This window comes from Lissotriton helveticus, chromosome 12 (assembly GCF_964261635.1).
Source record: "Lissotriton helveticus chromosome 12, aLisHel1.1, whole genome shotgun sequence".
NCBI lineage: Eukaryota > Metazoa > Chordata > Amphibia > Caudata > Salamandridae > Lissotriton > Lissotriton helveticus.
This window is the reverse complement of record NC_136073.1, coordinates 60,563,604-60,635,692: the sequence shown is the minus strand read 5'-3', so window position 1 is coordinate 60,635,692 and position 72,089 is coordinate 60,563,604. Positions and strand designations below refer to the sequence as shown.

Here is a 72,089-nt window from a genome sequence, read left to right as displayed (position 1 = left end):
ATCTCGAATTGAGCTGAAGAACATTATTAAAGATTCCAATCTAATAGATATATGGAGAGCAAAAAACGGTAGTAGAAGAGACTTCTCCTTCTACAGCCGAAGGTACAGGCATTATTCCAGGATCGATTTCTTTCTAATAGACCAGTCTCTCTTTTCAGCAGTAGAATCCATTATATATATTCCAGCTCTATTGTCTGACCACTCTGTCGTGGAGTTGGTTGTCCACTTAAAGCTGAAGGAGCGTCATAGAAGGTGGACCTTGGATAGATCTTTACTATCTGGGGAAGAAGTTAAGTTGGAAATAGTAAAACAGGCTGAGGAGTACTTTAGGTATAATTACGGTTCCACAAGTGATCAGGTGGTATGGGAGGCTTTTAAAGCCTCTCTCAGAGGTCTATTAAGTACCCTGATGATCAGTAGGATTAAACTCTGGGGGAAGAACATCTCTCAAAGCTTAAGTTAAAAGAGCAGGAGCTCCAGAGGGCATCGGCGGATCAGCCGAATATTGTACCACGCCTACAAACTGAGTTAGACGGTTTACGGGCAGAGTATCAAGCAAGTCTTGATAAGATCTTAAAAGACAGGTGGGACGCTAGTAAGCTTCAAAACTTTTCCTACGGGTAAAAATGTGGTCGCCTTCTAGCCTGGAAAACCAGAGTAGATAGGATCAGAAATCAGATCAACAGTTTACTTCTCTGCAGCACAGGAATAGTTACTCATGATGAGGATCTAATCAGGGAGGAGGCGAGACTATTTATGCAAGGCTTATATACAGAAGATACCCACTCTACTCCACAGAGAGCTGAAGACTGGCTGAACCAGTTAGAGCTCCCTCGTATATCTGAAGTAGATAGAGCCCTCCTTAGTTCTAGCATAAGTGAGAGCGAAGTTAGAATTCAGATTAAGTGAATGAACAGGGGAAAAGCAGCCGGTCCGGATGGACTTCCAGTAGAGTTATATCTGATATCTCTCGATAAAATTGTGTCTGTTTTAAAGATTCTGTTTAATAAGATCCTCTTAGTAGGTGAGACTGCTCCAAAATCCTGGTCTGAAGCTACGGTTACTCTAATATTGATGCCCAATAAAGACCCATTAAAAATTCGAGTCCTATAGCCGATTTCATTATTGAACTCGGACTACAAGATCTTTGCAGGGGTCTTGGCAGCTAGAATGTCAAGAGTTACCAAAACAATTGTACTTCAAGATCAGAGGGGATTTATTCCTGACAGGCAACTAAATGAATTAACGTTTCAAGCTATTGCTGCAATTGATGTCGCAATGGATAAGAAGCTTCCGCTGACCCTTGTAGCCATAGATGCCGCTAAGGCTTTTGATCAAGGTAACTGGGCATATTTATGGAAGGCCTTATTGGGGTTTGGATTCCCAATTAATTTTGTGACAGCAGTTATGTCCCTTTATTCCACCCCGCGAGCAAAAACTTTAGTTAATGGATTTCTTACTGACTGGGTAACAATTTCACGCGGTACCAGGCAAGGGTGCCCTCTGTCACCTTTGTTTAATTTATACATTGAACCTTTTGTTGGTCAGCTTAGGTCTGACCCTGTAATTAAGCTTTTTAAAATTACTAATTTGGAATTAAAAATTTCCTTATATGCTGATGACTTACTTATGTTTACTTCTAATCCAGCTGAAGCCGTTCCAAGATTAATAGATCAGGCTGAATCATTTGGTGAAATCTCAGGATACAGTATAAACAAAGACAAAACTGAGATTATGGAGTGGAAACAAGACACAGGGACACCGAGAGCTAAACCGCTAATGAGGTATTTGGGGATGCATCTAGCCCAAAAAAATTGATGATATACCAAAAATAAATTTAGCCAGAGTTTCTAAGGAAGTCTGTGGCCTGCTCCAACGGTGGTCAAGCCTCCCTTTGAACATCTTTGGGAGGGTGAACTTGATTAAGATGATCATTTTACCAAAAATGTTTTATTTAATTCTATTCCTTTATCCTTTACCACGCCGGATATCGCTAAATTACAGGGGAAAATCGGTTCCTTTATTTGGAACACTAAATCCCCAAGAATCTCCTGGAAAAAAACTAAGGAAAGGTTTAAATACAGGAGGGCTGGCTCTGCCAGATATACTTATCTACTGTCATTCATTCCATTTTAAAAACTGCAGAATTCTGGCTAATAGAATAGATGCATCTTCATTAGGGGTACTCTTTAAGGCCTTATTGCAAGATATAACAGGGGCAAGAATTCTCTCTTTTAAAATTCACGACCCGAAGTTTTTCAAAAAAGTTAGACTTAAGATTTTGGGTGCAGCCTTGAAAAATTGGCTATACATTAGGAAAAGTCTAAACATTCCTTATTACGCATTTCAGGCCCCGATTTGGGATTCTCCTGACAAGCCAGCTTGTCTTAATGATCAACTGTCTCGGCCCCTGAGAATGGCAGGTTTAAACTGTTGGGGGGGGGGATCTTCAAAAAGATTCGCAGCTTCTAAGTTGGGAGTCCCTTTCTAGTATGACTGGAGGGACACTCACCAGATTTAAATATTACCAGCTTTCAGGATGGTGGGCAACCCTATCTTGGGACTTTGAAGAAACGAACTCAAAGTTTGACTCAGTAACAAGGAGGGTCAGATGGAAGCATGAGATCTCTTTTTGGTATTGGGCTATGTTAGAGGCTGAGGGTATTACAGATTTTGAGTTACATAAACTTTGGGGTAACGACGCTAGTTTAAACACTGACAACATCAAGGCCCTATGGAGCGATTCCTTTTCCATCTTACAGGTAGTCGTCAAGCCTGCTGCTCTAAAAAGAAACCATCTATACACCATGCATAGGGTATATAGAACTCCTAAAAAACTAGTTAAGATTAGTAGCCTTGAATACTATTGCCCAAGGTGTAGGCACCCGTCAGCTGATGATCTCCATATGTTTGCCAACTGTCCTGAAATTAGAAAGTATTGGATTAAAATAAAGGAATTTCTTGAAGATGTCCAACAACAACTGGAAGTTTCCTCGAGGACTATTTTTACTGGACTAAGGACTGATTACCATCTTAATGAACTTTCTACAAAATTTATTTTTTATGTTATCATTCTGGCAAGGCGCAAAATATGTAGAGCCTGGAAAGATACAAACCCGCCAACTTTTTCTTAATGCCTAAAATTTATAATTTCTACAAGCGAATCCGATATGGCATGTGACAGTACAAGTTATCATAAGATCTACGCGGCCCTCATGGCGTGGCGTAACAGGTAAATGGTCTTCCAATGATTCACCCGGGCACTGTTGGTTCTTTTTCTCCAAAGTAACACAGGGCCCTCGATGTGGTGTGAAATGGAGTGGACTAAGAAAACCGTACCGACTTGAGGGATTTAAGCCCTTTTTATATATTGATCTATAACACCAGGGTCGGAATAGGATGACCAATTGTGAAAGGATGTCTTTTCCCGTCAAGACTGCCCATCATAGTATATGAGGAACCCCCCCCCCCAACAAAAAAGAAGTTACACAGAAAGAACACTGAACTATAGCCCTGATGTCTTACATTGGACGAAACGCGTTGGCTGAATTTATTAGGAACTTCTGTTGATGAACTGCTACAAGCTTATCAATTAATATTGATGAACTGTCAATCGTTGTAGAAACACTATCCTAAAGTGACGTGCAATAAATTGTAGATCTGTGGATTCAAGGAAATCTCTCTTTTTGATTGAATCAGTTGGGAACAAATTTGCATTTGCAAATACGGATTACAGCGCTCCCTTCTTTGTAGTATTTTGCATTGGAGGTTGTCCTGCAGCGGTGCAGCAGAAGGTTGATCATGTTTGATTGGATTAATAACATTGAATTGATATAGCAATAATTCTGTCCTGTGCACACCAGTTGGAAGCCCTCACCGCTCTCAATCATAAACAAGGAGTACCTTACAGCGGTATCTCAATCACTTGCAGTGGGTTGGAACCAATCCAAAAATATGAGAGCCTTTCTTCAACACCAACATGTGTAATAGAATGAAAAGTGGTCTTCTGTGGCAGTCCCTTGGACGGAGTCTTCCTGGCCAACAACCTCCCTCGGAGAGAAGAAAGGATCAGGGTCTTTTGTGTCAGTCCCTTAGGTGGAGTCTCCTGGCCAACGACCTCCCTTGGAGAGAAGAAAGGCTCAGGGTCTTCTATGTTAGTCGCTTGGGCGGAGTCTTCCTGCCCAACGACCTCCCTCGGAGAGGAGAAAGGATCAGATATTTTTGGATTGGTTCCAACCTACTGCAAGTGATTGAGACACCGCTGTAGGGTACTCCTCATTCATGACTGAGAGCCATTTCAAGCCCACACCTTTTAAACACACGGTGCAGAAGACCAGTCGCTTTATCTAAGTGCTCTTCTTAGTTCAGTCCTGATGAAGACTCCACTGTGAGGATACTATTTAAATCTGCACCTTAGGTGTCGAAACGTTGACAATACACAGGCAACATACAACACAAACTCTGGCGACAATCTTTTAAAAAAGTGGATGTCCATTAGAGCTATGTGTAATTCCAGGAACATTTGACCTGTCGCAGGACGGAAAGGTCTATACCAAGTATAACTGATATATATGTCACAAACACCTTTTCCCTGTCCTTCAACGACACGTTACCACTTGATTCCCATACCTAGCTCCCTTTTTTCTATCCACACAAGAGCACTGTAATATATATTGCACTGTGATGCAACTGAGCAACTGCGTTGCCATCATCCACTAATGCTTTGAATTTAATTGCATTAGATGCTTCTGTTTAAAGTAAATAAATGGGACTCGTGCCATAACGCAAAAACTGGTGAATGCTACCATTTACTGTCCAACAAAAGTGTTGCTACCGAAACCACTTATCTATTTGTACAGTATTACTTACCCAGGTGTGGCACTTTATGTGGGTTAACCCCTTAATACTCAATACTATTCTCTTTTTGCAGCACACTGAAATCCTGTTGGACATGATTGGCTTCTGTCTAGAAAATAATTTAATTTCCAATTACATCTTTTTTTAGACCGAAGCAAGGGACTGCTATGGGCACCGGCTCTGCTACTAGTTATGCCAACCTTTTTATGGGGTGGTGGGAGCAGCAGGTGCCCAAGGCCTTCAAACAATATAATGATCATATAAAAATTTGGTTGCGTTAGATTAATGATCCTTTCATTGTATGGGAGGGCAGCCAAGTTCAAGCAGTTCATTTCATCTCCTTCCTCAACATGAATGATTTCAATTTCAGATTTGAAGGCAATATTAGTGAGACTTTTATAGAGTTTTTGGACACACAAATTTCAGTGCTTAATAATGAAATCACATCTAGATTATTACGCTAAAAAACTGCAGGAAATACAATACTTCATGTGAACAGTGGCCACCCTAAGACGTTGATTCCGAGCATCCCATACAGTGAGTTCCTTTGGACTCGAAGGAACTGCAGCTCTGAAATTGATTATGACAAAGAATGTGACTGTATGGTGACCAGGTTTAGAGATCGTGGTTATACAGTCAAGACCATTCAAGAAGCACAAGATAAAGCAGCTACTTTGAGGCGTGAAGAGATGTTAACTCCCAAAGTGTAGGTTGCTAATGATATCATTAGGTATGTTACTACCTATAGCACGACCTCGCAAGACCTGAGAAAGTGTCTAGGTAGACATTGGAAGACCTTAAAAGAAGAGCCCAGTTTGAATGAAGTGTTAGCTGAATACCCTAATATTTCATACAGGAAAGGTAATTTCACTACGGAATAGACTGTGTGGCAACGAGATCTCACTAACCAGACAAACAGGTTTTAGCAGACAAACAAGTTTATCTACACTTGCATGTCGTGCAAGGCATGCAAGTTTAGTTATGTTAGGTTATAAAATGACTTGTAGACCGCACAGCTACTCTGCAGAGTATCCCGGCGCTTAGAACAAATGTTAACACCTTGGCTGCTAAGGCTTTTCCCGTCCTGTGCTGATTTATGATATTCCCATTGTTCATGACAAGGTCAGCTCGTCATTAGCACAGCTCCAGTGTGCCTCATGACGAGCTGACCTGGTCATGAGCATGGAAGAGGTTAAGAAGGTCTACTATCCAGTAACTAACACTAAGATTGATAGAGAAACATTTAATTTGTTTCTCTAATTTTTGTGTTTATGTGCAGATATGTCAGTGCTCAAAACATTATGTGGGTAGCACTACGTTTCCCGCAAAAAAACAGATTCTGGAGCATATGCGTGCCTTCCAGAATAAAGATAAAGTATCCACACCTTTGAGGAGGAGCATCAGAGTAACCGTAACCTTCTTTGTTTCTTTGTTATTGAGTGCGTCCCTCAGACCATCAGGGGGGCGATAGCATATGCAGATTAAGACAACTGGAATACAAATACATATTGGAATTAAAAACCAGAGCTCCTCGGGGTCTGAATTCCGAAGAGGAATTGTCATGCTTTTTGTGTGACTAATTCTGATCATTGTACGTAATGTCTTAATCATCTTTTCTTTTCCAGCTGACAACTTGTACCTTGTACCTTGTAAATTTGGGCATGTTTTAAATTCAATACAGAAATTTCAAACATGAGTGAGATGCTAGCGCAGGCCTCTGATGTCACATGGATTTAACTGTATTTTTAAAAAGTTATCTTTCACTCTGTGGGTTTACACAATTTTCACCTTTATGAATAGTTTTTTGTATGTGATAGAGCATTGGTCATAAGGGTCTAATTGTGATTGTTTTATGCCTTTCTTTACAAGTTGAGAAGCGGTACATGCCTTAAACTCAACAATGGTATCCCTATGAACTTATGAATTGGTATGAATATTGTGAATCAAGGAGCCAGGTATGTAGGCCCGAATAACTGGGTATAGCACTATACCATAGCCATTAGATTATTGGTTAAACAAAATGATAAGTTCTTTGGCACACTGAGGCGTGATTGTTAGGGGTTATTTAAGGCCACAGAATATCCACTGTACTCACCCACTTGGGCATTATTGTTTGTGTGTGCATATTTGTTCATGTCCTCCTTATTTGCGTATCCCTTCTTTTATCTGTGATTGACATTTAGTTATTTTATTGTATTTAATATCTATGCATACATAGGATACGAGTAGATATAGGTATATAACCGTATAATATACGTGTGGCTATATCAGTTTATGATGTTTATAAAATGCGGGCATGTACTATCCAATGTGATACAATTGGTAGTGGCACGTGATGTTTGTAATTAGACATTTTGATCATGGCGATGACAGCTTATTTATTATGAATCATTGTGATTATGAGTGCCAAGTGGGTACTACTATCGTGGTTCTTTCTACATGTATATGCATATTTGAATGTTGACTGTCCAATGCATTACTTTACAAGATCATTACAAAAGGGGTGATTTTTTACAACAAGAGCGTTGCTCTTTTGTAAGTCCATTATCTGTTTTGTTGTACTTACGTTTTCACGTTGCATGTAATAATGTAATGAAAACTGATTTCCAAACTCTAATTTCACCCGTGATCAAGGCTTTTTTATGCCAATACGCGTTGGGTTATTCGGCTTGGTACCACAAAAAGGTTTACCCCAACCACTATTGGACTGTGCCTTTATTTAATGGCAAGGCGTGTGCGCCTGCAACTTAGCTGTGCAGTGAACTGGAATATATCCATATAGTGTGTACATATCCTAAGAAGCAATAGATATAGATATCCTTTAACAACTCTGCTCACTTTTCGCTGGGTTTCTTGCCGCATCTTGGCGGTGCAAACTCCACGGCAGAGCAATGCCATATTATATTCCGATAAGGCTTTCTAGGAGGGAAAATTGGAGCAGCAAAGTTGATCATCTTTTAATCTAACTTCCCTGACATCAACGGATGTAAGTGAAGGATGCCTGCAATCTGTACGGGGGGCCAGAGGGAGCTAAGAAACTCAATTTCCCAGCAGCCCCATCAACAGGAGGGCCGCCACCACGCAGGCGACATGCATGGGGGTGCCGAAATGTACCAGTAGACTCCTGCAGTACGGGGCATCTGCAATCTGTACAGGGGGCCAGACGGAGCAGAGAAACTCCATTTCCCAGCAGCTCCAGCAATAGGAGGGCCAATCACTGAAGTGGACCTAAAGGAAAAATATTTTAAGTAGTTTCTTTTTCTACTTTTGACTGTGGGGATTTCTACACAACATTATCGGGCTTCCCCTCTCAAGTCCACTACTTTTGTTTGATTACCAAAACGGGCAAAAGAAAAGCAACTGATAAATCCTGAAGTTCAGGGAGTGTAAGAAAAATCCCTAGACATTCTGCTCAGACCTGCACCTTGTCTGAGATAGATGAATTAACAGAGGAAGTAGAAGTCCTCCTGGCTCCCCATTCAATATCTTCTGGTTCAAAGAGCAAAAGTAAAAATGAGGGAACAATCTCAACTGTGAAATGTCTACCAAATTCTAAAACTATAGCTTCTTTTATTGGGCCTATTTCACCTTTAAATCCAGCAATTGCCGTCCCTCCTCAAAGCCCACCCACTGACCAATAGCAGCAATTATCACATAGCTTGACAGATCCTGTTAATAATGGTACTGATCGATATGTTATTAAAGTTTACTGCAGATAAATACCTGCCTCTGGATAATCAGGTGAATGGATTTATGGACTCCCGCCATTCATTGACTCTTGAACCGGTACTGGAAGCAGCTACACCCCTGTCGAATCGGGAACTGGACGAACAATTGAATGTCCTCAAGCAGGAAGTTCTTTTGTTAAAAACCGCACTGGACAGGATGGTTAAGAGATTTTCTGAAAAACTTGTAACATTGAATGAATCGGTTTCAGAAGTACGGGTGTGTTGAGGCCTCAAGGGTTAGAGACACACAGAATATTGTATAGAATGAGCCCCCTAATAGGCTCAGCAATGTGTGACCAAAACCTTCTGCTGGCCATTTTCCCAACCCGCTTATTTGTACTCGTAGTCATACTAGGAGCAACACTATGAACGTGCCCAATGTACACAAAGGGAGAACATCAAACTAATAGATTGGACACACACTAACACTACAACAGCACCGAAAGTACCTGCGGTCTCCGAGACTAACAACACGCAAAGAACCTCCCCATAGGTGAAATTAACATCAGACCCCCTAATACACCCAGTGCTGACCTCTTTTTGACCAATGTCCCTAAATTCCAGAGTTTGACTATAGAAACTTATGAGGGTTTAGTAAACAAAGTCACCCACTGGATTCACTTTAAAAGGGGCTGTCCTTCAATTATAAGGGAGGATGTAATTAGAGTAAAGAGGTTCCCAGTAGGCCCAACTGAAAAGGATTACATAGAGGTTTCCTTTAGGGCTCAGCAAAATACTTAATTGAGCTAGAACTTTGCTTTAGACCAGACTCAGACTTGCAAATATCAGTAAGGAAAAATCAATTGGTTCTACTCTCGTCTATTCACCAAAATCAATCGCCTAGTGCCTTGAAGTCTATCGCTAGGGAAACCGCTGCTGCCAGCATCTCCAACACATCAGATATTGATTGACTGACCACCCAACATCCTGCATTGTGTTCTTCATCTCAATCCCCCCCTGCCTGTTACTGACCAGAAAACCTTTATCTTGTTCCAAGAAGAGCAGAATTGGGTTGTCGAGTCCCAGGGCCATAGATAAGGACAATGTTATAGAGGGGCATTTGGCTTTGCATGAAGATCCCAGCAAGATATTTAGAAGGTCTTCAGGGATGACTGTCATTGAGCACCTGAAACTTTTATCGTGGAATGTAGCAGGAGTTAGGTCCAAAGTCTCTGACCCAGAGTGGGGTGCATTTATCGATTTTCATGATATCAACTTGCTACAAGAAACCTGGGCCATTAAACATATTTGTCGCTCAGGTTTTGTTATATTTAGTGAAATGGTAGTCCCATCTCAAGCAGGGTGTCAATCAGGAGGACTTTTAATATGAACAAAGAAATCTATTCTTAGAGGTAAAAAGTTTACCATCCATATCAAAAGATCTTCTTGCACTCAAAATCAATATAAACTCCCGGCTTGCTCCCACAAACATTTCTAGTAAACGTATATATCAGATCGCTAACTCTAAACGTACACTCTCCAATCTTATCCAAGCTTGACCAACTACTAGTCCAGTGTGCTTATAAATCCAGAAAAAATTAGCAGGACTTAAATGAACAGGAAAGAGAAGCATTAACAGATTTAACCCAGGATAACCAAATTGTAATAAAAATTGAAGATAAAGAAGGAAACATCATTTGGGATAAGAAAGAATACACAAAAAAAGCCAACCACCAACTTGGCAACCCAAGGTACTATGTGAAACTAAAGAGGAACCCTACATTAAACTTTAAGAGTTGGATACTAAATGAAGAGAATGGTCAAATATGAATCTTTTGGATGATGAGGAGGTAAAATATTTAACAACTGAATATCCAATAATGGCAACCATCTATTTCTTGCAGAAAACCCACAAGCATCCAACTAAACCACCTGGTCGACCAATTATTGCTGCCAAATGATCACGATTTGAACCAGTGGAAAATTATGTGGAGTTTTTTTCTCATGCAGTTTGTCCAAAACGTAACCTCATATCAAAGAGATGAGTGACCTACTCAAACATTTGCAAGGAACACCTTGACAGGAATCATACAAACTAATTACAATGGACGTAATTTCTCTTTATACCAATATAGAGTACATAATTGGTATAACAGCATGTGAATACTTTCTGAAAAAGCGACATACACTAGGATCAACATAATGGAATGCTACTAAAGATGATAGAACTCATTTTGGAGGGGAAATCTATACACAAAGTAACGGCACAGCCATGGGTTTTTCATTTAGTCCCAGCTATGCTTGCCTGAAAATGGGCTGGTGGGAGCAGCACCTTTCCTGGCATCCAGTTAACGATGAATATGTGAATAATATAATCATTTGGCTAAGGTTTATTGACGACCTTCTTATAATTTGGGACAAATCTGAGGAGGATTTCAAGGAATAATTAAAAATTCTAAACTCTACGGAAGCAAATCTGAAGTTCACATACAATTTCAGCAATGAAAGAGTGAAATATCTGGACACAGAAATATACATAAATGACAAGAAAATCCAGAAGACTTTACATCGTAAACAAATGGCAACAAATGCTGTTCTCTATGTGAACAGCTTTCATCAAAACATCCTGTACAGTGAATTTCTAAGAATCAGAAGAATCTGCTACGAGGATGATGAGTGGACTAAACACAGTAAGTGGACATCTCAGAGATTCAATTGTAGGGCATACTCAGTTGGAATGATAAAAAGAGATTGTGAAAGAACTGAACAACAAGAAAGGGTGGAGATAACGTTAAGACACCAACAGATAAGCCGGAAACTATCAGTTTGATAACGACTTACTTAAAGGATTCCAAAAAAGGGTATTTTGAAACCGAGCTAAAAAAATATTACAACTTGATCCTACTGTAGCAACAATCATGGGAAAGGACCCAAATGTAACATTCAGGAGAGCCAATAATCTGAAGGACACATTATTTCCAAGCCATTTTGGAAAGGAAGCAACAAACCAACACAATAGCTCCAAACAACAGGATTTGTAAAGTGCTACAAATGTAAAGTGGGCCAAATAGCAAAAAACAGTAATGAAGTAATATTGGCAAATAAAGTTTGGAAAATTCAAAAATTGATTACATGCAAAACCCAATATGTGGTGAATGTCATTGAGTGTCTGTGCACCAGTGGTGGCTGGTGACATTTGAAAGTGGTGAGGCGTACAGCGGTGAGCAAGCTTGATCGGCATAAGGAGGGTCTCCCCGAGAAATTTTGGGAAAAGTGTGGGCAAATGGTGTATTTTCAAACAGATTTGAGAAAGCAAGAAGGTTAAAAAAGCATCAGCCACTTACGGTACAGGTATCTAGTTTTAATACCACATTATAATAAATGAAACAAATTTTCACACACCTCGAGGCTCTAAGCCACAAACACAAAAACCTTTAAAGCTGCTACCGAGAAGGTGCAAGTAGCTTTGCCGCAGCTCTGCTACTTTCCTTTCATTCTGGTGCTTTTAGTATTCCCGACCCGTTATAACTGTAAGACAAGTCATAGAACTTTTTTTTTAAACATAACAGGATGCGCTGCTTTAGCAGGGTTGAGGACACTTAAAAAAGCTATATTTTACTGCGGGTCCTTTATTTAGTTTCAGATTAAGAACATCAACCTATTATTATTTTTTTATCACACACCGCTTTTATACTTTCCCAATCATAACATTCCTTTACAGTTCACGTTAATCCGACCTTTACCCCATAATCCATACTTACACATTCCCACACACACCAAACTGCCTTATCTATTTAAGCAGCGATGAGTGGGGTTAGCAAGATCCAAACTCCAAGATTTTTGCCGGCCCCCGTAACTCAACAATAGAGTTGTGTGTGACCTTGCTCATTAACAGCTCCCACCCAGAGAATGTCTAACTGCTCGAAGCCAGCTGGCTCTGTCGTGGAGCACCGAGAGCAGAGCTCACCTTGAAACAGAAGCCACAATATAATTGGACGATCGAAGGTCATTGTCGCTTCTGTGAGAAAAAACATTCACCTCATGCACAATTTGAAAGGTATATTTAATATACCTTCTTAGATACATAATGGCACCGTCACCGCCCTTGCATTTTAAATCACTTAGAGGGTAAAATGAAAATATATGCGCGCCGCACGGATATTAAAAAAAGTACTGCTGATTCACGAGGCATTTCGCAGTTACAGTGCCATTTCTGTCAGACTGCTTTTCCGGTCTTGAAGTCATTCTTTGTAACAAATCCTTCCCTGCTTTAAGAAATGTGCCCAGAAATTACCGCACATATTATTTTTACTGTAATTAGTTCGAAAAGTAAATTTGCATAGCAGCACCATCTGAACCGAAGCTGCCGTGGTACACGAACCCGCGCGCTTTCCTCACATAAGTTTTAAAATAAAGGCGAGGGCAGAAAGCCTGAGAGGCTGCAGCGAGGCTGGGACTTAACATGTCACTGCTACTGGCCGCCGACGGCCAGTCTGGGCGTCGCCTCGTTGTCAAAGCCATTGATTACACATTACAGCTCTTCGATAACCACACATGGCTTCTACTGGCACATTAGCATATATATAGCGCGTCCTGCTTTCCATACATTTAACGTGCCTGTGTCCTGAACACCGATTAGAAAACAAAGACACCATGAAATGCATTTATCGAAAACAGCAGAAGCACTTGCCACATAGTATGCAGAAAGATAACGCGCTTCTACCTGAATGTGCATTTTCTGTCTGCAGTACCTTCCTTCAAGTTCCCGCCTTCAAGTTCAACTGCCGACTCCCCGACTCCCGCCGTCCTATTCTGAATTGGATTCCCATGGTGCTCGTGACGTCGTCGTCAAGCTCAGGCAGGAAGGCGCAGGCAGCCTCCCTCCCCTCCACCACAGCGCAGCGCTGTGATTGGTGCGGCCGGCTGCCCCAACACCACGTGATTTCTCTGTATGCTGCAGCATACAGAGAACAGGGAGAGTGGGAGGGGTTACTCGAGGGCAGGGGGGAGCGGCTTACCTGCTGGTATTAATACAATTAATACAGTCTGTTTGGACAGCCTGTCAGGCTGCCCAAACAGACAGTATTAACAACAGTGGGAAAGCCACTCCCCCCTGCCCTCGAGTAACGCCCACTCTCTCAACCAGGAACTTAATCTGTTTTCTCGCCGAGCGAGAAGGCAGAAACAAATGGTAGTATTCTACTATTTTCTTCTGCTTTCTCGCACGGCGAGAAAGCAGTGGGGGCGGCGCCCAAACGCCCCTATGGAGGATCCGCCACTGCTGTGCACCCTAAAATATATTGGAAGTACAATCTGTGAACTAATAAACGGATCTTAGAGCATGTACGGGCTACCATCAATAAAGACCTTAGCAATGAAGTAGCGAAACAATAACAAGGAAACAACTGGAAATTATTTACATTTTATGGAATTGAAACCGTTGCTCAACATACGAGGTGGAAATAGAGAAAAGAAAGCTTCGACAGAGTTATTCACGCCAAATACTTGCCCTGCATACATATACACCGTACGGTTTGAATCAAGTTGAAGAACTATATGTACATTTAGAGTGAACAGTTTATATAAGGACGCTTCCAATATAAAATTATTTTTATATCACAACAAATATTTCACTTTTCATTTGTGTTTTCAGTTGCTTATGATTATTCATTAGGAAATGATATCCCTTCGTTTCCAGTATTTTATACTGGAAACGATACATAGACAACATCTTAATGATCTGGCACATTGGAAAAAACCTCAATTTATTTATGGATTGGCTCAATGGCAGAGACCAATGGCTAAAGTTCACATTCACATCAAACAACAGACAGTTGGACTTCCTTGACCTAACAATCTTCATAGAAGCAGGCAAAATGGAAACAAAAACATATACCAAACCAACGGCGAAGAATAGCCTTTTGTCCTATAAAAGCTATCATCCAAAACCCCTACGGGACAACTTGCCATACAGCCAATTTTTGAGGCTTAAGAGAAATTGTAGTAAAGAAAGTGACTACAAGGTACAAGCACAAGAATTGAGTCGCAAACTGAAAGAAAGACTATACACCAACCACAATATCCAAATGTCACAAAAGAGCAAAAAACCAGCCGAGAGAGTGTCTCCTACAATCAAATATAAAAGAGCCTATCCCTGATCTAGTGACATGTGTCACTACGTTCTGTCCAGCCACATGACATACAGAAACTAGTCAATAAGAACGGGCGAATTCACGCTACAGTCAAACACAACTGGCCCAAACCCAGATTTGCGAACAAACGGACAAAAAACCTCAAGGACTTACTGGTCCATACAGGACCACTCAAGACAAAGAAACCAATACAGACAAGGAATGCAAACATTATTCCGGTCACCGGCCACTATCCGTGTGGTACCGGTCTAGTTTGTAAACTTACGAAAAAGTCAAAATCATTACAACTAACTGAGTCCCTAAACTGGACACAACGGCAACATACAAATTGTAATTCTACTCATGTAGTTTATATGATATGTTGCCCATGTGACAAAAAATACATAGGTATGACCTGCAGGAAAATAAAAACGAGGATCGGAGAACATAAGAGCAATATCAAGCTAAAGAAAAACACCACAAAATTATGTTCACATTTCATTGCAGCAGGCCATAATGCTGAAGAATTGAGGTGGACTGTATTAGAAATGCTTACGGACAAGACCATGAATGCAGAGAAGCTACTGTTTGAGAAAGAGCAGAGATGAGTGAACCGCCTACAGACACATGTGACAGGACTAAATGATAATATACCGTGGCATCAATTTGCGAACATCTGGAATATAGAACCAACACCGTTAAGAGACGCTTTACCTATTTAGATCTAAGCGAGTATTAACATCGATACCGCAGCTAAACAAACTCTAGTTTACCATCCAGGAAATTATTCTCTCCCTTTATATACTGATTCTCAATGCGTAACATTGCAACTCTAATTCCGTACATGACTCTCCTAACAAAGCGGCATTAATATTAATATCGCCGCAACAGAATTATAATCTAATGAGCATTAAATGAGGTTTCCCCTCTCTTCCTTTACTGTTATACATCATTAGAAAAGGTATCCCAGTCATAAATATGTGGTTTAAATGCTTCACACTGTGTAACACACAGCCGCTTCGAATTAAATAAAGTTTTCGATTTCCAAATAAGAAGTAAGTAACATAGTCTCCTTTCTATGAAGACGCTTCAAATAGGAAGAAGAAACTGGTCTCTTCTGACCAGGGGCAGAGCCAGCACAAGACGGAAAACTGTTCTCCATGCGGGTGAGAATGGCGCAGACGGCGTCTACAATTTACTGAAGGGTAAGATTTATGCCTCTTACAACTGCGGTTCTCTCCCCAGCTCTGGACCAGAGAATCCCACGCTCCCTGCTGAAGCGAGAGGTTTCCAACAATAAGGTAATACAATATGCTTCTCACAATGAACGTTCCACCATCTAAACAGGGATTGATGCATTACGCACCAGATAACGTAACCAATACCGCGTTTCTCTGAACGCTTGACACACTGTTTAAAATACACCTTTACAGTGAGCGCTCCATAACGCACTATAACTGTGAGCTAAAAGTAATACATGAAGAGGCTAAGATACCTCTATATGAGACTACATAATTACTTACTCTGTATGAGTGGGTGTAAACAATATACTTTCTACAACCACAGTACTAGCGCGATATAACCATCACGCACATGGTCGCAAAATATACAGCCCGTGGCCATTTATCTGAATACATTCGAGGCCAAAATCATACACCTTCTGTAATTTCAGAACCAGTGCGACATAACCTCTGGGCACCTGGTCACACTATATAGAGCCCGTGGCCATTAATTTAAATATAATTGTGAAATTCTTTACCCCAGTTTGCTATACCAACTTGACGAAAGCATATATTTTAACAGAGGGGTAATTTCCATACAGATTAAAACCTCATAACACAGTCAAACCCTGAGATCCGTGTGTATACTTGCATTGAAAAGATTTCGCCTTTGTGTGGCACAGACGTTAGCGGTCCTTAGTGGAACTATCCTTCTGAATATAGTGTTTCATATTAGCACGTTTTTTCTAAAAATCTCAAATTTAATTTTTTGTGTGCTGAACCTGCACCCCCTTATTTGTATGTCATGTTTCTTTTGTTTTTATTGTAGGAAATTTAAACAAGTTAGAAACTAAGTGTTGAGTCCAACACTATTGAAATATTTCACAAGTTGTGTAAGTAACACATTTGTTGTCTGTTGTGTCTGTCCTGACGAATGCTCCGTAGACCCGGCTGGGCGGAATGGAGCAGAAACATGTTGACCTTGTGAACCACTTGTTCTAATGACATTCAGTAACACGATCTCAAATTATACCCACCTTTTTTAATAACAAAACTCTACCCTTTTACATTAAAATTTACTGATGGTGGAGCTTTGCTTTATAAACACTACCTCCCAATTCTTTTATACTCTTTTTGGGGTCTCCCACTATCTCTGGACACTACTACTTAAGCCAGAGGTTGCCTCAGGTTGAGGCTGGCATACAGCACGTTTTTGGACACCCAATGACAATGCCGTAACGCGTTTGTGGGGCGGAGAAACGATATACACCGCACAATTAACATAGCGTTTATGAGGGTGATTCAATTTAACCTACGGTCACGTAGTTACAAGTGTCCATTCTCTCTTTTGATAACTTTGCTTAAGGATTTCACTGCAAGGAAAACCAAAAATGGTAATACCCCACTGGAGGGGGGAATGAAAAACAATAGGAGAATAGTAGTCTACGTATTATTGTTAGAAAGAAGAAACATACCGGGTTGGAGATTGGAATTACCTGAATACTGAGAACTGTAACGAATACAGAAGTAAAAAAAATGTAGGCTACAATAAAAGCCCAATGGAGGGCGAAATAATACTACTATCCAGGGTTTCAAACACATATAGAATGAAATTGTTATGAAATGTTCATGGACACAGTCATAAAAATTGGAATATGAATATAACCATCTCACAATATTGAACCTGAGAATTTATGTAATTGTAAATAATGCATGCAGATATTATATTGTGCAAGATTACTTATTTGCAGTTTTTGAAAACCTACACCTTCCACAATGCTTAGCGGCAGAGGAACAGGAAGTCACATGATATACATTTGTAATTAATTGACCTCAGTGACCCACTAAACTGAACCGTGAACAAGGTCTCAGGGAGACAAACGCTTTGGTGGTTTGTGGCATTTGCTCGTATAAAATTGCAAGCTGGATTAAAATCTGTTCAGCTTCTCCGGGAGTGCACTCCAATTTTTCCTTATGGACAGCCGTTGAGAATGTATATATACACAGCCCTGTGGTTTCCTTTGGAGGGCCTGATTCAATTGCCTTGTTCTTTTCTCATGAAGTTTACTATTAAAAGTTTGAGAACAACACAGAGGTAGGTTCTGGTTTCCAACGGGCAGGCGAAGATAGCTGAATAGAATATTCAGGGTGGCAGCACCAAGCTTCCCAGGATCTTGAATAGAGATCAACAAATTAAATCAAATCAAATACTTTGATGCAATCAGAATTGAATAATCAGTATTTGAAATGGTCAAAGAACACACTGCGTATGCTGCGAGATAGTAGTATACAAATTAAGCCTGCAGCCTATTTGACATCTCCCTCCAAAACATTGTGGCCAGAAATTATTTTCCAGGCATAAAACTAATAGGAGCGGGGGGGATGGGGTTCACATTTTGACAATTAAGTCACAAGAATCAATGCTATTTTATAAAGTAGGGAGACACAAGCTGAGCATCTTTGCTACCCTTTTAGAGCAATTCATTAACACCGTCTGGTAGTAGATGAATAGCTACTCAAAAATCAAAAGGTGGCCAAGGCAATTTGTTTAGAGAGACGTCATAATTACAAGCTATGGTGGTTTAAACTTGGAGTTCCAGGGAGAGGCTACCCTCATCAGATGTACAATGGTGTGTATGTTTTTTAAGTGGGCAAAGCAACTGAAAGGACTTAAGTGTATGCCCAAAGTGTTTTTTTGTTTAATACATGTAGATAAACTCTAGATTTAGTAGGAAGGCGACAACAAGCTTGGGGCATTTAAACGAAGGCCCCAGAGGAGCTTTACAATGGAGTGCTGTTGGGAATGAGGTGTCAAACATGGATGAGGCACACATTGCCCAAGATACAGTATTCCCTGAATGATTGATACACTTGCTCATGGTATGCTGGAGAAGGACAACCTCCTGGGAAACAAGTCATACAACAGGAGAGAGGCCTTACACTGAACACAGGGGAAGAGGATGACATTATAGTAAGTAACTTTTGTTGCAAAATGCAAATCTTCACCAATACCCTATCTGTTTCCTCAATGAGTCAGTGCACTACTCAATTGTACCTTTCACTGACAAATTGTAATTCTTTAGCAGGAGAGTGGGTTATATTCACTAACATGTGTGATAAAGTAAATATCAGAAAAAAACAAAACTTCAGAGATCAGTGCAATGACCGCAAGCTTCACTCACGCATATACAGTATTGGTAGCTGTAATAGTATAAAATAAGCGGACATAGTTCAAGATTTCCTCTCATACAGGACTAGTCCTGATAGCTTCTTTCAGAAAGAGGTGCAGCTGAGGCAGTAGCAGTGCAAGCCTCTCCTTTACAAGGACAGCACTGCAAATAACAAAAACCTCACACAGCTAGATCTGTTTCCCTGAAATGGGCCTAGAGGGTCAATAGGAGTAGTGAAAGAACTAACCCGCAAATGATTGATGTGACTGGAATCACAAGAAATGTTGATGGACCCAAAACCAGATTAACTCTGATGAAAAGGATGGGGAAATTACAAAAGGAGTAGAACAACGTTCAGGTCTCATGTGTCATCCCTAACCTCTTAAGTGTTCGAATCAGTAATTAAGCGTGACGTGCTCTATCAAATCTTAACAAACCAAGACCCATAACAAAGCAACAAGCTGGAGTCTAATCATACACCTATACAGAAAAAAGAAAATATGAAAACTAGGTGCAAACTTGCCATGCCTTGCCCAAAACAACAGGGAAATATGGATTCCTATGTGTAGAATACCATCAGATTCAGAAACAATATAAGAAAGCACACACATATGCAGGTGGATTTACACTACAGATGAATCTATCAAAGGCTGCCACTGTATTGAATATAGTTGGGTTAAATGTGATGTTGTTAGGGCTGAGGAACAATTAGAGATACTATAAAATAACTTGAGGGAGGCAGGAATCCCCTGAAGCAAAAGTGAACTTGTGTGAAATCTTACCTTGTAGGTGCCCTTACCTCAGGGACCTTTCCCTACAGCACTAGGATTTGAGATGAGGTTGACGTGATGGGGGAGCCTGGGCATATGGTGCTTGGTTTTCAATGCCCCAATGCTTCAGGACCGACTGTAGAGGCAAGAATCCAATTGCTCAAGCTCCCTTCAGAAGATAGGAGCACCTCTGCACGATTGGCATATGTCTTGGTGCACTACTGAAAAATGGGTGACAAAGACTCAAAGCTTCCATGGACCAGAGATGTTGCTGGTTGGCAAAATTCCGATCATCTTCTCTGGGTTGCTGTGGAGGCCCCATGTTTAGGTGGTACTGCTGCTGTCCTGATAAGATGTACAAAATGTTGACGCAGCATTGGCTGTGATAGGACCTAAGAGCATCTGGAATTAGATCATCTCCATCCACAGCTGACAGGCCCTGCTGGAAAATATGTACAATAAATTGAAAACTAGATCAACAAAGTCACTATCTTCACTGTCACAGCTTTTTACAGCAACCCCATTTCCCCTCCTACCTCAGAAAGGTCTTTGCATCATCCTCACTTAGATGTAATCCGACATTTGAACTATTAGTATAACACTATCCTTAACCAAATGCTCTTAGACCACTTTCACCAACGGAAATCTTTTGGAATTAACCTTTAACAGAAACACTCCATGCAGCCTTTGACTTCTCGCCATGATGTGCACAATTCTGAGCATCCCTGTAATCTAAATGCAACGACCACATGCAGACACGCATCAGGTCAGTTTCTACATACATGTCCTAAATTCATAGGAAAATTAAGCAACACTGCTTGTTTGTAGCAAATTCAAATGTGTGCAATAATGGTAGATTTAAGCCATACCACACAATGCCAACTATTTAGGGAAGGCAACTTAAGCTGAAAAGGAACCGATTAAGGAGTTGTTCAGTGCAGGGACAATGACATCCTGGTTGAATGTGTACTGGCTCCAGAGCCCCATTGCTAATAGAGAAGTAACCAGTCTTCAATGAACCTGCCAAGAAATCCTTGTATATCGGAGCATTCCCCACAGCATGGTTAATCCGGGGAATAGCACACCCTTCGATATTGTTCATGCCTACTGCTGGCCCAAACATATTCTTGGGCATATGAGCTACCAATCAGTGATGAAAATATCTCGCTCAATATTTTCACTTTTAAAAAGAAATGTCACAGGGATGCTATAGTTCAGAAACAGAACTTTAAAAAAAAATCTGAAAATTAAAAAAAGATAAAATCAAAGGTTACAGGAATGTTCTAGTTCGGTTCACAGTTTACTCACACAAAACCAAAGAAATTCAGCAGTGTTTTACAACTTAAAAAATGGGCAGTTCAGATATGTCAGAAATGCTAACACTCGTAGTACAGAAGAACAATTGTTACTTACCTGTAAACAGGTGGTTCTCCAGTTTTGGTGTCTTTCATAGATTCACATGCTTGAATATTCCCCGTCGTCGAAGTGGGAGTCCCACGGTAAATAAAATAGCAATAATGCTAAATATATATATATATATATATATATATATATATATATATATATATATATATATATATATATATATATATATATATATATATATATATATATATATCAAAACACAAAGAACTGCCCATTTGAGGAGCCTCGGAAGAAAGTTGAATGTCTTTTAATGCAGGGTGTAACAGCGCAGTGCAACAAACAGAGTCTCTCTTCAAATAACACCCAACGCGTTTCGAACTGGAAAGTTCTTGCTCACGGGCTCAGGCAGTGAAAATGGCAAAGTTTAAGTAGGAACGCCCTGATAAGTTCACTAGGCTCCGCCTCCTTGGTGAGTTGCATACTGGGGCCAGTAGTTCCGCTTCGTCAAACCCCAGTGGGTATTGCCATAGACACTGTAATAATCCAATAAAACCTTCGTAGGTAGAGATGATTTCGCATGTTACTGTGCTGTAAATAATTCAGACTGCAACGCATTCTGCCTTCCCACAGCGCTCGGAACTTCAAAGCGCTGAATCTGCTCTAGGTTAGCAGCGGGCTCCTCGCGACCGGACGCGGCCGCCTTTACATCAAAACACAAAGAACTGCCCATTTGAGGAGCCTCGGAAGAAGGTTGAATGTCTTTTAATGCAGGGTGTAACAGCGCAGTGCAACAAACAGAGTCTCTCTTCAAATAACACCCAACGCGTTTCGAACTGGAAAGTTCTTGCTCACGGGCTCAGGCAGTGAAAATGGCAAAGTTTGAGTAGGAACGCCCAGATAAGTTAACTAGGCTCCGCCTCCTTGGTGAGTTGCATACTGGGGCCAGTAGTTCCGCTTCGTCAAACCCCAGTGGGTATTGCCATAGACACTGTAATAATCCAATAAAACCTTCGTAGGTAGAGATGATTTCGCATGTTACTGTGCTGTAAATAATTCAGACTGCAACGCATTCTGCCTTCCCACAGCGCTCGGAACTTCAAAGCGCTGAATCTGCTCTAGGTTAGCAGCGGGCTCCTCGCGACCGGACGCAGCCGCCTTTACATCAAAACACAAAGAACTGCCCATTTGAGGAGCCTCGGAAGAAGGTTGAATGTCTTTTAATGCAGGGTGTACGGCGCATATTAACCCCCCTCAATGGTTCGTGGTTCATGTTTCCCTTGCAGTGAAATGTTAAGGACTTCAACTTCCATTATACGGGACTTCAATTCCCAGAATGCTTTTATGCTGCCCTTTCAATTTCTTACTGGATTCCCCATGTCGATCTTGGCAAGATCGACATGGGGAATCCAGTAAGAAATTGAAAGGGCAGCATAAAAGCATTCTGGGAATTGAAGTCCCGTATAATGGACCACGATCCATTGAGGGGGGTTAATATGAACCTAATTGAAAAGCTGGTACTCAACCCTGCAGTTTGGAGGAGAAAACGGTGATGAAGATTTAAAAAAAACATAAAGACTGAACTGTCCCTATAATATTGGAATAAATTGGACTTGGTCCCTTCTCCATGTCTTTAAAGTTACGTTTTTTAAAATGCCAAACGAACCCTTTGATGCAGCTGATGGCATTTGAGGAAGAGTCATCAGACTCGAAACACGTTATGCCTATAATCTTTTAATAAAACATTTTCAAGTACTGCTGGTGTGGTCTGGGTTACGCTGCGGAGCTGCGCGTGATTTTCTGAGTATAGAGATTATATATATATATATATATATATATATATATATATATATATATATATATGCAGCAAAATCCTCAGACCTCCACACCGACAATGTGGCGAAAGAAGGAAACGGACCCAACGACTTCAGGCAAGATGTTAGATTTCATTACACACCTTTCAAATGACGCGTTTCGAGTACCGTCTACTCTTGTTCACACACCGGTTGATCAGTCAGCCTGTTACTTTTAAATGTTCAATTTCCCTGACCCATCCTACGGGCCACACCTCCTGACGTGTGTCACATGACAGTAAACATAGACATAGAAAAGGTGCAAATTTTGTAAAAGGGAAAGGCAAACGACTTTTCATGTCATAAAAACTGGTTAAAAAACTCAGCCTGAAAAGAAAAATATAACATATGAAACAAATTTCGTTTTCATAATTAATACTTTGTCTAGACAATTAATGATATGTAGATTTCCCAAAATACATTGCACAATTCTCATAAAGAAATTCTCCGCACATATTCTAACTGCTTCAATGCAAAAAACCAACAACGGCTAAACACAGTGCCTAGTGCTGTATCTTTACTGCATAAATGCATTTACCATACGGTATATAAAGTGACTGGTGCTAGTTGGTGTGGAATACCCATCAGATATAAAAAAAATTATAATTCTTGCCCAATCCACTGAATTGTGTGACTTTGAAATAAGTGTGTCATAACACTCCACCAAAATTACCCATGAGCTAATGTCTGAAATATTTATTTAAAATTCAAATTTCATGAATTATATACATCATAAATAGTGAGACCTATTTACAATTTATTTTACAGAAAAACAAAAATATAAGTGCCCTTCAGTATATGTGCATACTGGTGAAAGTATATATATATATATATATATTCACTGAAAAAACCATAGGTTATAGACCATATATAGTTAGGAATTAGCATTTACAAAACCTTGAAAATTCACTGAAAAAACCATAGGTTATAGACCATATATAGTTAGGAATTAGCATTTAAAAAACCTTATTTTACTCACACAAAACCATTGAAATTCCATATATAGTTAGTTGCACTAACTATATATCGCGCACCCGCAATCCACTGCTGATCATGTCACATATTACATCATTCATGACATGGTCAGTGACATCACTGATGACATCACTGATGACATCTCAAATGACATCACTGATGACATCACTGATGACAACATCCAGTGACTGTATTTTTCTGTAAAGTTAAAATATGTCTTGAGTGGATGTATAAGTGTCTGGATGAAGGATTTAGTAGGTGCATGACTGACTGTATGAGTGAGTGATTAAATGTGTCTCACTGAATGCATGGGTTAGTGACTAAACTGTCTTAATTTGTGCATCATTATGTCTGTTGTTCTGTAAACTGCTGCATGTGTTGATCATTAGCTATACGAGAGGCTATATGTGTTATTAATTGGTTGCCCAAGTATTTCTATGGGAGATTGAGTTTGTGTGGGGGTGGCTGGAAGGTGTGTGACTCTATGCATAGATGTGTGAGCAGTTTATTCACTAGGTGTATGAGTTCAAGAGTGCATGTGGAAACAGCTACATGGGCAGTTGACTGTGTGCATGAGTGTATTGATGAGTGAATGGATATCTCAATGCTACATGTCATAGTAAGTACATATGTAAAACACAGTACATGTGAAAGTTGGCATATATAAATAACTGTGCATGAGAGCCACTGAATGAGTGAGTGGTTGTATCGATCATTGTGAACTTGTATCAGGGATTGTATAAGAGAGTAAATATGTGTTAGTATATGTTTCAATAAGTAAGGTGTGTTTAACTGTATAGTTGAAGAAATGGAGGTGAGATTGTTTCTTTGCATGACTGACTGGGTGTGTGAGTAACTCCATGGATGAGTGGCAGTGTGTGAGTGTCTGTTTACACTGAGTGTATCTAAGGTTATATTAGAGTCTGAAGAGGTTTATCGTATTAGCACAAGAATGATGTCAAATGAGATGTCATCAGTGATGTCATCAGTGATGTCATTTGAGATGTCATCAGTGATGTCATCAGTGATGTCACTGACCATGTCATGAATGATGTAATATGTGACATGATCAGCAGTGGATTGCGGGTGCGCGATATATAGTTAGTGCAACTAACTATATATGGAATTTCAATGGTTTTGTGTGAGTAAAATAAGGTTTTTTAAATGCTAATTCCTAACTATATATGGTCTATAACCTATGGTTTTTTCAGTGAATTTTCAAGGTTTTGTAAATGCTAATTCCTAACTATATATGGTCTATAACCTATGGTTTTTTCAGTGAATTTCAATGGTTTTTTAATAGCAAATATCATAAGCTGTCGAATGTCAAGTACGTGGTAAGTAAAAACATTTTCGTGTTTATGCACACTGATCTGCTTTGAATACTGCCCCCCACCCCTCATTTCTATTAGGAGTACTCTCTCTTTGCAGATAGTGAAGGGTAGTTAACGCAGCCCTTTGCCCCCTTTGTAATACGTCGTGCCTGCTTCTCTCTCCATTTGATTGATTGTTCTCTTTGGTTCATTCTCTATTTACAAACAAGCACAGAGTCGCAATACTCTGTTTAGTCTTTGCAGATAGCGAAAAATCGTGTAAAAAAACAAAAGGAATCGAGCAAAATCAGTAGGCCACTAATGGGATCTCTTTTTGACCTCGCTAAAATAGAAACATTAGGAACAACCTGTTGAAAATAGCAATGCGTATGTACATAAGCGGCGTTCATTTGTGTTCACAGTACCCCTTGTTGATTGTTTCAATCGAGCATTGAATTGTTCGAAGTTAATTCTCTTAAGGATCTTCTCTACCTGCAAACGAGGAAGAATAGGAATATTCTCTCTCCCTTTGCAGATAGTGAAGGGTAGGTAACGCAAGCCTTTAACACGTCGTACCTATTTCATTCCTCATTGATTGATTGATTGTCCGAACATTGACTGTTTGGGAATTAGTTCTTTTTGGAGGTATTCCCTGTTTGCATATAAACGTAGGAAAATCTTTGCAAGTAGTGAAAGGGTACGTAATGCGGACCTTTCTCCCCCGTTGTAATCTGTCATGCCTATCTACTCCCCACTGATTGATGCACCTTTTTCACCCGGACCATTTACTAGAGATACGTCATCTGGCCCGACCAGAGAGCACCCCTAGTGAAAAGGACATATGCAATAATAACGAAGTGATCACTGTATCCTGTTAACAGAAACTTTACCATGAAACAACCTGGAAAGAAAAAAATAGGAAAACGAAAATCAGTAGGCCACTGATGAACATGAACATGAACTTTTATTAAACAACAAACAAAGAAACGATAACATAACGTAATGATAAAACCTATTAATGTCCTAGAAACAAGAAAACGTTAAAGTATGCCAGTGGTGAGAGACCAGAAAAACAGTCCGAGAAACCAAATCACCCCTCGCTGTCCCAACTCATGCACTCTGAAAGTTCAAAGTTTTGAGGAGTGCTTGTAACATTGTCTGAAGCCTATTTGCAATTGCTTCATCTTCACTATTCTTAAAGTAAGTGGGGGCTGTTGTGATGCGGTGCCACCCTGAACCGCTTGACGGAGGCCCCCGAGGGACGGTGTCATGTCGCGGACTCGGAGGGGGCGCTTGGCTCCGGCCCCCTCCCCAAGTCGTGTTGCCCTGGTGTGGCCTGAGATCGCCCCCGACATAGGTGGCCGGCTCCCGGGGTCAAGCGGAACTTTTTTCCTTTTGGTGACTCTTCCATTCTTCACCTTGTCCCACAATCCGTTTCACCTAAAGACACGCTGTAGTGGGGCACCCCTTTTCCATTTCATTTGCCATTCAGCCCGCTTTTGCTACACTGTGCCTCTTCCGCTATTCAGCTGTTTACCGCCCGCTCTTTCGACTACAGCGTCTCGCTCACCATGTACTTGAGTTGCTCCCGCTCTTGCGGTGCAGCGATAGGCGGCTGCCACAGGACTCTCAAAATGGCGGCCATCTCTTCAGATTTGGGCGTGGTCCACTAAAATGGGCCTGCGACACCTTGGAACTCGGACGCTTGTCTGCTAGAGCTTGGGCTCCATTCTCGAAAGCGTCCCCTCATCCTTGAAGATTCTACAAAAGTCTTGGGGGCCCCCGACTCCCGCAGGCTTCTGGTGGGGAGCGCCTAGCATGATTGCTCGTGGAATGGCCACGACGGAGCTACGAAATGGTGGTGCTCTCATGCTAACGCCAGCTTCAGTCTGAAACATCCAGAAACACTGTAGACTACCAATTCGATCAGTTCCGGTAGCGCTCCAACGTGACCCGGTAGAGAAGAACTTGCCCTCCCCTCTTTGACTGATGGTTCTTGTTGCCTGTCCCTTCTGTTGTCATTTAACAGAACTATTTAGCCTGCTGAAAGGGGTTGTGTGACGTCCGCTGGTTGGTGGAGACATTTTCACTATATTCTGGACCTGCGTTGTCGCGTAATGCGTCATATGACGCGCCGCGTTAGAAAGTTTAATAAATTATTAAACACAATAAACAATCCTTAAAAAATAAAAAAAAATAAAAAATAATCAACAAAACCAACAATCAATTAACAACAGTATTTGAAAAGTCTATCATTCATTTTTCATTGCAGTACGCTGCCCAGAAAGCTTCCCGGTTCCCGGACCGGGCGCTACCCACGCAAAAAAACAAAAAAAAAATTATTTTTTTTTGCCCCGCGGGGCCGTTTTAAAGCCTCCACATTAAACCTAGGGGGTCAGGGAGGATCTACTATGCCCCCTTATGGTTATTTGCCCCTTTGTTTTGGCCTCCTCTTGTCTCTCGATCCTACCGAGAGACAAGATGGCGGCAGCTACGGACTTTTTGGAATGTTGACAGACGCCAGAGAACCAATCAGCTTCGCTTCACAAAGCTCCGTTGCGCGAAAAGTACGCGTCCTGGAGCGCTGCCCAGTCCGCTGCTACAGATATATATCTTTTTTTAAACGTTAATTTCTCAAAATCCACTGGAGCACATATATTGAGACCTACAAAAGGCACATCGGGCTACCAGTCCCTACAATTTTGCCAAGTTTCGTGCAAATCTATTCAGCCGTTCGGGCTAAAAGTGAGGCTAACCGCCCTATGGAAAAATCAATGTTAAAAACACGTTTTGGGACCCCCCTTTTTTCTCGGCCCCCCCTTGACGAAACCCCCCCAAATTTTCAGGGGCTGCTCAGAAACAAAATGTGCCATTTTCCTGAAAATTTCAGCCAATTCCGTCCACAAACGCCAAAGTTATTAGACATAGAATTTTCAAAAAACCCATAGGGAAAAAATCCTAACTATATATACCTACTGGCGACCGCCAGTAGGTAATATATATATATATATATATATATATATATATATATATATATATATATATATATATATATATATATATATATATATATATATATATGAAACATAATACATAATAAAAGAAGAGGAAATACAACTGAAAACCTCCAAAATGATTCCTACATAGGAATGCATGGTAAAGAGGAAAACTACTTGTTACACGTTAGTGTCATTATGTTAGTCCAAATTACAGCCAATCAGGCGCCAGCACCCTCTAGAACCTTCTCAGAAGCTCAAGCCCTCGGATTTTCGTAGCACCAAAATGACCAAGAGTGCATGAGGAGCAGAGAGCCTCTGAGGGGAGGAGGGTGGGTCGCATGTGAATCTATGAAAGACACCAATACTGGAGAACCACCTGTTTACAGGTAAGTAACAATTGTTCTTCTCCAGTATTAGGGGTGTCTCTCATAGATTCACATGCTTGAATAGAATAGAAAGCAGTAACCTCCGAAAGCTGAGATTGCCAGGCACATATGGAAAAAGCCAAGACAGTAATAATAATACAGTCATGTAAAACATCAGTAGCAATCACAGCAAAAACACCAAGGAGGGGGGAGCAGAGGCTCACCTTATTGAAAAAGATGACGAAGCACTGCCTGTCCCACTGCGGTATCCGCTTCATTGATGGCATCCAAACAGTAGTGTTTGGTGAAGGTGTGCCTGCTGGACCAAGTCGCTGCACGGCAGATCTGATGAAGTGGCACCCCAGCAAACAAGGCGATGGATGAAGACATCGCCCTCGTAGAATGAGCCCTCACTGAAGACTGCAATGGTTTGCCAGCTTGTAGATGACAGAAGGTAATGGCTGAAGTAAGCCAACGGGCAATGGTAGGTTTGGAAACTGGATGCCCCTTACGCGGTCGTCCGTAAGCAATGAACAGTTGATCGGACTTGCGGAAGGAGGCAGTTCTGGCAATGTAAAATTTAAGGCATCTTTTGATGTCCAAAGAATGCAAGCGCTGCTCCGCCGGAGACCTTGGGTCCGGAAAGAAAGTTCTTAGGAACACAGGGTCATTTAGATGAAAATCCGTAGGCACTTTAGGTAGGAAAGAAGGGTTGGTGCGGAGCGCCACTCCGTTAGTTTTGAACTGGAGATAAGGCGGCTGGACAGTAAAAGCGTGAAGGTCGCTCACGCGACGAGAAGAAGTCAATGCCAAAAGCAGCGCAAACTTCCAGTTGAGGAATTTGATATCAGCCTTGTCGATAGGCTCAAATGGTGACTTCATAAGTTGAGAGAGGACAACATTGAGGTGTCAAGATGGAGGAGGGCGCCGAACAGGTGGGAATTTTCGGAAAAGCCCTTTGAAGAATTGACATATGATTCTGGACGAACAGAGGGAAGAAGAGCCATCGTGTCGAAAACGAGAGATTGCAGCTAGGAAACCCCTCAAGGTAGCATGTGAAAGCCCTGACTGAGCAAGACTTAAGAAGAACGGAAGAAGCTGTTCCAGAGTGGAATGGATGGGGTGGACATTCGCTGCCACGCACCAATGACAGAACCTCTTCCACTTGAGTTTGTAAGTTTTGATGGTAGACTGAGCCCTAGCATGAGCAATGATGTCCCTGCATTCCTGAGAGATGTTCAAATCTGCGAATTCAAGGTGCTCAGGTTCCATGCCGACAATTGTAGCGTGGAGGGGTCCGGATGGCACACTTGGCCCCTGTCCTTCGTTAGGAGGTCTGGACGTGGACGCAGAGGAATGGGCTTGCACTGGGAGAACAGAAGTAATTCCGAAAACCATGCCTGTCTGGGCCAACGAGGTGCGATCAATAGGATGTGGCAGGGCTGTCTCCGCATTTTCCACAGCACCCGCGTTACTAATGGGATCGGCGGAAAAGCGTAAGCGAATAGATCGCACCAATTGATCAAAAGGGCATTCCCGCACGACCCGGGGTGGGGATGCCAACTTGCGTAAGACGGGCATTTTCGATTCTCTGGTGTCGCAAAGGAGGTCTAGAGGTGGGCGACCTCATCGGCGGAACACAAAATCCAGAGTCGGCTGGTGCAGTTCCCATTCGTGTGTTGAGGAAGTGGACCTGCTCAGAGAGTCCGCCAGGATGTTGGACACGCACGGCAGATGGACAGCTGTAAAGGTGATCTGATGACGGAGAGCCCAATCCCAGATCGACTGGGCTAAGCGAGACAGATGAGGAGACTTGGTCCCTCCCTGTTTGTTCACGTAGTGCATGCTGGTGGTATTGTCCGTTTGGATAAGCACTGACTCTCCGTGAACTACAGGAAGGAATGACTTGAGCGCTAGGAAGATCGCCATCAATTCCAGCCTGTTGATATGCCACGTGCGTTGGGGCGGAGTCCACTTTCCTTTGATGGATAGGCCTTGGAGATGAGCGCCCCACCCCTCCAGAGAGGCGTCCGTCGTGAGCGTGAGATCTGGTGTGTGAACGAGGAACGACGTTCCCGTCTCCAGATTGGTGGGCTGCGCCCACCAAAGCAAGCTCTTTCTCATGCGGGCTGTGACAGCAACTAGGTCGTTGAAGGACCCGGAGACCTGACGCCACTGTAAGTCCAGTTCCTCTTGGATGGGACGGGTTCGCAATCTGCAATTTGGGATCAATGCGATATAAGATGATGCCATCCCCAAGAATGACTTTAACGTCCGAACAGAAACGGACTGTCTTTTTCGAATGAGGGAGACTAGAGGAAGGATCTTCTGTCACCGTTCGTGCGAGACGAACGCTTTTGAAAGTTTTGTGTCTAAGATCGCTCCTAAGAAATTTCTGGTTTGCAGAGGCACAAACTGTGACTTTGACGTTGATGGTCAACCCCAGTGACTGAAACACTTGTTGGCAAAGACGGGTGTCCTGACATAGTTGATGGTGGGATTGAGACTTGAGGAGACAATCGTCCAAATATGGAAAGATTTGAACTCCTTGGAGATGCAGGTGAGCCACCACAGGGGCCAGTACCTTCGTGAACACACAAGGAGCTGATCGCAGCCCGAAGGGCAAGACCTTGAACTGATAGTGCATTTGTCCCACCTTGAAACGCAGGTACTGACGATGTTGTTGGATAATTGGGACATGAAAGTACGCGTCTTGAAGGTCTACGGTGGTCATAAAATCCTCGCTGGATAGAAGACGCAGGATTTCCAGCAATGTCAGCATGCGGAAGGATTGGCACTTTAGGAATTGGTTGAGAGCCCTCAAATCCAGAATGGGTCACCAATCTCCGGTCTTCTTGAGTATGAGGAAGAATCGAGAGTAAAACCCCTCTCCCCTTTGATGTTTCGGGACCACTTCGACTGCACCCTTTAAAACAAGAAGACGGACTTGATGGTAAAGCTCCTCGAGGTATAGAGGAGGCGGGCCAAAAGGTGGGGTACGAGGAGGAATCTCTATGAACTCTAAGGTGTGACCCCGCCGTACAATGTCCAAAACCCAGCGGTCCGAGGTAATGGAGGACCACTGAGAATAAAACAGAGATTCGACCTCCAACAGTTTGGGGATGACAAAAGTCATTGGCGCTTAGGAGTGGATCCGCGATAGGAGGACTTTCCCCTATAGGGTCTGGAGGGCTGCTGATGATTCTGCTGAGTGAAAGCGTAACGTTGGTTGCCCTGATTGTAGGAGCGGTACTGTTGCCCTCCTCGAAAATTGGTAGAAGTGCCGCGTCCGCGTGCACCTCGAAAGGACTGCTTCCGTAATTGCAACGTGCCCAAAGACTTAAACGTATCGGTGTCCTTCTTAATGGACTCCAGGACGTCATCCATGTGAGATCCGAAGAGCGACTCACCATCATACGGCATATCGAGTATCTTGGATTGGACTTCCTGCCGGAAGGTGGTGGATTTTAACCAACCCTGGCGTCGTAGGGCAGCTGCACTTGCAAGCAGATGGAACCCTGTATTAGCAATATCGACTGCACAGTCGATCATTTCCTCCGACGCTCTCTGCCCATCATGAAGAATCTGCTGAGCGTCCGCCCTGGAAGCATCAGGTATGAGATCCATCAAAGCAGATATGTCCGACCGGTATGTAACCTTTACAACGCAACTTTTACCACGCAAACTATTACAACGCATTGCTCTGGGGGGCGCTCTAGGATAGGGAATAGGTTAATTTACTATCCAATAACCTTCCCTACTATCCACGGGGACTGGAGTTGGAATAGTAAATTAAACTATTCACTATCCAGCACCCCAAAGCGCTATGCGTTGTAATGGTATGCGTGGTAAAAACCGCGTTGTAAAGGTAGGCGTTGTAAAAGTATGCGTTGTAACGTCATACATCCTGTCCGACCACATCTGCCGGTCATAGCGTCCCAAAATGGCCAAGGCATTGGCCACTCGGACAGAAGTGGTAGCCAGGGTTGAAAACTTGCGGCCAATAGCGTCTAGGCGTCGACCCTCTTTATCTGGAGGTGCGGTGATTGGAGACGCTGGGTTCCGGGCTCGACGCTGTGCAGCTTGAGTGACTACTGAGTCCGGTTTAGGGTGAGAAATCAAGCAAGCCGGAGAACCAGTTGGTGCCTTGTATTTTTTCTCAAGGTGCGGTATTTGAGCAGGCAACGAATTTGGAGCTTGCATGAGTTTTATCCCCTCTTTCCACACAAAGTCGATGATTGGAATCGTGTGGACCTGCTTATAAGGCTTGTCTTTAAAATTATAGAGGAGACAGTCCTCCTCATGTTGTGACCTAGGTAGCTTGAAACGCTGAGCCGCTTTATCCATTAGTAGATGAAAACTGGCGATATCTACAGGAGGTGATTTGCCAGAGTTTCCTGGCTGTGGAGAGGGCGTCTGCGCTCTGTAATCGTCCCATTCCACCATATCCTGGTCGCCTGCATCATCGTCCGAATTGTCAAGGGCCTCTCCATCCTCACGTTCTGGGACTGCCTCATCATCTGCATCCTGCGGATAAACCGTAGTATGGATTCTGATTGACGTCTGAACCTGAGACGACGTTGTGGGTGGTAACGTTGGCGGAAGAGACGGTGGAGGCAACACAACGGCAGCAGGAGATGGCACAGGAGCATCTTGCGGCGTGGCTGGGAAACGACGGTTATAATCATCCAGCATATGTTGGAGATCAAGGTTAATGGTATCGTAGCCATAGGCACCTGGACCAGTTGTTCCTCCTGGTGAGAGTCTTGGTCTCCGCCATCATCGTCAGTGTCAGACTCGTGACATTTGATAATCAAATCAGAGGGACTACGGGCTGCCCCAAACATGTCACCTTTAGATTTTCTGAGTCAGTGTCATGCTCAGAGGTAGTGGCAAACATTGGAGAAGGTGGTTGCGGCTCTGGAGCAGAGATCTGTTGGCACGGAGCCTTATTGCGATGATGGGATGTAGCAGTAGGTGATCCTGAAGTCTTCAAAGGCACTAATGGCAATGAGGCAAAGGAAGCCGATGCCACCGTCGACGCTATCGTGGACGGAGCTGATTTGGCTGTTGAAGATAATTTTGAAGAACTCATCGTCGACGGTATGGCCGTCGACGTAGTCGTCGTCAGGGCCATTGTCGACGGGCGATCCATCGTAGACGAAACCGTCGACGGTACAGTCGCAGACGGTGCAGTCGTCGACGCAGGCAGAACCTCCGTAGACTGAGTCCTCGTCAACGGGCTTTGGTTGACGGAGTCTTCGTCGATGAGACCTTGGTCGACAGAGCCATCGATGATGAAGATTTCTTTGAGACTTTCGTCGACGAGGATTCTTTCTTCTTCGTCGACAAGGTGATGGGAATCGTCGACGGGACAGGCTTAGTTGGCAATGAAACTCTCGTCGACGTGAAGGCTGTCGACGAGACCATCGTCGACGAAGTAAAGGCTGATGTCGTCGTCAGCGTCGTTGTCGATGAAGCAGACATAGCGGTTCTCGTCGTCGGAACGCTCGTAGACGCTCCCGTCGACGACGGAACTCTAAGAGGCATGGAAACACCCCGAGAGGCAGTAGAAGACGCCCGAGAGCCAGGTCTCGTGGGCGTAGTGGTAGGAGACACCACAGAAGCCAGAGGCAGGGCCAATTTCTTCTTTTTGAGGAAAGGAGATGGCAAATCCTGTACACTACCACGCTTAGAGGCTGCTGAAGAAGGACCAGATTGAAAACTTTCAGCATCTGACAGGGCAGAATCCTTGTCCTTTAGACGTTGAAGCCAAAGGAGAAGACGGCCTTCTCTGTCCTTGAGAGTCTTAGTAGAAAAAGTTCTACAGAACTTGCAGCTGCCAGCCTCATGATCCGGGTATAAACAATAGATACACTTCTGGTGGGGGTCCTTCTCAAAAAGGCGCAGCTTCCCACAAGAAGAGCAAGGTCTGAATAAAGACTTCTTACTTGACATGTTTAATAAACTGGAAGTAGTAGATTTGAGGTGAAGAACTGAGCAGAGCTCAGGGAGACTCCCTTCACACGACGTGCGGTAGAAAATCTGAGGGCTTGAGCTACTGAGGAGAAGGTTCTAGAGGGTGCTGGCGCCCGATTGGCTGTAATTTGGACTAACATAATGACACTAACGTGTTACAAGTAGTTTTTCTCTTTACCATGCATTCCTATGTAGGAATCATTGTGGAGGTTTTCAGTTGTATTTCCTATTCTTTTATTATGTTTCATATATATATATATATATATATATATATATATATATATATATATATATATTATTGCCATTTTATTTACCTTGGGACTCCCACTTCGACGACGGGGAATATTCAAGCATGTGAATCTATGAAAGACACCTCTAATACTGGAGAAATAATAGTAATTTAACTTAAGCAGTGGTTCAGTAATATATAGGGTGATGTGGTGCCTAAAGAGGATATGACTGTTAGATTAATTACTACCTATAGTAGTTATGAGAAAAAGATTAATAATAATATTCTCAAGTCTAACTGGCCTATCCTGAAGACGGATATTACCTTGGCACCACTATTGAGCGAGGTCCCCTGCATCACTTTCAGGAGGGCACCCTCTAAGAGGGATGTTCTGGTTAAGACCAGTCCGGAGTAGTTAAATCTTCAAAACAGGCTTTTTTTAAATGCAGTTCCTGCAGAGCCTGTAAGTTTGGAATTAACACTAGGGAGTACAATGATGCTTTTTGTCAAGATGTTATTAAGAATAAAAGGTATGTTCACCTGTAAAACAGATTATGCTGTTTATGTTTTAAAGTGTACTTGCAATCTACATTGGGAGCACTAAGCTCCAAGTTAACAACCGCATCTTGCAACATCTGAGAGCAATTGTTAACTCCGATCCCAGCTACCCTGTGGTGCGTCATTTTAGATTAGTGCATCAGAATAATCTCAAGGATTGGTTTTATTTTGTTACTGATGCAGTCCAAAGTTCTAAGAGGGGTGGGGATAGGGAGCGTAACCTTAGAAAATTGGAGAGCCATTACATTCTACTTCTTGATACCAAGATTCCGAATGGTCTTAACACAGGGAAAGAATTATATAACTTTTTATGTATATTTATCTAATATTTATATTTAGTAATCGGATTTCTGTAACTACATTCTTTTTCTTTGGGGGCAGGCTTGCTCCCTTAAAACTAACTTACGTAATTTGTTCTATAGTTCCACTTGAAATTGCTGCTATCCATTAATGAATTTTAAGCTCCGTTTTTGTACTAATGAATTTTATCTGTGTCCTTTTTATCCATGTTCTCATCAGATTTTAACTCGTTTTTCTAGTGATTCTAGTTTTACTATTTTTTTTATCTGGTGGAGATAAGGTAAGAGGTCCTGATGGCTATTTATTGGGCAAAAATTGGCTTGTGGCACTTTATATATACAAATGGAGATTTGAGCCCTTTTTGATGCGAGAACACTGGGCATTTCATTTATGTATTTATACATAAACTCATTGTTTTTTCATATGTTGGCAACTCCTTTTGTTTGCACCATTTATTAACCGGGGTTCTACTTTAATCTTTTGATTATGTATATTGATTTTCATTAAGCACTTGCACTTTATTGATGGTTCAGGCATCTGCTATTATGATATTTGAGGGTATCTATCTTGGACTCAACAATTGATTTTAATTGCACTTTTGCACGTTATTGTTTGCACATTTCCCTCTCTTCAGCATGTATTTGTAGACTTTATATATAGCAAATACATTTTCCCCTCTAGGTTTGATTTAATTCAGACACTTGACCTGGATTACTGTTTATGATTATAGCTTTTACTATTAGTATATATTATATTGAATATTTATTTGTAAATTGCCTATTCATTGACGTTACACCTTTTATCATTGCTGATGGGAGCTTTAACTGGACTTGAGGGGTCTTCACTAGGGATAGTATGTCTTTATTGTCCATGCTTAGCTGGGAGGAGGGTGTGTAGACTTTTTGCACTTAAACTCGCTGGTTTCTGTATGCATCATGTGATCAAGAGCAGGTTCCCACCGGTCGAAACGAGTCATGCTGCCAGGAATGGAGGAATAAAGCACTTCTCACCTTACCCTGCACTCGAGTGGGCTGTACCTGTTGTCCATGGATTTTCTCAACTTCAGGAGTTTCGAATATATATATATATATATATATATATATATATATATATATATATATATATATATATACATACATATATACACATACACATACATACACACACACACACACACACACACACAGCGCCACTCTCCTCCCAAAAGACTTCAGTCAGGAAGAAAGGAGCACTCGCAGGGGCTGTTCACCAGATTTTATTTACCGTAAACTAGCACAAAACAAACAGACACGTTTCGGTATAGACCTTCTATGTCTACCGAAGCGCCGTAACTCTGAGATCCATGTCCAATCTTAACTATAGTTTCCAGATGTAGCCTACGTAATAAAAGAACCAAAAAGGTGGCCCCACACCCACTTCTCCCAGCATAGTCCACAATTTGTCATGATTAACACAATCAAACGTACCAATGAAGTCCATGAAAGCAGGATGTACAGAGCACTTCCTGGACTAGTGAACTTGCTCCCCAATATCTTGACCGCTGAATATATTAAAGATATGGGCCTATAGCACCCTGGATCATTTTAACCCCTATTTTAAACACAGGAAGATGGCCATTAACTCCAGCCTGTTGATGTGCCAGGAGCGTTGAGACTGAGTCCACTTGCCTTTTATTGACAGCCCTTGAAGGTGTGCGTCCCAACATTCCAAGGAGGCATCCGTCGTCAGAATGAGTTCCGGAGCGGTGGTGAGGAAAGAAGTCCTGGCAGCCACGTTGGACGACTGCGCCCATCACTGGAGAGCCGACCTCATCCGAGCGGTCACAAGGACCAGATTGTTGAAAGAGCCTGTGACCTGACGCCACTAAAGGTCCAATTCTTCCTGAATGGGGCGTCTCTTGAGCCTACAAATTTGGTAACAGAGAGATGCACGAGGACTCCATCCCCAGAAACGACTTCAATATACGAACGGAAATGGACTCTTTTGAACAAATTAGAGCCACCAAGCGTAGAATCCGCAGCGGACGCTCATGAGACACGAATGCTTTGGCTAGTGACGTATCCAGAGTGGCGCCTAGAAAGGTCCTGCAGGGAGATGGGTCTACCTGAGACTTCTTGGTATTGATGGAAAAACCGAGTGAGTGAAATAAGGTCGGACAGAGTTGAGTGTCTCGAGACAGCTGGCTGCGAGACTGCAACTTGAGACAATCGTCTAGGTATGGAAAAATGTGAACGCCCTGTAGACGTAGGTAAGCCACCACTGGAGCCAAGACCTTTGTGAAGACACAAGAGGCGGAGCGCAGGCCAAAAGGCAGCACCCTGAATTGAAAGTCTCTCCGCCCCCCCCGGAAGCGCAAGTACTTACGGTGTCGAGGAAGAATTGGCACATGGAAATAAGCATCCTGGAGGTCGATCGAGGTCATGAAGTCGTCCTTGCAGAGAAGACGTAGGATCTCCACCAGCGTGAGCATGCAGAAGGACTGGCACTTTAGGTATTTGTTCAGTGCCCGTAAATCGAGGATTGGACGCCAGTTGCTTGTCTTTTTGAGGATGAGGAAAAATCAGGAATAAAATCCCATCCCTTTCTGCCACTTGGGAACCACTTCGATGGCACCTTTTTGAATCATGATACGAATCTGCTGGAAGAGTTCTTTGAGGTGTGCTGGAGGTGGACCAGTCGGAGGAGTGTGAGGAGGAAACTTTACAAACTGCAAGGCATGAGCCTTCGATACAATGTCCAGCACCCAACGGTCCAAGGTGATTGAGGACCATTGAGAAAGAACCAGGAGATTCGACCTTCAACCTTGTGCGGTGAAGGCAAGTCATTGCCTTTTGGAAGCGGAGCCTCTATAGGAAAATTTTCCTCTGTACGATTTTGAAGATAGCTGACGAGAGGTCTGCTGTGGCTGGTTGGGATACCGCTGATTTCCCAGGCCGTAGGAGCGGTACGGATTAGATCCGCCACGGAAAGAAGAAGAGGTGGTGCAATGTCCGCACGCACCACGAAAGGGCTGTTTGCGGAACTGCAAAGTGCCCAAGGAACTAGCAGTTTCCGTATCCTTCTTCATCGTCGGCAGTGCCTCATCGACATGTTGACCTAAGAGTGACTTGCCGTCATAAGGCATATCAAGAATTTTTGCCTGAACCTCCTGGCTAAAAGAGGTAGAACAAAGCCAACCCGGACGTCGCAGAACAGCTGCCCCCGCGAGCTGACGGAAGCTAGTGCAGGAGATATCTACAGAGCAGTCTATGATCTCTTCACATGCTCTCTCCCCCTCCTGAAGAATCTTTAGAGCCTCTGCCCTGGAGGACTCAGGAATGATGGCAACAAAGGCAGACATGTCGGACCACATCTGACGGTCGTAGTGTCCCAGTATGGCTTGAGCATTAGCGGCCCTTACAGTAGTGGAAGCCATAGTTGAAAATTTTCGCCCGATAGCATCGAGGCGACGACCTTCAAAATCAGAAGGAGCCGTGATCGGGGAAGATGGGTTTCTGGAACGGCGCTGGGAGGCCTGGGTGACCACGGAATCCGGCTTAGGCTGCGCCACCAAGCAAGCTGGAGAACCCTGGGGCGCCTTATACTTTTTCTCCAAACGAGGTAGTTGTGCCGGGATGGAATTTGGCGTTTGCATCAACTTGACGTCCTCATTCCAAATGAAGTCGATGATGGGGACTGTCCAAACTTGTTTGAAAGGTTGACTTTTATAGTCATACAGAAAGCAGTCTTCTTCCCTTTGGACCATAGGAAGTTTAAAGCGGAGCGCCGCTCTGTCCATGAGCTGCTGAAAGCTTGCGATGTCAACAGGAGGGGAAGCCCCAGGAGTTGCAGGAGGTGGGGACGGTGTCTGAATCTGATAATCGTCCCAATCTTGCATATCATCATCAACATCATCGTCATCCTGAAGCTCGCCATCCTCTCTGTCTGGCTGAAGATTATCATCATCATCTTCGTACACCGTAACGTGGATCTGAATAGAGGCCGTAGCCGGGGCAGATGGTGGTGCCGGTTTCGGCAGCGTAACAGCAGCCGGAGCCGGTGCAGGTACAGGTGCCGTAGGCAGAGGAGAGCTATGGCAAGATGGCGGAAAACGCCTGTTGTAATCCTTCAACATATACTGGAGATTGGAAATGAGGGGAAGTGTAGCAGTAGGAACCTGAGTGGAAGGCTCCTCCTCCTGGAAATATGAATCCTCCGTGATCATCCCCATAGTCTTGACACTTTATGACCAGTTCAGAAGGGTTTGTTCTGCCCGAAAGTGATCCTCGTTTTCCTCAGAACCAGAGTCCTGTGTAGAACCTGTCGCAAACAGGGGTAACTGGGGCTGCGCGTCACCTGGAATTGCAAGCTGTTCCAAAGGCACCTGGCGACGTTGATGTATAGGGTCAACGGAGGACGAACCAGACCCGGATGAAGGAAGCGGCACCAGAGGCAAGGATGTGAAGGCTGATGGAACCACCATCGACAGTACAGACGTCGACAGAGCCACCGTCTACGGAGTCACCGTAGATGAGGCCGTCGACGGAGCAGCCGAGGACGAGGAGGCAGTCTTCACAACCCTCGTCAACGAAGATCCTGACGACGAGAGACCCTTCTTCGACGTCGAGGCAACAGGGATCGTCGACGAGACAGTCTTAAAACTGAGGTATACCTACGTCGACACAGACTATGTCGACGCAGACGACATCGACAAACCAGAAGCCGAAGTCGTCGTCACTGTTGTCGTCGACGAGCTGGAGACGGCAGATCTCATCATCGGGACGACCATCGACGCTCCCGTCGATGATTTTGCATGTTTTGTGGTAGAAACATGCTTAGAAGAAGCCGTAGACACCTGATAGTCAGATCTCGGGGGCGTAGGCATAGCAGGAGGAGGTGGAGACACCACAGGAGACTTCAAGAGTGAAAGTTTTTTCTTCTTCAAGAAGGGAGAAGGTAAATCCTGCACACTGCTACGCTTTGAGGCGGCTTTAGAAGTACCCGACACCAGGCTTTCTGCATCAGAAAGAGCTGAATCCTTGTCTTTCAGTCTTTTAACCAAAGGAGGAGATGACCATCCCTATCTTTTAGGGTTTTGGTGGAAAAAGTCCTGCAAATCTTACATTTGCCTACCTCATGGTCAGGATAGAGGCAGTAAATACACTTCTTGTGGGGGTCCTCAGAGTAAAGTCTCAACTTCCCACAAGAAGAACAAGGTCTAAACAAAGACTTCTTACTTGAAGACATTGTAGAAAACACTGGAAAACCAGAAGAAAGTAGAAAACTGAGCAGAGCTCAGGGAGACTCCCTTCACACGACGTGCGGTAGAAAATCTGAGGGCCTAAGCCTCTGAGGAGAAGGTTCTGGAGGGGTGCTTGTACCTGATTGGCTGTAGTTTGGACTAACACAATGACATGGATATATTACAAAAGTTCTCTCTCTCCATGTATTCCTATGTATGAATACTAACCTGGTACTTACAAGCATTTCTGGATTGTGTATCTATGTGTTATGTTTTACATACATATTTTTTTGCAATTTTATTGCTATTTTATTTACCGTGGGGCTCCCACTTCGACGACGGGGAATATTCAAGCATGTGAATCTATGAAAGACACCCTAATACTGGAGAAATTTAATAAGTAATAGCTTTCAATTGGGAGCAGGAGGTTTCCAGCCAGGAGGAGTCTGTAGCTTCCTCCTCCCCAGTCCTGGCTCCAGCTTGTCTGTCTTTTGTGTCCCCAGACAAGTTGGAGCCAGGACTGGGAAGGAGGAAGCTACAGACTCCTCCTGGCTGGAAACCTCCAGATCCTTCCCCCTACTTCAATGTGGGCGCCTGGTATAAAATAATTCCCACTATCAAATTCTTCAATACACCTCTGGACCTGTGGAAGGACTGCTGTGCTGCTCTGCAAGATGTACTGCTACTCTGTTGCCCTGCTGCCCAAGTGAAAGGACTGGACCTGCATCTTGAACCCAGGACAACCAGATTCACTCCAAGGGATATTTGGTTGTTCTCCGGAACAGAGCCTCAGGAACGGGAGGCTCCTCCCACCTTGAACCCAGTAGCTAGGCTGTCTGTTGTGAGTCCTATCCCTTAGTAGTGCTACCCCAGTCCTGGACCCTTGGAAGTGAGCCTAAAGGTGCTCTGCCAGCCCAGCTTTCGTCTGGTGAAGCATATCTGACAATGCATCTCCCCGCAGCCGCATTCAGTCTCCTCTGAACTGCTGATACGCGACATATCCTCAGTTACTGAAGCCCTGATGGCATCATATTGCATCTCAAAGCAAAGGTAACAGCCATCTTGAAATTGTACGCTATTTTTTTATGTAATCGAAGAAATAAAATTTCAAGATGGATGTCACATTGCACGAAGCCCCTTCTCTGCCAAATCTGAGGCCATTCTAGGTCTGTGTTTAATTTACTTCTACAATAGTGGACCAATTGCCAACAGACACACATTTTGGAAAGTATTTAACCATTAAATTATACAATAAAATGAACTTATAGGACAGTAGCCACATTGTCAGGTTGTGGGCAGTCATGTCTATATGAAATACTGCTGCCATCTCGTATTTCTATTATGTTATATTAATTATTAGAGTTAGTGTTTCAAGATACTGGTCACGTTGTGCCTAAATTAAGTGTGAATTACATCTTAAAACTGTATATAGAATACAACAAAACAGAATTACAGAAGGCCATTATCTGTTCTGGCTTTATAAAAACAAGTACCAGCAGTGGCTTGCATGTGCTCAGATTTACTGTGCACGGGCTCCAAAAAAACCTGGCCCAGGAAATAAAAACAAAAAAAGATCCCAGACAAGGAACAACAAAAAAAAATCACGGTGAAAATGTTCCTACGAGAGAGGGGGGGGGGGAGAGGAAGGTCGAGAAAACAATACGAATAATAAAAAACAATGGCAAGCCCTACATTACAAAAAGGGAAAGGAGTGACTAGCCATCAAATAATGAACTAGATCCAGACTCCACGCCACGTTATGTATGTTAATTTATTCAAAACAAATCTGCAGAGGGGGAGAGCAGGCTGGCACGACAAAACGTCAGGGCTATGTCACAACTGTATATAAAAGAACAGGCCAAAGGTACAATACAACATTCAGAAGAATAAGATCAAGAGAAGCTGTGGAAATAACATCACAATTTACATTTCATGGATACAGTCCGAATATTGAGGGCGCCGCGGTGCTGTGAATTACGGTAGCTCAGTTGAGGCATCCTTTACATGAATCTGCACTGGACCCCGTGGTCACAGATAAAACTCATGTCAACCTTTCCCAGGTTCAATGGAATGAGGACTATTGATCCGGATAACACCAGTTATTCAGTGCCAAGACATCCCCTGGGGTCAGTGTGGGCGCTATGTACATACAGATGTCAGTTTACGTTCTCTCGGGGTAGTTTTGATGCTTGCCTGGCAAATGTGATACACTACCAGGTCGAAGTGGTTTCTGGGAAGGCGAGGATGCTTTACATAGCAAGGTACTGCGGATTCCGTCACAACAAGGCTGCTTTGACATAGAACCGCCCTGTGACAGTCGGCCAATCATTCTCAGAGAGGGGCGCGAGACCTACTCCGAGGGGTGCGAGAGCCTTTTGGTTGTGTGCCGGCTGCTACGTGCTGCTTGTGTGTGGGTGTTGTCTGCAACTTCTCACCTCAGCGACCCTCTCTGTATTTTCCTCATTTCTATCATGTGATTTCTTGAACAGAAAAAAAAGTGTAACCAGACCATAAAATAAAAGACACTGAGGTAGAAAGTACAGCAATAGACACATACTGTGTTATTAGCAAAAAGCTGCACATTTAATAGCAATTTACGGTGTTATTTATAAAGAAAATGCATGCTTTACAAACAGTACGCTTAAGAAAAGAGGCGTGAACTAGTATACCGTGGAAATAGGCGCGTCAATTTAAAAAGGTTTTAAGCAGTCTATTTCTAAATGTCGGGGAGGGGGGCTTCCAAGAACAAAGTCAAGAACTTTGGAAACGAGGAAAGTAAATGGCGTCGTCGGGTGTGTTGCGGGTTAGCATACACAGCCACAAAGCCCCAATGGATGAGTCGGGGGTGCAATGCATCACAGACAGGGCACTTTGGACTTCACTTCTACCCGCCTAGGTCCCTCGGTGCGCGCGCGCAGAGATGGCAGCCCCCCACAGCTGCAGGGCGACATTTCCATCAAAACGCAGGCGAGGGTCTCACCGTTCATTGTAAGGACAGAGGCGCGCAGCTCCTAATATATGGATGCACCGGGTCAGCGCTCACACCGCCCCCCTGCTCTTTTTAACGCCCGAATGAGGACCAGAGAAAGTAGTTAACGAGGGAGACAGGAGGTCACTCCAGTTAACTATCCCTGAACATATATGGGCGTGACTTCCCGTCTGAAACTTTTCAAGGGTACCGGGCCAATACTTCCCTTTATTTTGTTTTTGGAAAAGGGGGTGGGGGAGGGGTGTTAGATAACATTGCTACTAGGGAAATTCGGGCTTCGTCCATCTCATTATTATTATTATTAAAAGAGATTTGGTACCGCGCACATACACCAATTGGTTTCTTGGCGCTCGAGACCAGGTGGGAGAAGTACAAAAGGTCAAGGGCAGCTAACCGTGAGCAAGACGGAACAGGTGAGTTTTCAAGAGATTACGAAAGCAAAGATAGTCAGTAGACAGGCGAATAGAAAGAGGAAGGGAATTCCAGGTAGAAGGAGCAAGAAAGGAGAAACAGGCACCCCCGTGTTTCTTGCGGTTGAACCTGGGAGTGGTCAAGAGATTGTGGGCAGAAGATCTAAGGTGACGAGAAGGAACATAGGCGTGCAAACAAGAAGAGATAAAGGCGGGGGCGCAAATGAACAGAGATTTAAAGATGGTGCAGGCCATTTTGAAAACACACCGTTGCGCAACTGGGAGCCAATGTAAAGTCTTCAGAAGTGGGGTGACATGCTGGTGTTTAGGCTGCTGAAAGACTAATCTAGCTGCCTGATTTTGAACCAGCTGAAGTCGGGAGAGATGACAGGCCGGGACCCCCACGTATAGACAGTTGGCATAGTCTAGACGGGAGGTGATGAGGGCCAGGATAACAAGAATAAGGGCCTCTTGAGATAGGAACCTGCGAATCTTCCCGATGCGGCGGAGATGGTAAAAACAGGCCGAAGTGACGGTGTTGATATGTGGCCGCATCGAGAGGTCGCTGGAGATGGTAACCCCTAAGCTCTTCACGGTATTCACTGGACAAGGAGGGGAGCCAAGAGCGGTGGGCCAAAAGTTGGAGGACCAGGGAGTGAGAAGGCCACCAGTCACAACTAGCTCCGTTTTGCTAGGATTAAGCTTTAATTGGCTAAGATTCATCCACTCATAAATAAAGAGCATAGTATTTTGAAAATTGGAACAAGAGGAGGGAGAGGAGTCGATAGGAAAAATAAGCTGCAGATCATCTGCATAATTGAAAGCAGTAACTGAAAACTGACGAAGAGAAGCAAGATGGGGCTGCATATAAAGATTGAACAAGAGCGGGGACAGAGCGGAACCCTGGGGAACACCACAAGAGAGTGAAAGTAAGGGGGCAGAGAAGGAAGAAAGGCGAACAGATTGAGAGCGGGATTGGAGAAAGGATACCACCCATGACAGGGCCATCCCAGAGATGCCAGCATTTCTGACACGGTCGACCAAGATTCCATGGTCGACCGTGTCAAATGCGGCTGAGAGATCTAAGAGTACAAGGGCCTGGGCTAAGTTCTTATCAGCCCCCTGTTTCAGCGTGTCCATAACTGCCACCACCACTGCCTCGGTGGAATGAGCAGGTCTAAAACCAGCCTGTCGATCGTCGAGAAAGTGGGTTTCCTCGATAAAAGCACTAAGGCAGCGGGTGACATAAGTCTCCAAAACCTTTCCCAGGTAAGGGAGAAGGGAGATGGGTCGATAGTTGGCCAACGTGGTAGGGTCAAGCCCGGGTTTTTTTAAAATGGGGACCACCACGGCGCTTTTGAAAGCATTGGGGACAGAACCTGACAAGAGTGACTGATTTAAAAGGTCAAGAGGAGGGCCGGGGCAGGCCATAAAGGCATCTCTAAGAATAGATGGAGGACAGCAATCGTTAGGAGAGCCAGAGCGCACAGCCTGAAGTAATGAAAGAAAGGTATCCAGAGAAATGGGGGGAAATTCAAGCAAGGAGTGAGGGTTCAAGGGAGGGAGAACAGAATCGTGAGACAAAGTAGTAGAGGGAATATTGTTTTTAATCATGGAAATCTTGTCGGAAAAAAAAAAAAGAATTAAGGGAATTGCACAGGGTTTGTGAGGGTAGAGGCTGGGGAGTGACCCGATCAGGGAGGGAGAGTTCAGCGACGATAGAGAAAATTTCTTTGGACTTGGATGCCGAGGTCAAGACTTTCTGGGAAAAATAGGAAAGTTTGGCCAAAATAATCGATTTTTTATAGGTTTTTAGTAGATCAATATAGCTGGACTTGGATGAAGGGTCATAGTTACGCCGCCAACGGCGCTCAGCCTGTCTCAGGCGAAGTTTGTCAGCCTTCAGTGTAGAGGTGAACCAGCGCTGAGCGTCGTGGGGACGTTTAGACTTAACAGTTTTAATAGGAGCAACGGCATCACATGCCGAGGACAGCCACTGATCAAGGGAGGTTGCCTGTAAGTTCAGGTCAGAATGGTCAGGGGGAAGTGTGGAAGCAAGGATCGAATGAAGACAAGAAATGTCACGAGCCCTGAAATTGTGAGGGACCGGATGACAAGTAGACAAAAATAGGTGTAGGGAAAAAGAAATAAAGAAATGATCAGACCAGGAACAGGGGTAAACCAGGGGAGGGGAAATATCAGAATTAATGGACCAGATCTGGTCTAAAGTATGACCTTTATTGTGTGTGGCAACCGAGATATGTTGGGAAAAATTCAGGCCAAGTAATGAGTCAGTGAAATCACGAGAGAGAGAGGATTCTTGGGGGTCTGATGGCCAATAATTGAAATCGCCTACAAATAGAACCCTGGCAGAGTTGATGGCTATTTGCGAAACCATATTACTAAATAGGGATGGGAAAAGAGGCATATTGACGGGGGGACGATAAACTAATATACAAATAAAGGAAGAGTTAGGAGAGGTAAATTTCAGCGTAAGAATGTACGAATTAGCTATGGATGGAGTAGTAAGAGTAGTGAATTGTAAATGAGAGCGGATGATGGCGGCGACTCCGCCGCCCGACCTACCGGGGTTTCTATTAGAGTGGAGAATATAGTAACCCACAGGAATGGCGGCCAAGATATCCGGATAAGAGTCAGCATTTAACCAAGTTTCCGTAAGGAGCAAGATGTCAATGGAGCCTCCTTCTAGAAGTTGGAATATATCTAATTGATGTTTCGGGAGGGAACGAGTATTAAGATAGAGTAGTGAAAGGGGATCCCTGCCACTAGGGCTGGACTGAATCAGCAGAGGAACTACGGAGGTGGGGGGAGGAATAGGAGGGGAAGGGGGCAGAGGGATTGTGGACAAGGGAGAGGATAGGATGTTATTTTCCAGAATAGTGGCTATAACATGGGGGGCAAGGGGGACATGATGGGATAAGACACGGAGTGCTTGTGAGGAATAGACAAGACGTTGCACAGCGTGCATGGCCCCGGGCCTCGGTCGGCCGCAGACGGGCGCAGACTTGTGCGCGAAGTCGGCGCTCGTCCGCTGCGCTTCCTCCAAGTGACCATTTATGCTGGCCGACGTGAAACACTAGACCGCTCACCTGCGCGGTCTGGAGGCAGGGCGGAAGTGCCGCGAAACCGGAAGTGGCGCTCTTGCAGGGACCCTCCGCAACAAACGGCACACAGCCGGGGCGGACCGGGGTCGGGAGCGGGTAAGTAGAAAGTAAAAAGTGAGCGTCACAGCATGAGTGCAAGCACTGTGAACCTTAGCGCAGAGCAACAGTGCAGAGAATAGTACACGTGTGCTGAAGCTCGTAGTCAGCTTCAGTGCACCGAAAACATTAAAATCCAGAGGGCTACAGCTCCAAATCAGCTGAGGAAATTTAAAAGCACTTGTCGGCCGCTCAAGGACAGTTTACTTCCTTGACATTTCAGGACAGGAGACAATGTAATGCATTCTGGGTGTTGTAGTCGCCGTGTACCTCTATTCATCGAATAAGATAAAACTACTGATAGCCGATATTCGTAGGTTTAGAGCCAGTGGCATAGTAAGGGGCCATGGGCCCTGGTGCAAACAAGGAGAAGACATCCTCTGTCATATTTTGGGTAGTACAGAATGACCACGGTTCAGTGTGCCCCGGTGTCACTGCACAGACTGCACCACTGATAGCTACGAGTCTATGGCCAGGTTCAGTGTCCGATAACTCACAGGCTGAGGTAGGTGGCCACGGTTTGCATGGCACCATCCTTGGCTCTTAGATTTGTTAATAATCAATTCTCTTCTTAGTATCCGTATAACTCCTCGAACTGTATCTATAGGCCGGAGCGCCGATGGATACTGCCTCACTGCTGCCGGTACAACCCCTTCCCCCTCCCCGCTCTGGTTAAAACGCAACTTAAAGTAAAAAAATAAATAATACTTTCGAGTTAAACTACACCGCCGGCAAACCGCTCTTAATAACCATTGGTTTAATTTATGTTTCATACGTGCTGTCACGCCGGACAAAGGCAACGTGCACTGCTGCAAAACATTTCATTGGGGAGGGGGGAGGGAGACAGTGCCAACACTTCTCGGGAACGCTAAATAATTGACATTTAAAGTACTGTTTGTTCAAGGAGGCCAAGAGTATAAGAGGGCTCCATGTAGAGGTCTTGTGGGGAGCGTTCCAGCCCCCACTTTCGGTGAAAATAGAGAAATTAAGTTTTTATCCTCTGTGTCTACTGCAACAATTCTGAACTCATCTACCCCCAAAAAATACAAGCCACGCGCCCTGCCCACATATCCAAAACTGACAACACACGGGCATTATTTACCCAATGTTTTCTCCGACGTCGCTTTGGAATCACCTCAGCTCTCGCTTGAACCGCCGTGTGCGCACCTGCACACAGCTCTGCTGATTGCACTCCCCCGCCGACCTCTCCCCCAATCAGAACTCACAATTAGCCGATGGTGCGCGCCTGCCCAACCATCATCCAATTGGAGGCGTTGGTCAGCTCGCGAGCCTCGCCTCCTCCCTCACACCCAGCACAGCAGGTGCGTTTAGGAGCTCCAGGAGTTCATTTAGTTCACTGCGCGAGGCTTGTGTTGCGCTCACAGCAAAGGGCGTTCTGGGAAATCCAGTCCAATTAGAAAACTGAACGGAACTACCGACAAGACCCTATGCAGCTCTTCCAATGCAGCAAAACCTCTCCTATAACGCTCCTGTCCGAGGTCAGCTACCTGAGCACAAATCACCCTGTGTGCGTCAGTCCAGCGGCTGTCCACACCCGGCCGACTCTGCAGACGTACATCAATCAAACTTGCAGCACTGAGCTCACGGCTCTGCTGCGGTCCCTCAAGCTTCACCGGAAGTAACTACCACAGATTGAAGGTTGGAAGTTACCCACGGGTCTGCTGACACTGGCAGGTACCGCCTTTGGCTTTAAGAGGGGTTGACTCATCTCCTTGACAATAAACCATCATCCCTTCAAACAAGCCCCTTACTTGTAAAGGGTGCCCAATTTGAAATAAGTGAATTAACAAAGCAAGTTCTGCAATCCTTTTCGGTGTTTGAATCAGCAGTGTGGTCTACCAGAGTGTCGCAGCGCCCTCACCCTTGTGACCCGCAGTTTATCTGCACCAACTCACAGCAATCCCGGCGCACCTTCAATCTGACCTGAAGCCTCTGTGACCTTACAGAACTGGACGCCCCATGCAGCTCTAGCGATGCACCTCGGTCTGGCCCGGAGCACCTGTGGTACCGGGGCCAAAGGGGCACCCCCAGGATCTGACCCCATACTGGGGCCAGGCCTACAGGACCCCCTTCTAGTCCAGTACCGAGAAGCGCAACACCTGTCAGTGCACGTCTGCCCTCCCCTGCAGTATACGATGCGTTTTCAGGCTGGATTCACACAGCTCCGCCAGTGCTCTTCAATCCCAATGACTCTACTAGACTCCCTGCACCCAGCCCAAGGGCCGTCAGTGGCGCCCCCTCTCCGTGGCACCCGCAGCTCCATTGCGCCGCTTCTCCAGGCGTCAGGTTCTGTCAAACCCTTTAAATTTCAATAAACTGATAATAGTTTTATGCGAAAATAAGTAACTCGTCTCTTCGTTTCCGGTGGATCGCGCAAGAAGGGCTCAACCTTCTTTGACACTTTGGAATCTCAGGGTTTAAATTGGTGAAAACTTGGGTTTTATTCCTCCGTCCGCACTGCCTTTCCTTTGGGGGGATTTGGTATTGCCAACGCGTGCGCTCCACAGTCAACTGGTGCTTGGAATCAATTCTGATGGTCTTTCGAATATGTAGATTTTATCAAAGAGGAGCCATTATTATACTGCACTCTAGACAGAGAACTATCGCGCTAGCGCTGGACACATCTGAGCTGTAAAGGACGGCGAACCTATTAACCGAATAATAAATTAAACAAACATTGGTAAATGCATTAGGTTTGGCCTACATCATGGGTACTCACAAACTTTCTCTTGGGGCCAAATTTACAGTGTGGTTTGTGTCTGAGGGCTGCACCGGTGGGGGCGGGGTCAGTGTTGGAGGGGGCGGGGCTAGAGCAACAACAAATCTGACCATGAGGTTGAACACAGACCCCTACAGCGGACTCCTTCGTCCACTGAGACACCAGACCCAGCATACACATCTCTCTCTCTATCTCTCTATCTCTATCTCTCTCTCTCTCTCTCCCTCCTCTCTCTCTCTCTCTCTCTCTCTCTCCCCTCTCTCCCTATTTTTCCCTCTGTCTCACTGTCTCTCTCTCTCTCTCTTGGTCTCTTTCTCTCTCGCTCGCTCTCTCTCTCCTTCCCTCACTCTCTCGCCCTCCTCACTCTGTTGCCCCCCTCCCTCGCTCTGTCTGTCACCCTCCTCCCTCTGTCTGTCGCCCTCCTCCCTCTGTCTGTCGCCCTCCTTCCTCTGTCTGTCATCCTCCTCCCTCCCTCTGTCTGCCACCCTCTGTCTCTCTCCCTCTCCCTGTCTCTCTCCCTCTCTGTCTCTCTCCCTTTCTCTGTCTCCCTCCCTCTCCCTTTCTCTGTCTCCCCCTCCCCCCCTTTGTCTCCCTCTCTCTGTCTCTCTCTGCCACTCTCCTCCCTCTGCCTGTCACCCTCTGTCTCTCTCCCTTTCTGCCTCCCTCCCTCCCTCTCTCTCCCTTTCTCTGTCTCCCCCCCTCTCCCTTTCTGTCTCCCTACCTCTCCCTTTCTCTGTCTCACTCTCTTTGTCTCCCTCCCTCTCTCTTTCTCTATCTCACTCTGTCTGTCCCCCTGTTTCCCTCCCTCTCTCCCTCTCTTTGTCTCCCTCCCTCTCTCCCTCCCTGTCTCCCTCTCTTTGTCTCGCTTCCTCTATCTCCCTCCTCCCTCTGTCACCTTCCTCCCTATGTCACCCTCCTCCCTCTGTCTCCCTCCTCCCTATGCCTCCCTCCTCCTTCTGTCTGTCGCCCTCCCTCTGTCTGTCGCCCTCCCTCTGTCTCCCTCCCTTTGTCTGTCTCCCTCCTTCTGTTGGTCTCCCTCCCTCCTCCCTCCTCCCTCTGTCTGTCGCCCTCCCTCTGTCTGTCGCCCTCCCTCTGTCTGTCGCCCTCCCTCTGTCTCCCTCCTTCTGTCGGTCTCCCTCTCTGTCACCCTCTCCCTCTGTCTGTCTCCCTCCCTGTCTCCCTCTGTCACCCTCTCCCTCTGTCTGTCTCCCTCCGTCTGTCCCCCTCCCTCCGTATGTTTCCCTCCCTCTATCTAACTCCCTGTCTTCCTTTCCCTCCCTCACTCTCCCTCTGTCTGCCTCCATTTCCTCCCTCCCTCGCTCTCCCTCGGTCTGCCTCCCTTCCCCTTCCTCCCTCGCTCTCCCTCTGTCTGCCTCCCTTTTCCCTCCCTCCCTCCCTCACCCCCACTCGCTCTCCCTCTGTCTGCCTCCCTTTCCCTCCCTCCCTCCCTCTGTATGCCTCCCTCACTCTCCCTTTGTCTGCCTCTGTTAGAAATGGGGTAGCATGGTGCAGAGCGAGCAGGCCAAACTCCTGAGGACATGTGTGAACCATCCACACAGTACACACAGACGACACACCAGGCACACCACAAAAAGAGACACGACACCAGTCTTGGTGAAAATAAGTAACTTTTGTATTGTACCAAACCTACACAGGTAATCACAATTATCACTATACTGCGCCAACAGGGAAATATTTACAATGGGGATTATTTACAGGGCAGGGCCAATTGAGCCACTGCCAGAACCATTGGAGAAGGATAAGGGATGAATGGAAAAGATAAGTCCATCAATTGCAATGCTGTAATAAAACACAAAGCATTCTCAGTTGGCATAAGACATTAGGCTTGAACTCCTCCGTGTGCACCTTAGGGGAAGCATCAACACATGGTGCATGGCATAACACAGGGCCTAGAAACCTTTCTTAGCATGAGCACCTCCAACTTGGGGGCCTAAACTAGTAGCATGAACACATGTAACATGGGGGCATATACCATCAGCATAAACACATTGTCTATAAGCATATGGCACCCTGGATCTAAACACATGAGGCCTAGACACACTAGATCCAGCGGAAACCTAGATTACCACAGCTTGATATCAGACAGACATGTTAGGCATAAATCCGGAGCATGACATTAGCAACCAGTACCCGCATCAGGGAGAACTATTACCAGTGGCGTAAAAGCACAACATTAGGCAGCATTGCTGGCATAGGTCAGGGTCCTCTTCTCCTGGGCACAGTTGTAGCGCATTGGCAGCAAGCAGAGCACATTCAATTCAAAGTTTTCTTGTGTGTTGTCATAAATTGAGGTCATCAAACGAAGGCAGCCTAGCACATCATCTGTGGGCCAGTCTCGACATGAATGTATGGCGTGCAGGGCATGATTACTGGGAAAAAGGCCTAACAACTTTATGTCTAAACGACCTTTGGAGCATGTATAGAAGTCAAAATGAATTCAAACGGCTAGCAAAAATAAGCACAAAAAAGCTATCATTAGCCGAAGACAAGGCTCGCCTAGCTAAAAGAAGTCATGGGTGGTTAACCTTGCAATCTTATGCCTTGTTGACCCCACAGCAGTACTTAACTGTATTTTTCTCTGCACGAACGAACTTAAGTTTTTTAAAACTGAGACTGGGAGTAATCAACTTGTTGGTCCATCTACCAAAATGGAAAAGAGATTAAGGACGAGAATTATGTCGACTTTGTGGGAACCACAAAGAAGAGATAGTACATATAATTTGTCTTTGCCCTAAACTACTGAATGAAAGACGTTTGCTCCTCAAGTATCTCTGGAACATTAACATGATCAGATCGTGTAGAGCAGCAGTTTTGGCCTGCTTTGACCCCAGGAACACTAAACTAAACTGTGCCCTGGTAAGGTACATGGATCAAGCAGTAAATAAAACTCTGTGAGGGGCCCACAGCCTGCGATCCATCAACGGCATAACGTTTCGGCAAGCTCTATCTTTCATCTGTATCCAAATTGGACTTAACCTACTCCCTTTTTAAATGTATTTTTCTGAAACCTCATACTTGCAATGTTTTTTTTTTTAATCAAGCAATAAAGTTTTTTTAACTTATTTTACTTGCATTCAATACGAATAAGGCACTCTGGCAGCACTACAATGCAGCACCCATGCAGGGGAATTGAAACATAGCGCTTTGACTGCACAGCGCTGCAGGCCTTAGCTCCTCTTCCCCTTGCACCCTTACTATAGCGCTTACGATGTGCTCAGTCCCACCAGGGGCTTCAGGGACGACAGGTAGCGCTCCTCACCAGCAATGCGAATATAGTGCTCATGAGGCGCTAGGTAGCGGCCACAGATTAAGGCTTCCACATAGGGCCCACGCTCCTCTCTCCTCTCTGGCCATCTGCATATAGCGCTTGGGCAGTACAGTGCTAGAGTGCAGGCAGGGAGAGGGTACAGGCAGTCCACATGGATGGCTCACGAGGCGCTAGGTCCCACCAGCAGACTCGGGGACAACAGGTCGCGCTCCTCACCTCCTTTTAGGCGCAGTGAAAGGTGCTCCTTGGCAGTCACTCAAAGCGCTCTCCTTTTCCAGGCGCTAGGGAGCAGTCAGGGACCAGGTGTAGCGCTCACGAGGCGCTAGGGCAGGAGAGCAGGCAGGCAGTGCTAGGCCAGGTTAGCGGTCAGTGGGTACTCATCAGTACAGGACAGCAGCTCCTCGGAACCATCATCCACTGTAACGTGGCACTCCTCCTGGTACAGCAGCCTGAACTCCAGCAGCGGGCTCTCACTGGCCCTGTGGACAGTGGAGGGGTGCAGATGGGCTTAGGGGCCAGCACACAGGCCCATGCGGCGGCACCCTCTGGTAGCGAGTCCCCTCACTCTCAAGTCCCCGCTCTGACTGAGCACATGGCATCTCTACTGCTCTACAAATACCAGAAAGGCTGGAAGCTTCTAGAAGGCCCCTGGCAGTTCCAGCCTCAACTGTCACTGTGGGGAGTATAGAGCACCTTGTCACTTCGAACACTAGACTGCTAACCCACCTCAGTCAGGCGGCACAAGCAGACAGAAATGGCGTCCATTTTAAAAGTGACATTTTACAAAGGTTCATTTCTGCAATGGTGAAAATGACTGCACATGCCATTGCGCAGCATGTATCACGGCATCTTGCACCACACATGGCCTGTACATTCCTCTACCATCGGGGAGATATAGGTGCGTACACCATTGCAAAGCATTTAACATTTGCATTTGAAATACATCCACATGACATCTTGATTCCCACAAAAGCGAAAAAATTCATGGAAAAAGGGCAAAGTCCAACAGCCTCCCTTTCCCTCCCTTCCTCGCTTTCCTTCTGTCTGCCTCCCTTTCCCTCCTTCGCTCTCCATCCCTCACTCCCTTTCCCTCAGTCCCTCACTCTTCCTCTGTGTCTGCCTCCTTTCCCTCCCTCCCTCGCTCTCCCTCTGTCTGCCTCCCTTTCCCTCCCTCGCTCTCCCTCTGTCTCCCTTCCTTTCCCTCCCTCCCTCTGTCTCCCTCGCTCTCCCTCCCTTTCCCTCGCTCTCCCTCCCTTTCACTCCCTCCCTCGCCCTCCCTCTGTCTCCCTCCCTTTCCCTCTGTCACCCTCTTCATCTCACCCTGCCTGTGTGTGCCCGGGCTAAGACAGCTTCCAGGCACACACACAGGACACACACAGCCGCACCTGAGCACTTCACAGGTCTTTCAAAGACCATTTGTATGTTAATGAGGCTTTTATATTTCATCTCTTAGCGCCCCTGCAGCTCCACTCTGACTCTATCACTGGGATGCTCGGGCCCCCACAGAGCAGCAGAGTCTGTCAGAGTCGCGCGCAGTGTTTGCAGACACTTTCATATATATATTTTTTAAACACGGGTAAATTGTCTGCAAGGTCCCCGGGCCGCCAAGTAAGGCTTGCCCGGCCGCTGGCAGCCTGTGGGCGGTACTATGAGTACCCATGGCCTACGTGATCAGTAATACACAGATTTTTGTTGTAGGTTGCCGAGTAGTTGAACAATATAATTTACACCGAGCCTGCTAAAATGGTATGACTTGTTTATGTACAAAAAGCAATATATTGTGCTGTTACTTGTGAAAAAATTGAAAGAAAGAGGGAAATAATATAAGTAATTGATGTAATGACAATATTATGTGTTTAGAGGAGTTATGACTACTTTTAACCCGGTGTCGCTACACCTACTACACCATTCAAATCATGACCATATTCCTTGTAAAGTAACTGCACTTGTGACTGCCTGTTTAGTAGTAAAATATAGCAATTTAGGTGTTTAGTGGGGTAGATAGAGTTTTCGGTCCCGGTGCTACTGCGCCTGCTGCACCATTCAAATCATGACCATATGGCCTCCTAGATAAATGCACTTGTGACTGTCTTGTTTCTGTTTCTTCAAAACAAATTTGATTAAGTTTCCATGGTACAGGGTGGGCAGTGCCCAAAGAAGACATTGTAAATACATTTCAATGTAAAAAGTACCAAATCTTTGGGAAAAAACATAATCAAACTAGCCAGCCATACCACTGGCCCGACAACTGAAATGTAGCACAGATCATCACAAAGTTACCGTAAACACAAGTCCCTAGGTGAATATATGTATTTACGACAGAGTTACACATCTAAGAGGTTTTAGAACTTAGTTAAATCCACAGGACGAGTTTATGGAGGGTCGGTGTGTGACGCGGGGTAAGCATACCCCGATATGTTGCCCAACAGGACAAAATATTCCTGTGTTTCTGGTGGGAACCTGGTAGACTGCAATCTCGGCCCCCATACATCTGTCCATGGCCGCCTCCACCCACCCATTGTAGGCAGTGAGGTCGCTTTCCACGACTGGGCGATGTCCCACTTAGCAAGTATGCCGAGAAACAGTAAGTGTTGTTTGTAGCAGTTCCCGCCAATCTCTTCTGTACTATGGAGCAAGAAGAGTCTAGGGTCGATTGGGAGGCTCCAGGACAAGACACGTCGCAGGCAGGATGAGATTTTCCATCAATATGGCTGCCAGGGCCAGACTGGGAACCAAAACCAGCCCCGGCAAACTGCTCGGCCGGCCTGTCTGGTGACAGTGGTTGATTTTGCAGGCCCAAGTAACAACTGGCCCCCACCCTGGCAGCCCACAGGGAAAATGTCCGGAGCCAGCTACCGCCAGTTCGGCCCTGATGGCTGCAGTGCCTCACAACTCCAGATCATATGAAAAAAGGTGCCCTCTGTGCCCCAACATCTTAGACATATGTGGGACTGGATGACGCCCAGTCTGAAGAGACTGGACCAGGTGAAATATGCTCAGTGAAGATATTTAAATTGGATGAGGTGGTATAGTGTGGAGACAGCAGCGCCACGGGGACTGGCAAGGGCCTCGGTCCAATCATCGTCCGTCATGTCTGGTAGGTCTGTCGCCCATTGCTCTCCTATTTTGTGTAGTGTGGTTTGGGTAGTCAGTCTGGTATATTTGTCCTGTCTTGTGCGCCCTCGGGTCACCCATCAGTAGACGGCCCTCCAGGGAATTAAATTCTGTAAATTCGTCCAACGTACGAACCAAGGGGGTCAGGGCATGTCTCAGTTGCAGGTACTTCTTTTTTATTTATTTATTAATTTGCAAAGTTTTATATAGCGCTGGCTAGACCTGGAGGTATCAGAGCACTTTACATGAGGATCAGGGAGATACAGGTTACATAATTTCATAGCCAAGTATATACATAGGAGAAAAACATGAGATTACACTATAATGTGAGGTTTTAGTGCATATAAACATCTTATGGGGAGTGAGGGGTAGGGGAAATGGTAAACAGGGTAAGGAATATAGGTACGAAAACACGACAGGGAGGCAAGGAAAAACAATGTCTGATGTCCGGCTGGGTAGGTGACGGCCGAAGGGTGAACCAGAGCCAAACTCCTCTTTAGCTAAGGTAACCGGGGCTGCTGCTGATCGAATTGCCCTTTGTTTTTAAAGCTTTATTTTGGTTTTCTTTCGTTGCACCTACTGTTTTGCAGTTTGCTGCATTTTTAAATCTTCCCACTCACTTACATACCAGGTCTCGAACCGGACTGGAATCGCTAACGCGGGGCTCGGCTTCTTTCACCGACCCGCCTGAAGAGTAGCGTTCCAGTTCCAGGTTCGCCTGGCAGCTCCTCCCCCAGCCTGCATATAAGCAGACTGCCAGCATCAGAGCGGCCGTAAGGTAACCAGGGCTGCTGCTGATCGAATTGCCCTTTGTTTTTAAAGCTTTATTTTGCTTTTCTTTCGTTGCGCCTACTGTTTTGCAGTTTGCTGCATTTTTAAATCTTCCCACTCAATTACTTACCAGGTTTCGAACCGGACTGGAATCGCTCGGCTTCTTTCACCGACCCGCCTGAAGAGTAGCGTTCCAGTTAGCGTTTACTCTGAAGTCAGATAATACCTCCTCATTCTCTGGCTTATTAATCTTCAGGCCCCCAGGCCCGAGAGCCCTGTTCTTAAAGGCAATTCAAACTCACCTTGAAAGCTCTCTTGAGCACGACCATTATACAATCCTGGGAGATTTTAATTTTCATTTGGAGGACACAAATAACGCGGAGACGGTTAATCTCCTGGACATATTCTCCTGTCATGATCTTAAGCAGATAGTTAATGAACCTACCCAATTGGCAGGCCACACTCTGGATGGCATCTGTACGAACATGCCCCTTGCTGAAAAAAAGAATGTAAAACCAATGCTATGGTCTGATCATTTTGCCGTGTTCGTCACCATTCTGCTCATTTACTCCCCTCACAGAAGGCGACTCAGGTCCCCCCCCAGGAAATATCGGGCCTGGAAGTCAGTTACCAGTTCGGACCTATTGGGTGCTCTTGAGGAAAGAGTAGTAGCCTGCTCAGATGCGAACCAGGCGGCTATGGCTCTCCAAACCAGCCTTCTTAATATCGCCAACCTGGTAGCACTGGAGAAGGCATTTAGAGTGCGGCAAAAACGGGTGTCTGCCCCGTGGTTTTCATCCGTTCTAAAAACTGCTAAAATCAAATGCAGACAGCAAGAGCGGGTCTGGAGAATGAATTATGCTCCATCCCAGAAGAAAACTTACTGTGCTGTACTGTACTAGAGGACTATAAGAAGTTAATAATTCAGGCGAAACCTTCCTATTATTCCAGGAAGATCCAAGATGCCGCTCACTCTAGTAGAGAATTATTCTCCACCGTTAATTCCTTATTGAGCTGTCCCCGGGGTGCGACCTTTAAACCAGACAAAGTATTCACGGATAAGATGGCGTCCTACTTCCAGAACAAGGTCCAATCCGTGTACAATGATTTATCCAGAGCAGCGGACAGTGCCCAGCTCGAGCTGAGTGGGCGCAATGGCATTTGTAATGCACAAAGTGACCTTTCAATGTTCTCCCCATTGGATGAGAACGCGCTGGCTGATCTACTACTGGCCACTAAGTCAGGCTCTCCACTGGACCCCTGTCCACCGTCCGTTCTCCACCTGGCACCGGCAGAGATTAGCGGCTTACTACTGCCGGTACTGAATTAGGTTTTGAACTCTGGAATCTTTCCATTAGCCTGGAAAAAGGCCTGTATTCGGTTGTTGCTCAAGAAGTCCAAGTTAGACCCCTCTGATGAGAAGAGCTATCGTCCCATCTCCTGCCTGCCGCTGCCGGCCAAGCTAGTGGAGAAAGCCATGAATGGGGAGCTATCGTCCTATCTTAAGACATGGCATATTCTTGATAGTACCCAGCATGGCTTCCGTGCAAATCATTCTACGGAAACTGCTCTACTGATGGCAGCTGAGGAGATTCAGAAGGGGATGGATGAGGGAGGCAGGGTCACATTGGTTATGCTGGATCTTACAGCGGCCTTTGACACCGTAAACCATGAGGTACTTATCGCACGGCTGCAGGATATTGGTGTCAAAGGCCTAGCGTTAGATCTCCTCTCCTCCTTCCTGTCTGACAGGGAGCAAGTCATCTGTTGGAATGGACATCAGTCAAAAAAATTTTCCCTTCCAGGAGGAGTTCCCCAGGGTTCGGCGTTATCGCCCACCCTGTTTAACATCTATGTCTCCCCCCTGGCCAAGAGAATAAAGAATCTATGTTTCAAGCTGGTGTCATATGCTGATGACACTCAGCTGATAGTTTCCATGTCCCACTTTGTGGATTCCATGGCTGTTGACTTCGCCGGCTGTATGTCTGAAGTCATGCAATGGATGAAATTGAACTTTCTAAAATTGAACACTGAAAAGATGGAAGTCCTTGAGTTTGGGCAGAAAGAGTCTATCTGGAACCATAATTGGTGGCCTACATCTGCAGGAGTCTGTCCTGTCCCAGTGCCGAAAGCAAGGAAACTGGGGTTCATCTTTGATAAAGATCTGTCATGGAAGCCCCAGGTGAATCAGGTGGTTTCTGCCTGTTTTTACATGCTTAAGGGGCTGAGAAAGATCCTGCCGTTTATTCCTTACCATCTCAGGAAAACGGTTATAATCGCCACTATCTTTTCCAGATTAGACTATGGAAACACCCTCTATCTAGGAGCAGGGTGTGCTCAACTGGCCAAGATGCAGTCAATTCAGAATGCAGCAGCCAGGATGCTCCTCCATCTGCCTAAATACCATTCCACATCACAGGCCATCAGGCAGCTACACCGGCTCCCTGTTCAGAGGCGGATAGATTTCAAAGCGCTTTGTTTGGTGCACAAAGCCTTGGCTGGTGTGGGGGCCTCAGATCTTCAACACCTATTCATGAGGTACATGCCAACCCGTCCCCTGAGGTCTGCCTCGCAAGGGCTGGCTATGGTCTCTAAGATTAAAAGACAACGCTGGGGTGGGAAGGGCTTCTCCCATGTGGCCTCGAGGCTCTGGAACTCCTTACCTCAGCAGCTAAGACAAATTTCCAACCACAGAAGGTTCAGGAAGGAAGTCAAGACTTGGCTTTTTACCCGATAGGACAATGGTCAGCGCATATCTCAGTTACCCTGCACAGCACCAAGACGCCTCGGCATTAGTGCGCTTTAGAAATACCATCACTCACTCACTCAGCTGCATAGGACAGCTCCACCGGGAATCAGCCAAAGTTGCTCGGACACCGCTGTAGGTACAGACAGTTAAGGTTTCTGCCCCGGGGGGCATCATCATATTTCCAACCAGAGCACAGGTCGCGGTGTTTCTGGAAAGCAATGTCCGCCTCATCCTCCAGCACATCCCCAGATCAAGAGTAGTGAGAGGAGAGGTGAAAGGGACAATTCCAAAGTCCGCACATCTTACCCAATTTGCAGCAGCAGAAGTGAGTGTTGGGCATTTGCGCAGGATCCCAGTGGTAGGGGGACAGTGGGCTCCTCAGGGTCAAACAGTGATGCCGCTACCCTGGAAAGGGCTGGGCTGCCGTTAAAGCCTCCTTGCCTCCACCAGGAACCGGGGTCTAAGAGCACCCAGAGGTATAAGAGAGTATATGAGAGTAGAAGTGGATTGCCTCCCCGCTCCAGTACCTCAAAGGCGGTGTCCTCCCCAAGTGTCGATCTCTCCTACTTTCTTGCCTTGCAGTCAAACATTATGCAGCCGGTGCCATCTTGGGGTTGGCATTCTTCATTGAGATCAGGAGTCTAGTTCAGACCTACTCTGGGTCGCAGCTCACGCGGGTGCTCCCCACTGGGGTGGTCTCAGCAATTCCTCTCCCCGTACCGTAAACTGCAGGCCTCCACAACCAGCAAGCAGCCCATGGGCCAGTATTTCTCCCACGGTGTCTCCAGGGAGATGGGGTGTCTTTGCCTGGCAAGCACGCCTTGGCTCGGGCTTCTGAACCACCGCTGCCCCCACCTACTCACTGGGCAAGCGGACAGATTCTTCAGGTTAGTCGCGGCCTCTACCGGCACTCCTCCTTAGGTCCGCGATGATCTCATCATTAGCTGCTTACGCTCACATAATGGGGGGTGTTTCTCCCATAGTGGGATGGAGCGTAGGTAGTGCCGGAAATAATATATTACCCAACCAAGGCTACAGTCTCCAGAGAGGGCCCGCTCACTGGAGGGCAGCAGTCTCAATTCGTGGGCCCCTCCCCCTCCGGCCGCATTCATACCTTGCTGATGGTGAAGACAAGCGGATTTCCTGTCAAGGACTTCTTACCCCCGGGGAGTCAGCTGGCCGAACCCTGCTTTGAGAAGAGGCCGGGAGGGTGGCGCTATTGGATGTTCAAAGCAGCAGCCAGTGACATCGCAGTTTACTTCTCTCGGCCTCCGGGTGTTTTTCATAATTTTCCGGGCACCATCTTGGTTCACTTCCATGCGGGGATGTAGCAGGTCATACCTCTGCGAGGCAAGACCGCAGAGAAAACAGCGACTTATGCAGCTGAAATTCTTTTTGCAGTTGTTTAAGTCATTTGAGGGTGAGGCTCTGCCTGATATTGCCTAGGGTGAAAATCCTGAGAAGGTCCCATTTATGAAAGCCAGAGAGTTCATTGATGGGGCGCAGATATTTGCCCTGCCGTAGCAGGGTCATTTGTGTCAGGCGCCCTGACTAGCCCATGTTTTTAACAGTGTATCACCAGAGTTAAATGACCATTTTGCTGGGTGGAGGAAGGAAATCCTGGTTCATTTGCCTGGAAAGGAGTCTCAGCTGGGAAATGCCCTCCATAACCAGGCGTTCCACAGCATAGGTCGGGTTTGTATGTAGAATATACCACCACTCAATAATGACTAAAAGATGCGAGGTTACCTAATAGGCGTATACATCTACTGCTGCAAAGCCCCCACAGTATGTCGACTGAGTGTAGGTGCAGCGCTACTCAAATAGCACCTCCCTGCCTTAAGAACCTGTTTAGCGTTGCATTGATTTGGGCGAACTATGTGTGAAGGATATTATACAGGAAGTTTTGCTGCCAATAAAGTAACCTAAGGCAGGTAAACCCTCTCAAAGATTGGGGATCGCCCATACAGGAACAGCGGCAGATGGGATCAAATTGCAGCTTCTTCGCGTACAGTTGAGAGTAGTAGAGTAATATTATGTGACCACGATGTCATGGGGCACAGTGAGATTAAAAACTCCTAAATATTTAAATCCTTCCATCGCATAGGACAACTGCTCTGCCAAGGTTCCACGTCTCTGGTCACCACATACAGGAAAGAGCACCGATTTCAAAGGATTAGCTCCCGGGCAGAAGGTCTCCCCGAACACCCAAAGAATATGAAGAATTCGAGGCCCAGAGGACCACGGATCAGTCATAAAAAATAGCACATTATCAGCATACAGCCCGATTCTGTCTGATAGTTCTCGCGACCACTCAAACCCCTGGATCAGTACTGGGGTGAATGTATGACATTGTTCTGCATTCTGTCCATCAATTGTTGTTTTTGCATTTGTCACCCCGAGTGGGATGGGTATGCTCAGACGTGAGTCCCATGCTCTCCACACCACTGGAGTCAAGCTATCCAGGCTGATGACGGCTGATAGCCAGAAACCGATGCTTGATTCCGGTCCAGGAAAGACATGGCTTGGCAGTTCAGGCTGGACTGTTCCCATGAGGCACAGGGTCAAGGCTGATCTGCATATGGCCATGTCTGACCTGGGGTGGTGTGGAGTGCAAAAAAAAGGATGGATTTAGGCCCAGATCTCTGTACTGGGGTGAATGTATGACATTGTTCTGCATTCTGTCCATCAATTGTTGTTTTTGCATTTGTCACCCTGAGTGGGATGGGTATGCTCAGACGTGAGTCCCATGCTCTCCACACCACTGGAGTCAAGCTATCCAGGCTGATGACGGCTGATAGCCAGAAACCGGTCCCTGGATGCTTGATTCCATTCCAGGAAAGACATGGCTTGGCAGTTCGGGCTGGACTGTTCCCATGAGGCACAGGGTCAAGGCTGATTTGCATATGGCCATGTCTGACCTGGGGTGGTGTGGAGTGCAAAGAAACGATGGATTTAGGCCCAGATCTCTGTACTGGGGTGAATGTAGGACATTGTTCTGCATTCTGTCCATCAATTGTTGTTTTTGCATCAGTGGTCCCAGGCGGCCATGGGGTCAAGTTTTATTTTCACTTTGATCTGGATTAGTCAATGCCTAATTAATTTTCACAGTTCACCACACTCTTCCTTTGATCAATGGACTATTAGTCGAGTAGTTGATGGTGATAATAACAAATTAACTAATTTATCTTATAACTCTCAATAAAATATTCACAGCCTCTGGGTAAGATTCAGTACATTTTATCTAATAACTCAGTCAAAATTGAACGCTCATTTGTACAGGTTCACAGTGCAACTCCAACAACTTCCATGGGAGAGAAAAAATTAGTTCATCAAATACATTCAATTTGTAGACTCATTCAACAAATTAATGCAATTAGGAGTGATAGATGAAGAGACAAAAGGCATAAGGATCATACATTTACAACTGATATGCAAAAATTTAAGACAGAATAATAATTACTTAACAGTGACACAGGGAAAACCCAACCCTCTGGCCAAAGGACTGGTGGTGGTCACCTGATTAAGAGTCTGGTGATAAAGACTATAGGACAGGATCAGGACGGAGAAATACTTACTAAACCTCTCTAGAACCTCAACGAACTGGAACGAATCCCTTTCTTACACTCTGTCCCGCCTCGATATTTGTCCACAAATCTTCAATCTAATCAGGCTGTCTTTCAGAAATGAATCTTCCCAGTCTGGGTTATCTTCTTTCCAGCAGCAGCTCTCGCCCACACCTCACTCAGCATTGACAACACCCTCTCAACTTAAGTCACTCCTTAATTCTGCATGTGCCACCCTCAAAAGTTGAAAATCTCAGTGAATCATCGACTTTTATTGGGCAGGGGAGTTGTCATCACCCCATGTTGTCATGTTCAATTTCTTAGCTAATTCTTTGTTTAGCAAAACCCTTCCCCTTTAGCTCATTTATTATTCTGCCTTATTATTTTCCCATGCGTCTATTGTATCAATTTTAAACTATTTTTTCAATAGGATTCTACAGTTGATGAACACGTTCACACAACAACTCGTTCTTGGCAGCCTTTTAACGATCCGGTCAGCGGGTCACAATTTTATCACACTGCGCATGTCCCAACTGACATACATCTTCACCGCCATCTTTTTCATTGGCTTAGCCTATTAGGTCCTAACATACACTATTAGTAAAAGAAAGAAACAGATGTCTTAGATATATGATTGTCACTGTTCACCACCCATTTCTACTCTGTCCCATGTTAAATTATATTTCTTTAAGCATAAGCATTAACAGCAACGTCTTCTTTTGAAGTTCAGGCAGCATATGGCAAACATACGATGCTTCAAGACCTAAGGTTAGTAATCTTTGCGCGTGCGTGAGAGTTTCCCTCTCAAACAAGTTACTCACATGGTTTTTTACGCTGTACTCGTTTGCACACGCGCAAAGCGTTTTTCGGTTTAAAGCGGGTTTTTGGTTACGTAGCAAATTATTCTTTGTTATTCAAGCATGCATGAAGCTCTTTTTCCCATTTGTAAATGTCATGTGCATGCTAATTTTCTCTTTTGCACTATCTCTAGTTATTAGTACCTGTTAAGGAGACATTGATCCGAGCAAGTTTCTTTTCCTTGAATCCTTGCTCCATCAATCCCCCCTCTGATAGCATTTTAGAGCCATCATTACCAAGTGCCAACTTTATCATTTAATTTCCGTACCTACGTTGTTTTCTACACATTCTTTCTCTCTTTTATGTTCATTTCTTTCATCTTAGCATACATATTGTCTCATTTCCTCCAACTCTATATTCTCCATTTTTTCTCTTTATTCCCATCCTCCTATTCTTTATTTCAATCATTGACCCAGTTCTCAATTTCCCCTTTAAACAATTAGAGGTCATTACAATTATTAATATTACCAATGCTATTGAAATCACGGGGATTAATATCTTCCCGAATAAACTACCTCCAAAAGTGGAAAACCAATTACCTATTCCTCTCCTACGCCGACTACACCCAACTGATCCTCTCCCTCACCAGAGACCCCGCCACCGCCAGAACTAGCCAACATGAATGGATGAAAGACGTCGCCGAATGGATGAAGAACAGCCGCCTGAAACTGAACTCAGACAAGACGGAAGTCCTCATCCTGGGACCATCGCCCTCCGCCTGGGCCGACTGCTGGTGGCCCACCGCCCTGGGCACCACTCCCAAGCCAACAGACCACGCACGCAACCTAGGCTTCATCCTGGACTCCTCCCTCTCGATGACCAGACAAGTCAACGCCGTCTCCTCATCATGCTTCAACACCCTACGCATGCTCTGCAAGATCTTCACGATCTTCCGATGGATCCCGACCGAAACCAGGAAGACGGTCACCCAGGCACTCGTCACCAGCCGACTGGACTACGGAAACACCCTCTACGCCGGAACCACAGCCAAGCTACAGAAAAGACTCCAACGCATCCAGAACGCTGCCGCCCGACTCATCCTGGACATCCCCCGACGCAGCCACATCTCCAGCTACCTGAGGGACCTGCACTGGCTCCCCGTCAGCAAGAGGATTACGTTCAGCCTCCTCACCCACGCACACAAGTCTCTCCACGACCTAGGGCCCAAGTACCTCAACGACCGCCTGACCTTCTACACGCCCACCCGCCAGCTACGTTCTACAAGCCTCGCCCTCGCCGCCGTACCAGGCATCCGAAGAGCCACCGCCGGAGGAAGATCCTTCTCCTACCTGGCGGCCAAGACATGGAACTCCCTCCCCATCCACCTTCGGCTGACCCAGGACCATCTCGCCTTCAGGAGACAACTCAAGACCTGGCTGTTCGAGCAATAGTGGACCCCTTCCCCCAAGCGCCTTGAGACCCTTCCGGGTGAGTAGTGCGCTATACAAATGTTATGATTGATTGATTGATTGATTGATTTTGGAAAGACTTTTACTGAATTTTTCCTATACACCGTCAACCTCCAGTTGGGTCAATTCTTTATGAATCTTTGTAATATTCTTGATATATCCCTCAATACCTTTACTTTTATCTGGGATATATGTACAGTAGTGTTCAACTTTCAACATGCCACAGACTCCACCTTCTTTTGCCAATAGAATATCTTTGGTAAGTCTATTTTGCAGAACCATAGATCTGATCGTAACCATTTCAGTATTGATCAATAAGAATCCTCCAGCAGTATCTGTTGATAATTGATCAACTACGGTGGACAATTGACATATCTTATGTGAATTTAATATGACTCCAACTGGCGGTATCAGTGCACCAAATATATCCCCTATCTCTGAAAAACTTGCTCATTTATTTCTTGTTAGTCCTTTACTTATGTCATTCATTTCATTGTTCTTAGTGATGTGGTATACCTTCGGAAATCCAATTGCAATATAACAACTGCCATACCATTGTACATGTAACCTATAATAGGCATTTTTCCACACACAATAAGTTCCCAGAAACACTGGATCAGTTACCCCTTTTAGTCCCCATCCCCCCATTATTAGGAAAGTATGTTCACATTCGCTAGTATCATCGAAAATACTATTATTCTCAGTTTTATATCTATGTAGACAGAATGTGCCCAATTTTGACAAGTCCAGAGACATTGCAGCATGAGTCTCCCCTTTCTTATAATCCTCTTCTAAAGCAGCCCATGGATGTATATGGGACTATTGCTCAACAGCTTTCTTTTGGAAATCCTACCTTCTTTCATTTACTAAATTTAGAAAATCTTTTTCTTCATCACGCAAAAGGCATGTTAAATTATTTCCATGAGCATGTGTTATATCTATGGGATTTGTTGTTAGAAAACATTCTCCCATGAATTCTGCCTTTGTACGCCTAAGTACTGGATTCATATTCCTTCTAATAGGGATTTCTGAAAATACTAAATCCATGTTACTATAATAGTATTACATTTACCAGTAACATAAAACAAACTAGCTATAACACTACAAGACACACCATAAGTTAATGGAAGATGGTGATATGTCACGCCTTCTGAGGCACAAGTAGGTAGTTTCATGCAAATATAAGTCACTCACATCCATTGTGTTAACATTCTGTTAAAGGAGTTTAGTAAATATATATGACCAATCACTACTTGATTTATCATGATAATACATGCTTTTAGCCATTTGTTCTAAATCTGTAGTAGTAGCTTTCTTACTAACCGCACTCACTCTTTCCCTAGTATTTGTGTTACTCTGATTATTAGTTACCATTAGGACAGGTATCACAACTGTTAATAATAACCACATCAACATTAGTATTGTAATACTACATAGACAACATTTAACACATTGTCATTTTAAGTTAGATTTTGGATGTTCAGTCACTTTTATTTCTGCCATTTTAGTATCTAAAAATTATTTCTAAAGATTTTCTTTTCTAAAAAAAAAAGTGTAAAATTCTAAAAGTAAAAAACTTTGTGTCATTCCACACTTCAAAGGCTTTCAGCTTTTGGTCAGTTCTTCTTCCTTTTTGATCTTTTCTTCTTTTGACAATTTCTCAATGAATTCACTCTTTGTACAAAAGACTTTTCTTTAAGGTGGTCTGAAATCTCTCATCAGATCCTTCAACAGTGTTATTTTCTGGTTCTCTGTTTAGATCAAGATTTTCAAAATCTTCCAATATATTATAGGTCAACTCTTGAGCCTTATATTTTCTATTGGGTACCCTCGCTCTTTTTGATAAACTTAATGATCTTTTTCTTGTTTGTTCTAGATCAACCTGCCTTGATACCTTGTTCTAGTTCTTTCCCTGATTTTTTTCTTAGAAAGTATCTCAGTCTTTTCACTCCACTCGGCCAGTGATCTTCCTTTTTAACTCTTTTTGTCTGTACTGCCTTTTCACCGTCTTCACCTATTGCAACTGTCCTTTTATTTTCTCTTTCTTTTGGTTGGACTTGTTCTGAATTTTCTGCTTCTTTTTCTTCTGTTAGTATTTGCTCTGAACCCTTTGGTCTTTCTTTTTCTTCTTCTGTCTGAGCTTGATCTGGATTTTCTATAGAAGATTCTTCTATTTGTTGACTTTGCTCTGGTCTTTCAAGCTTTAACCCTTTCTAAGTCTCTACAGCAGTCTCTTCAGTCCCAGTAATTGGTACCCACTTAATTCGACTTGTACTTGGTTGTTCTTCATCAATGAATTCTTCAGTGTCTGTCTCTCTGATTTATTCATCATCACAACTCTCAGCTTCTGCTTCTTTCCTTTGTTCTACCTTTTGATGGTGTTGTCATTCAGGTGGACTTGAAAATCTTTGGGTACCACTGGCATGGATCCAATTTGGTAAGCCAGTACACTTCACTGCTATTGTCACCAATATGACTTGATGAGGTCTTTTCCACCTGGGTTCCAAACACGATTTACTCGTGTGCTTCTTTATCATGACCCAGTCTCCTGGACACAAATCATGAGCTTGATTTGGCACTACTGCATTTGCATCTTCTCCAACCTGGTAAGATACAGAAAGTACCAGATCAGCTAGTCCTTTACAATAGTCCAACACTAAATCATCAGTTATATTCATTAATTTGTTTCCAGGTACAAATGCTTGTCTTATTGCTCTTCCCATGAGGATTTCATGCAGACTTAATCCTCTTCTTTGGTCAGGAAAGCTTCTAAGGCTCATCAATACAGTGGGCAAAGCATCAGGCTATTTCAGGGAAGTGAATGCACACACCTTTCCTATCCTGGATTTTATTGTACCATTGAGCTGCTCAACCACTCCAGAGGCTTCTGATTGGTAGGCACAATGTAATTTCTGTTCCATTTTGAAAGCTTCACAAATTTGTTAAATTATCTCATTATTAAAATGAGGTCCACTATCTGATTCCAAAGTGACTGGAAATCCAAATCTAGGTGTAAGCTCTCTTAACATTAGTTTAGCAACTGTCAGACTGTCATTCCTTCTCATGGGATAGGTTTCTACCCATCGAGAAAATAGACAAACAATGACAAGGACATACTTCAACCCGTTGCACTGTGGCAACTCAAGGAAGTATAGTTGCAATCTTGTAAATGGTCCTTCTGCCTTTTCAATTTTTCCCAACTGACCACTGTCTTCCTCCCTGGACTTTGCAGTTAGCAGGTGAAACATCTTTGGCAGAGGCTTTCTGCAGCAACCATAAACTTGGGAATAAACCACATCTGTCTGAAATGTCTAACCATGATATACCCTAGCCATCTGTGACAACAAGCTATCTGACAATATTGGTCTACCATCTGGACACACCCACACTTCATCGTTAGCCCTCCTTGGGCAATCTGTTTTAATCCAGTGTTCCTTTTCTTTCATGTCTGCCTCATCCTGAAATTGTCTAACTTCATCCCATTTCAAAAGCAGAGAAACACATTAGTTGGCAGTTGGTAACTTCTTTTTCCATCCCTCTTTTCAAAGACCTTGTATTCCTTGCACAAAATTGTGCTACTTGGTCTGCGTACTGATTACCCAGTGTGTGTCACAATCATTTCCGGACTTATGTGCGGCACATTTGACCACTGCAATTTCTGTTGGTAAATGTAATGCTTCCAATAGTTCTTTAACATCTTTTCCATTTCTTATGGGCAATCCTGAAGTCCGAAATCCCCTCTGAAGCCACAATTGGCCAAAGTCATGCAGAACCACAAAACCATATTGAGTGTCCGTAAATATGGTTACCCTCAATTTTTTCCCAATTTTACAGGCCTTCTTCAAAGCGAACAATTCAGCTATTTGTGCAGACTTGACTCCTCTTAGATAGGAAGCTTCAATGATACCTGATACAGTACATACAGCGTAACCAGACAAATTCTCCATTCTCCCTTCTCAAACATCACCCATCAACAAACAGTACACAGTCTGACTCTTCCAGTGGAACGTCAAGGAGGTCAGGTCTGGGCTTTGTACACATTTCTGTCACATCCAAGCAATCATGATCAACTTCCTCTTTCAATTCTTCACAATAGGAATCGGGCAACAAGGTTGCTGGATTCATTATGGTGCATCTTGTCACACTTACATTTTCTGCGCCCAAAATTACTCTTTCATATTTAGACAGCTGACTAGAGGTCAAATGTTGAGTATGGGTTCTTGTTAATAGGATCTCAACTGAATGCGGGACATACACCTATATAGGATGTCTCATCACAATCGATTCACTCTGTACCAGACTCACACAAGTAGCAGCGACTGCTTTTAAGCAGCCAGGTAATTCTGCAGCCACTGCATCAAGAGTAGCAGAAAAGTATGCTACTGGACGTCAAGACAATCCATGTCTCTGGGTTAAAACGTAATGTGCACACCCTTCCTTTTCACAACAGAACAAAGCAAATTCGTTTGTATAGTCTGCCATTCCCAATGCTGGTGCTTAACACAAATAACTTTTCAATTTTATGAATGCTTCTTGTCTTTCATCATCTCACTCAATCGGATCCGTCATCTCTTTTCATGTTAACCTTATTAAAGGTTTTGCAAGCAGTGAAAATCCACTTATCCATTGATATTCAACCACTCCCCAAAACATCTTCACTTCCTTTTTAGTCTTAGGCATGCTCATTTGTCGAATTACTTTAATTCTTTCCGGTGTCACCTTTCTGACTCCTCTCTCTATCTTATGTCCAAGATATTGAACTTCCGGTTTACAAAACTGTAATTTCTTAGGGAACACCTTGTGTCCTCCTTCCCCCATATGGTTCAGCTATTGTGTCAATGACACAAGCTTCTTGTGTCTTTGATGCCACAAATAGGTCATCAATGTACTGAAGTAAGACTGAGTTTCCTGGTATAACTAATGTCGTCGTGCACATGGGATGTTTGAGAAAACAATGAAAACAGCTTAAAAAAAAAGGAATAAACATTTAGAGCCTTGCTCTTTAAAAGAAATGAACACGATGTAAGATTATCGTTTTGGAAGAGGGTACAAGAATACGGAAGAATAAATGTGAGAACCTGTACCACGAAAACCTAATGCTTGTCTGTATTAAGAACTCAATCAAAATAAGACAAATTAATTTTTGATAAGCGGAAACAAAACCATGGAATTGAAAGAAAAGAGAAATAAACATCCCAAAAATAGGAAAAGTACAGCCAAATAATTTAAAACCAAGACATACAGAATCTGTGACGGAGTCCTGAAGAAGGCGCAAGCTGAAACACGCGTAGCCAGAACATAAACCGCCAGTCCCATCACTGTTAGAAATATGAAAAAATGAATGTGTACAGACAATAATAGATGTTGTAGTATGGAAACATGTATCAAGAAAAGTGAAGAGCAATAATTGGTATCAAATGGATATGTATTGAGACAACCTGTTTTTTTCATATCAAGAAATTGTTTATGATCTGAACAAATATCTGTTTATATGAAAAGTGTTCTCATTTTTATATAATGTCATCATAATGAGAATATATATTTATATAAAAATATATATTTAAAGGAGAAAAGAAAAATAAAAAAATTGTTTTTGATACAAGGTTGTCATGTGTTGAGAATATATACATGGTCTTTCTAAATAATTGCTTGATGAACAAAATTTGTTTGTGAAAAGTCTTTACTTCAAGTAATTATTGTATATAGAATGTGCCTGTGACATGCTTTGATCCACTTTGCCAAAGTGACCTTTTTGAAAAGAAAAAATATATAACAAATGTCTCAAAAAAAAATTTCAGAATCTGATTAAACATCGAGGGACTCTGTGTACCCTTGAGGAACTTGGCACCATGCCAAAACACTGTCTCCGAACCGGAAAGCAAAAAGATATTGGCTATCTGGATGCAGTGGAATTGAAAAGAATGCTTGGCACAAACATTCACAGTATACCAATGGGCATCCCACAGTATTTGATAAAGAATCACTGCAGGGTTTGGTACTACA

General features: G+C 44.4%; 1 long non-coding RNA gene across 1 annotated transcript; it reads right to left on the bottom strand.

Annotated features, from left to right (window-relative positions):
* Positions 1-17,900: 17,900 nt before the first annotated feature.
* On the bottom strand, positions 17,901-48,801 carry LOC144799367 (uncharacterized). Its single transcript, XR_013603798.1, has 3 exons — positions 48,693-48,801; positions 19,846-20,258; positions 17,901-18,049 (listed from the first exon to the last, which is right to left on the bottom strand). It is a non-coding gene; the product is annotated as an uncharacterized LOC144799367 (long non-coding RNA).
* Between the last annotated feature and the right edge of the window lie 23,288 nt (positions 48,802-72,089).